This window comes from Tauraco erythrolophus, unplaced genomic scaffold, assembly GCF_009769465.1.
Source record: "Tauraco erythrolophus isolate bTauEry1 unplaced genomic scaffold, bTauEry1.pri scaffold_40_arrow_ctg1, whole genome shotgun sequence".
NCBI classification, from domain to species: domain Eukaryota; kingdom Metazoa; phylum Chordata; class Aves; order Musophagiformes; family Musophagidae; genus Tauraco; species Tauraco erythrolophus.
In genome coordinates, this window is record NW_028238614.1 from 8450 (window position 1) to 78603 (window position 70154).

Below are 70154 nucleotides of genomic sequence, written 5' to 3' on the forward strand. Positions count from 1 at the left end.
TCATGCCACCAGTGAATGGTGTTAATCCTCGTGGTTTACGCTCGCAGGAACTTTGGCATACACTTCTTATCAGACATATGTATTTTTGTCATCATAAAGTATTGAGCATGTTGCTGGTATTTCTTACAATCCTACTGGGCAACCAATCATAGAACACGCACATGGTACTTTGGAGAATATGCTTTTGAAACAAGAAAGAGGAATGATGGGGAAATCTCCCAATGAAACAATAGCTAAAGTGTTATAGGTGTTAAATCTCTTAAATCGAGAGCTAAACATTTTGGGATGAATAAAATGTCACTCATGTCAAAATTAGGCACAGGCAGGGTTACAGCAAGTGGCTTTCCAACAGCTGACTGAATTGGCTACGAGAGCATTAAGACGTGTCCCTGATTTTTGGGACAGGGGAGGCTTCCTTTGCTTCCATTCGGCAGGGAGCACAGGAACCTTATGAGCATTTCTTTGATCAGCTACAAATGGCAGTTCAGAGATAAACAGAAAATCCGGCTACTGCAGATGTGTTGGTATTCCAGCTAGCCATTGAAAATGCTAACACAGACTGCCAACAAGCTCTTGATCTTATCAGAAATCGGGCAAAAACGATTGCAGATTTAGTAAAGGCGTGTCACAATGTGGGCTCGAAACACTATAAAGCAAAATTTTGGGAACCAGCTAAAATCATTGCAGCTTCAATATTTGCACCAGGAGTTGGAGTGGCACAGGTGTTAACTACACTGAATAAGTTGGGTTGTTAGCTTGCAAAACAAATTAATGCTACAGCTTCTGCTTTATCAATGCTCTTAATTGACAGGATGGTTAAAGTCTTTAGTAAAGCAGACATTATATTGCTAGTAGTTCTTTTATGCATAGCAATAATCACCCCCTGCCTATTGTCACGCTCCCAGCGAACGGTACAAAGTACGGTTAATCAAGTAATGATCACAGAAAAACAAAAAGGGGGGAGTTGTTGTGGCATCATACACACAGCTACAGTTGAGGTTTGACCTTGATGATTTAAGCCTGTGCTCTTTTCTGAAGTTGGGAAACACCGATAAAGAGGATGAGAAAGAAAAGGGAGTGTGAACAGCTGGTGCAGGGAGTGTGAGAAGTTGACATGAGGAGTTTGGGAAGTTGATATAGAGTGTGTGAGAAAATGATGTTTAGTTTAGCAAGTAAAAAATAGCTCCTTTTTAGGCATAGCCAATAGTAAAATTAAAATAGGTACGTGCACTATTGTTTGTAATCAATCACAGTTGGGTGAGAGCCGCATGGACACATCGTGGCCTGAGTAATAATCTATAACAGCTGCGTGTATAACAACAATAAAGGCCACTCTGCTATCACAAAAGAATTTTGGACACAGACAGTCACAGCTGCACAGCCTCCTGTAACAGTAATCATTAATGGGGAGGCTTTTCTGGCCTAGTTGACACAGGGGCTGATGTATCTATAGTGAAAAATCCTGACTGGCCGCCCTCTCGGCCTCTGATACAAGCCCTGGCAGCTGTGATCGGAGTAGGTGGAACACAGATCCCACAGCAGAGTGCACAGACCTTGTTAGTAGTAGGCCCAGGTAACAAACAAGCTGTTTTGAAACCATATGTTTTTGATGTCCCATGTACATTATGAGGTCGGGATTTGTTGAATCAGTGGAATGTGAGGCTAACCTCAAATTTTTAACACACATCACTGATGTCCAGCCCTGACTCAAGCTGGCAAGCCGGTCTGAGTTGATCAGTGGCCACTAAAAGGTGAGCGACTGGACTGAACTCAAAAATTAGTCAATGAACAGCTCAAATTAGGACATATAATTCCCTCCAATATTTGTTATCCCAAAGAAATCAGGAAAATGGAGATTTATGTTAAAAGATTTAAGAGTTGTTAATACAATCATTTCACCAATGGGTGCATTACAACCGGGTGTACCAAATCCTACTATGATTCCAGAATGTTAGCATTTGATGGCGATTGATTTAGAAGATTGGGTTATTTCACCTTTTTACTTTTTTATTTATTTGCACCCTAACGATTGTCCTAGATTTGCCTTTTCAGTTCCAGTGCTTAACAATGAACGACCCACGCAACAATATCATTGGATTGTACTGCTTCAAGGAATGATGAATAGGCCTACAGTTTGTCAATTGGTAGTAGATGATGCTCTCTGTCAGGTCAGACAGTAAATCAAGCTTAGCAAATTGTACGTGCCTACCCTGACCGTCAACATATTGTGCCTTCAAATACTCCAGCAGGAGTAAATCCAAAAGGTTTATGTGCCAATGAATTATGGCAAACTGATATTACTTATATTCAATTGTCTAATCGATCTAAATATGTGCATGTAACTGTTGATATGTTTTCTGCCTTTGTTATTGCTACTGCTCACACTGAAGAAAACCATGGGAGTACCAAAGAAAATTGGGACAAACAGTGATCCAGTATGGTGCCTTTTTACAGGATTGGAGAGTGACTCACACTACCAGCATCCCTCATTCACCTATGGGACAAGCTGTTATTGAACAAACTCATTTAACGTTAAAACAAATGTTTGATAAACAAAAAGGAGCAGTCTTCCGTATATTTCCCCGCAAGAATCCTTGGACAAAGCCACATATGTTTTAAATTTTCTTAATTTGTCTGCTTCTAGGCAACACACTATGGCTATGGATCACAATTTTAAACCCAGTGCCATTTTTGCAGAAAAATCAACAGCATGTTATAAGAAGCTGGACTCAACTCATGGGATGGCCCTGCGCCTCTGCTTACATGGGGAAGAGGGTATGTTTGTGTTCTTCCCACAGGTCCATACTGGTTACCAGCAAGAAACGTAAAGCCAACCAGGACTTTTGAAACTACAAATAGAGAAGGGTAGATCCAAGAATTAGCAGAGCAAGCAGAGATCACAGAAACACCGAATGAAGAGAATGGTTCAAATGGACAGACTTGTAATAGAAGATTTCATGTTAATATATCAACTGTTCTTATGTTTGTCATTGTTAGGTATATTACGTGTGTGAAAGTTGCTTGTATATATTGCTTGTATATATGCTTTGTGTCTTTTCTCCAATTGGAAAGTGTATGGATTCCACCTGTAGCTACTGGAAGGAAAAGAATTAACTGGTACCAAATTAATGACAAAGAATTACTAACTGGACTTAGTTGTAAGCACGTAACTTTGAAAAGAGAAGCTAGGAGGATTGTTATTGAACAACATGTTGCGATTCGCAAAAACCGCTGTTAGCCGGCAGAGCACATACTGGGCAGCCTTGTTGCACGCACTGGCCACGCGTGCGGCAACGCCGTGTCAGTACCTTTGTCATAGACTCTGCTAAGGGTGAAAAGAGATGGCTCAGAGCGGAGCTGAGGGAGGCTGCAGAGCACACTGTGTGGATAAACAGGGGACGCCCTGAAGGTACCGTGCCTGCCTCCCTTCTCCACAACGACCCTGCCGATTGACACCCTCCTGCTCAGCGAAATCTTGGGTATAGTGGAAATAGTAAGGCCCTCGGAAAGGGAAGTAGTATACTAGAAACTGCTTTTGCAAGGCTGTACCAAAACAATATGCTAGTAACTGAAATTGCCAGTCTCCTACACAGAGTTTTATTCGTGCAAGAAAAAAAAAAAAAAAGAAAAAAAAAAAAAAAAAGAAAAAAAAAAGAAAAAAAAAAAAAGAAAAAAAAAAAAAAAAGGGGGCAACGCTGTCACTGATCGATCACACAAATTTTTTCACCAATCTGCTCGACCTCTTCAGAAAGAGTTTGCACTGTCGCGAGCACAAGCCCGTGCCATCGTCGCTGCAAGGCACCAACCCTCGAGGATTGCAACCAAGAGGAGTGTGGCAAACTGATGTAACTGAGTTTCCCGCCTTTGGTCGACTGCGCCATATCCACGTCACCGTGGACACTTGCAGCAGAGCTGTATGGGCGACACCAGCGCCTTCTACCGCCTTCCGATGTGTAAAACAACATTGGCTTTCAGCATTTGCTGCCCTTGGCTTACCACAAGTCATCAAAACAGACAATGCTCCTGCATACGCAGGAACAACACGTGCTGCATTTTTAGCGGATTGGGGAATTGAACATAGAAAAGGTGTTCCGTACAACAGTACGGGTCAGGCTATTGTTGAACGGTGCCATTAAGATGTAAAGCGACTCGCTGCCATTTTGAAAAAAGAGGGGGAGATGTCCCCCAACGCGCGAACTGAAAGGCGAAGGCGGAGGCAATCCAGGAGTTCCCAAAGACTCGGACCTCTCTGCAGAAGAATAGAAGAAGTGCTAAATCTTCCAAAGAACATATTAGACGACTCTGATCCAGATGAGATAGATTTTGCCTTTATCCGTAGTTTGATACGCACGCGCAAAGCTGCAAAATTATACCCGCTAACGCACTGTAGGTGTAGATGTAGAAGGTTACAGGTTATAACTATAGAGTGTGGAGGTTGTAGTCGCATATGTCATGAATCGCAACGTGACGCAGTGCAAGGCTGTGCAGATTGTAGACGCGCTTTAGATATTAACCCATACCAGGCGCTTGCTGCTTGGCTTAGAATAGAGAACGCTTCACGACAAAGGTTAACTGCGTTGTTTGAAAGTGCAGAAGAAGCTATATTAGCACACACAGCCTTTAGGTTACAAAAACTACTGACTGTTGTAGAAGTAGCACAAAAGACACAAGTGATGGGTACCAGATATCAGAAGCAGTGTAGACATCATGACAAGGATGGAGGAGTTTATTGGTAAGACAATACCTATAGTAACAGGAATCTTAGTTTGGTGCCAAATGACCTACGGAATCAACTCCATCAGCCCGAGAGACAACATTTGGGTAACCATTGCTAACAAAACAAACCAGTCATCAATCTGCCTAGCCCTGGGTGGTATTGGAAACCCATTCCGTACCTGTCTCATAGGAGTGCCAACATGGAAAGTGGAGCCTACATGATCTAAACTGTAGCAGTGTAGGCAATCCCACATTTTGGAGTGAATTTGGACGAGTAGCTGCCTCCACACTTTTCCCAGGGTTAGCAGCAGCAAAAGCGCTCACCTTAGCAAAACAACTAGGTTGTTGGGCTCGTGACGAGATAAACTTAACATCCAGCATTCTAGATGAATTAACGAAAGATGTAGAAATTGTAAATCATGCGGTATTGCAAAACAGAGCAGCGATTGACTATTTGCTTTTAGCCCATAGGCATGGTTGCGAAGAGATCGAAGGAATGTGTTGTATGAATTTAACAGGTCCAGGAGAGTCAGTGCATAGAAAACTTAAACAACTAAAGGACAAACTACATGCCTTGAAAGAGGTAGATGGCATCAATGGATGGTTGACTTCCTGGGGAATAGATGGTTGGTTGAGAGATCTCATCAAAACGTGCTTGGGGCCTCTTTTGTTGTTAGGCTTTCTCTTGCTTTTTGGACCATGCTTAATGCAATGTGTGACCCAACGCTTGTCAGCTATAGCGCACGCCGTTTTTGAAAAAAGAGGGGGAGATGTTGCAGCCAAAGTGTTAACAGTAAGGAATGTGTATCAGCGAGCACTGTCCTTGAGATAAGAAGGTAGGTTGAAACTATGAAAAACACACTGTCCCTGGGAAAAACAAGAAGGATGGAACTATGAAAAACAAGATGCTAAGCAAAACATACTAACTGCAAAAATATTAAAATATTGTAACAAACGTAGAAATCTCTATCCAATCACAGTGTGTATCATACTCGTGCTTGTCGCGTGAACAGTAATGCTAGACCAATTAGCTTGCTAAGTACAGCGCATGAAAGCGTGCACAGAACCGAGCTATGCTATAAAAAGAGCAGTGTCACAGAATAAAGCTGAAGCCTTTTTACTCATCATATTGATGCGTCTTGCTTCCCCGTCTTCGGCCGCAACAACCCCCAAATCCCTTTGCGGTCGTAGGTGTCGAAAGTTCTCTGCATGTTGATGATGCCATTGGAGCCTGCACATCAGTTCGGGCAGTTTTTAACTGTTTCCCAGTTTCAGTCATTGCATCTAACATTATGTCTATATCTTTCCAGTCTGGGTCTTGATTTTTAAGTATTAATTCAAACCAACGTCAAACAGCAGGGGGCCAAATTTATAGCACATTCCTTTTGCCACTCAGGATGATTTCTTAAAGTGGAAAACATTTCAGCATATACCACCTCATTCCATTTATAATTTCTTCTGAGAAACAGCAACAATTGCAGTAAAGTGTTACAATTCCATTACAAGTATCATAAGCATGATGTGTGAGAGTAGGAAGAGTGTAAGCCCCCACCGTAAGCCCCCCACTATTATTCTATTATAAGTCAGTCTATTATTATTCAGCCATTTTCCTCATCTTCCAATTTATAGAACAGCCGCCACAGGTCACAGTCTTTGACTAAAGTTTTCTTATTTACGTTTCCTCCAGGGGACCCCCAATATCTTTCCAATGTGCCAGGACACATCTTAACCGACTCTTTTCCAAAATACCCCCACTCGGTTGGTTACCCATTATTTACTGGATTATTATTATTATTATTATCCCAATCCTGTTGTTACCAACCAAACAACTAAAATTAAAATCACACCTCCTAGATATAACTAATTAGCACTAAAATAACTCATTCACTCTCATTTTGCCATCACTTCATCCATCTCTGACTGTTTCCCTCGCGGGAGAACAGAACCGCGGCTCACGACTCCGCACTCACTTTGTACAATAAGCACGTCTCAGTCACATTATTAAACCGACATGAAAAGACAACTTGTGCTCAGTGACGTGCAGCACCTTCACGCCGGATCTGGTGTTAGTATGTGGTCAGGAACCATCTTACCTGCCACATTGATGAGCATTTTCACCGCCCAGCGGCTCGGGTGTCACAAAGTCCTCCAGGGCTGCGGTGACAGATGAGGCTGCCTGGAGCAGTGAGAAGGGAGAGCGCTGAGCTCGGGGAAACGCCCTGGCCCAAACACTTCCGAGGAGCTGACAAGAGGGTCCAGGTAGCTGATGCTGAGCAGGCCCACTGTGAACCCACAAGCAGTGTCAGAAAGAGGCAGAAAGAGGGTATTTTGCTGGACATTTCCCACAGTTCCCAGGGATTCCCGGGGCTACCAAGAGCTTCCTCTCTGTGCCACCACTCAGTTCAACTACCAACGGTAAGCAGGGTCATCAATAATGAAAACGATACAAACAAGATCAGCCTGGGAGTCAGACGGGTGTGGAAGAAGGACAAAGGATGAGAGCTCACCAAGGGTGCAGAGAGGATCACGCGTGTCCGGCTTAAAGCCAGAGCCTACAGGGAGACCACTGCCGTGGCCTCCCCAGACAGACACAGTCCATTCCATTTGCCACCTACCACCAAGCTCTCTTGCGCTCGCAGTGTAAGTTTTTAAGCCAAATGCGTGGATTCTGGAAAGGTACAGGGGCTTTGGGATGTCTCAAAGCACAATTGCAAACTCTCTTACTTTGATATCCAAAGGGACATCCAGGAAGGCCTCGTAGGAATTGGAAACCACTTTGCAGCTCAAGCATGTGACTGGAAGACAAACCAAAATGCTCAGCCATAGGGGAAGTTGACCGGCTGTGCTGGTTTCTGTCCTTCATACCTACTATGCCAGTGACATGGTCAGCTGTGTATCACAGGCAGACAGAAGGGCACAGACGATTCCAGGGAGAGCAATAGTTGTGGAAAAGTACCTCTGGATCTCAGAAGGCCTCCAAATATTTGATGGACAATGGTAGTTTCTTGAGAAGAGATGTCCCAGCTGGAAAGAAAGGGTAAGGCAGAGAGCTGCCACCTCCAAGAGTTCTCCTTTGTCTGAAAGCCCTGGCCGTAGGGCTTTCTTGACGGGAGTACATCACGGAGTCCAAAGGGCTCGGGAACATCGGAAAATGTAATTTGCTTGTGCTTACTTGCTGCTTCCGCTCAGACAAGCTGTCTGCATGGCACTGAGAGTACAGCCTAAGAACTCATGGGCATCTTCCTGCCTGCCATGCCGGAAATGTTCTCCTATTCCTGAGAAAGAAGATGTTAGTAGTTCTCTCCTCCAAGAAGGCGTTGTGGGTTAGGCCACTCCAGCAACTAAACCCTACACAGTCTCTCTCTCACCGTCCCCCACCCCCAGGGATGAGGGAGAGAATCAAAGAGGAAAAAAAGAAAAAAAAAAGACCCATGGGTTGAGATAAGAACAATTTACTACTGCTGCTACCAATACATATGTATACAGATATGTACCAGGATAAACATATACAAATGAGTGATGTACGGTGTGATTGCTCACCACCCCTTGACAGAGGCCCGTCTCGTTCCAAAGCTGCAATCCCAAAACGGATAAAACTCGATACGGCAATCCTGGATGAACGGGAGACCCCGAGACGGAGAGCGAGAGAGAGAGAAAACACTCTGAGAGCCCGAAAGTGTGAGTCCTGGAAGGGCAAAAGCCCTTCTTGCCGGCTGACCCTCACTTTTATACTGGGCATGACGCTGTGTGATATGGAATACTAATTGGCCAGTTTGGCCCTCGATCTTAAGTTCAGGTACAAATCGTAAGGAGAGTTGTGGACTCTCTGTCCCAACCATGCTCCCCCCTTATCCTGTTGTGCTCCTGCACACTGGCAAGAACACGGCAGCTGAAAAGTCCTTGAGACCTCAGTGCCAACCACAAACATCAACTTGCTATCAGCATTCTTCTCAGAGCGAGCCTCTGAGTAAAACCAAACCACGGAGCTCTTCTGGCTGCTAAAAAGAAGAACTGACTGTCCCAGCTAAAACCAGGACAGGAGGGAAGAAAACCTGTAAAAGCACCTGAAGGGAATCACGGGTGAGGACACTGCTGACAGCAGTAGGCGGATGGCACTGACAGCCTCAGGAATGCAGAACCTGGTGAACATGCGCTTCCATCGTGCACATCATGCAGAAGCCTTCCTGACGACCTCAGGGAGAGAGGGAAGCAAGCTCCTCAGGACAGCAGAATATCCCTAGCGAAGGGAAATCTAATTTTGTCTTCCAGGCTCAGGATGGTATCAGCAGTCTCAGAGATTGTGGAGTTGGGGGTGAGCAGCTCCACAGGCAGCATGAGCGAGGGGAAGTCGCAGAGGGAAAAGCTGCGCCAGTGCCACCAGCTGGGGACATTGCTGGCACCGTCCTGGCTGAGCCTCACTGTGTCTGTGGAGCATCCGAAGACACGGGAACATCACCAGCCTGGTCCTGAGGGCTTGATTATGGGGTCAGCAGAGGGGCTGGTGGGGACGTCACTGCCCAGCGGGATGTTGCTGCACAGAGGTGCCCGCGCAGGGGTTGCTGTGCTGGAGTTGTCGAGCTTTGTGAACTGTCCCTTGATGTGCTCGTAGCTGCTGATGGACATCGGTAGCACCTGAGGGGCTGGGGCCACCACTCTCCCCTGAAGTTTGTAGGGCAGGGGGTGTTGCGTTTGACTGTGGGAAGCCCCGGGGCGGCCCAGGCCAGGGTCGTCCTGCAGCCCCTGGGGCCCCACAGGGCAGCACCTGGCAGAGAAGGTCTGTCATGGCCGAACGTGGAGGTGGCTGGTGGAGGCAGGATGGTGCTGGTCCACTGAATCTGGAAGACCTGGGAGTCAAAGCAGTAGCCACATGGTGGTGTGGGTGATTGGTGGTGTGCTGGGCCGGGAGGATCCTCCAGGGATCTCCAAGGGAATGGGGGAGAGAATCGAAGGGGTAGAGGGAAGGAAACTCGTGGGTTGAGATAAGAACAATTTAATAATCCAAATAAAATAAAATTTAAAGTAATAAGTACAAAAAGAATAATAAAAATGAAAATAATACACACAAACAAGTGACACACAGTGCAATTGCTCACCGCCCGCTGACCAGTGCCCAGCCCGGATGGCACTGCCTGAGGAATGCAGGGCCTGGTGAACATGCGCTTCCATCGTGCACATCGCGCAGAAGCCTTCCTGACGACCTGAAGAGAGAGAGAGAGGGAAGCAAGCTCCTCAGGCTAGCAGAATATCCCTAGCGATAGGAAAGCTAATGGCACAGGCAAAGGACACCATAGGACAGCCTGGTGGGGACGGCCAAGGGACTTGGTGGGAGTACTGAGGTCCTTGTCTTCTCAGCTATGGCTGTTGTCTTTTCCAGTCAGGCCCAGGAGATGACACCGGTTCCTCACAACCCCAGGGTCTCGGTGCTTTCTCACCACCATAGAGCATGGGAGGCGTCCTGGCACTGTCCCGCCCTCAGCATCGCACACCTCCACATCACGCTGCCCCCAGGAAGAGCCCTGTCCCATGAGAGAAAGGTGCTTGCTTTGCAGGGGATGGGGGGTCAGGGTTTGGCCATCTTGCTTGGCAAAACACAGCCAAGACTTTCAGAGCCATCTCCACATTTGATTTTCCCCCCGTAGCCAGTGCCTCTGACTTCCTGCTTCAACAGCCCCCAAGGGATGGGCACCTTCTCTGGTCGTTCCCCTCACTGGCTCTTCAGTGACAGTCCTCAGCGAGGCCCACCAAAACCCTCAGGCACCTGGACGTTTGCTTCTGTCTTCTACTTCTCTAGAGGCTTCTTCAGCCTTTCAGCATCTGCAGCTCAGGAACCTGGCACCAGCGGGCTCATTAACATGCAAAGCACCCTAATAAGCCAAGTCTCTGGGCATCATCTTCCTCAATTCTGCAGTCCTTAGAGCAAGCTCCCTATCCTGGATTTCAGGAGAGCAGACTGCAGCCTCCTTAGGGATCTGCTTGGCAGAGCACGGTGGGATAAAGCCCTGGAGGGAAGAGGGGCCCAAGAAATCTGGCTAATATTCAAGGATCACCTCCTCCAAGCTCAGGAGCGGTGCATCCCAACAAAGAGGGAGTCAGGTAGGAACACCAGGAGGCCCGCATGGATAAGCAAGGAGCTCCTGGACCAACTCGGACACGAAATGAAGGCCTACAGAGGATGGAAGCAAGGACAGGTAGCCTGGGAGGAATACAGAGCGATTGTCTGAGCAACCAGGGATCAGGTTAGGAAAGCCAAAGCCCTGATAGAGTTAAATCTGGCCAGGGACATCAAGGGCAACAAGAAAAACTTCTATAGATATGTCAGTGATAAAAAGAAATCTAGGGAAAACATGGGCCCTCTCTGCAAGGAAAGAGGAGACCTGGTTACCTGGGATATGGAGAAAGCTGAGGTATTCCATAATTTTTTACCTCAGTCTTCACTGGGAACTGCTCTAGGTGCATTGCAGAAGGCAAAGGCAGGGACTGAGAGAATGAAGAACCGCCCGCTGTAGGAGAAGATCAGGTTCGAGACCATCTAAAGAACCTGAAGGTGGACAAGTCCATGGGACCTGATGAGGTGCATCCACGGGTCCTGAGGGAACTGGCAGATGAAGTTGCTAAGCCACTGTCCATCATATTTCAGAAGTGGTGGCAGTCTGGTGAAGTTCCCAATGACTGGAAAAGGGGAAATATAGCCCCCATCTTTGAAAAGGGGGAAAAAAGAAGACCCAGGGAACTACAGGCCAGTCAGTCTCACCTCTGTGCCTGGCAAGATCATGGAGCAGATCCTCCTGGCGACTGTGCTAAGGCACATGGAAAATAAGGAGGTGATTGGTGACAGCCAACATGGCTTCACTGAGGGCAAATCCTGCCTGACTAATTTGGTGCCTTCTATGATGAGGTTACAGCATTGATGGATAGGGGAAGAGCAACTGACATCGTCTACCTGGACTTGTGCAAAGCATTTGATACTGTCCCACACGACATCCTTGTCTCTTAACTGGAAAGACGTGGTTTTGATGAATGGATCACTTGGTGGATAAGGAATTGGCTGGATGGTCGCACTCAAAGAGTTGGGGTCAACGGTTCAATGTCCAAGTGGAGGCCAGTGACAAGTGGTGTTCTTCAAGGGTCAGTACTGGGGCCAGTGCTATTTAACATCTTCGTTGGAGACACAGACAGTGGGATCGAGTGCACCCTCAGCAAGTTTGCAGATGACACCAAGTTGTGTGGTGTAGTGGACATGCTGGAGGGAAGGGATGCCATCCAGAGGGACCTTGACAGGCTGGAGAGGTGGGCCTGTGAGAACCTCATGAAGTTCAACAAGGCCAAGTGCAAGGTCCTGCACGTGGGTCAGGGCAATCCCAAGCACAAGTACAGGCTGGGCGGAGAATGGATGGAGAGCAGCCCTGAGGAAAAGGACTGGGAGTGCTGGTGGATGAGCAGCTCAACATGAGCCAGCAATGTGCACTTGCAACCCATAAAGCCAACCTTGTCGTGGGCTGCATCCAAAGAAGTGTTTTCAGCAGGCCAAGGGAGGTGATTCTGCCCCTCTGCTCTCGTGAGTCCCTGACATGGAGTACTACGCCCAGCTCTGGGGTCCTCAGCACAGGAAAGACTTGGACCTGTTAAAGCGAGTGCAGAAGAGGGCCATGAAAATGATCCGAGGGCTGGAGCACCTCTGCTATGGAGACAGGCTGAGAGAGTTGAGGCTGTTCAGCCTGGAGAAGAGAAGGCTCCGGGAAGACCTTCCAGCAGCCTTCCAGTACCTAAAGGGGGCCTACAGGAAAGCTGGAGAGGGGCTTTTTACAAGGGCAGGTAGTGACAGGTCAAGGAGCAATGGCTTTAAACTGAAAGAGGGCAGATTTTGATTAGATCTAAGGAAGAAATTTTTCACTCTGAGGGTGCTGAGGCACTGGACCAGGTTGCCCAGAGAAGCTGTGGCTGCCCCATCGCTGGAAGTGTTCAAGGCCAGGTTGGATGAGGCTTTGGGCAACCTGATCTAGAGAAAGGTGTCCCTGCCTACAGCAGAGGGGTTGGAACTAGAGGTTTTTTGAGGTTCCTTCCAACCCACACCATTCTATGATTCTATGATATTTAGCAAAGTAAAGCTGAGCATTTGCACTGTAAAATGGATGCTTTGGAGACTAAAATGAGGCTTTGGATGCCAGATCGAAGACTGTAGAGGAAAAATGAGGTTTTGGGACGTAAAAATGGTGCTTTGGGACCTGAACTCAAATTTTGAGCCCTAAAATTGAGAGTTTAGGCACTAAAAATGAAACTATGGGCTCTAAAAAAGGTCAGGGACCCGCTAGGGCAGCCATGATATTGATGGGCTGGTGGAGACCAATGGGGTGTCGGGCCAAGTGGGCGCATCCAGTCGCACGTCATACACCTGCCCCTCCTCTGTGTTCCAAGATAGCGGTGGTCAAGGGGCTGAATTTGGGGTATGCCCCGCACTGTTCTCCCACCCCACACTTGGAGCAGCAGAAGTGTCAACGTCACCTCCGTGCAGGTGATGACCACGGGTTGTAGAGGGTTGAGGGGCGTGACGCAGCTCTGTGCCAGAATCAATCCTGTAACGGGGCCTCGCAGCCCAGCAGAGCAGCCCCGCCTATACTTCATCAACTTGTGGCACATCCTCCAGTGCCGGCGTCATTGCTGCTGCTCCTGCCCCCGCCATGCCCGCCAGAAGAGCCGTCGCCCCCCAGCCCCAGCCCAGCAGGGTCCTGCCCCGTGTCAGCACCAGTGGGTGGCTGAGGCCGCACCAGACGAAGCAAGGGTAGGGCGGGCAGGGGACCTGCCGGAGAGACGTGCAGCAGCTGTTGGAAGAGGGGCGACAGCATCATCCCTGGGAAGCCCGTACTTTGAGGGGGAGACCCCCGTCTGCCATCTCCCCCTGCTCAGCTCACCATCTCCGCGGGGGACACTGGGCGGCAGCCACGGCCTCGCGCTTGTCACCGCCCTCCAGGCGGCTCAGGGCGGCTCAGGCTGCGGGGAGGGGATGTGGGTGAGGCGATGGCAGCGGCCCAAAGCACCCCCCACCCCCCCCCCCGCTGTCCCGCAGCCGCACGCTCACCTCCTGGCGCGGTCGCTCGGACCCCGCAGCGGCGGTGGCGAGAAGCCGGTGGCCATGGCGGCCGTCCCGCGGCACGGCCGCAGGACGCTGATGCTGCGGCGCGGGGGCTCCCGCGGAGACACGGCGTTCGGAACACGGCGGCGGGCGGGGGGTGGGAGCGGGGAGGGGGCCCGGGCCGGGGCTGCTCGGCCTCTGGGCAGCCCCGCCTGCGCCATGCTGGAGTTCGGCCCCGCCGCCGGCGGAGCCCGCCTTCTGCTCACAGGGGTCTGCGCTGGATTGGCCAGGAGGGCTGTCGGTCTCCTGCCCTGAGGTGCTGCTGCCTCTGATTGGCCCCCAGGTGGTCAGTTCACCTGAGGCAGTGCTCTCTCTGATTGGCCGCCTGAGCTGTCACTCTGCCCAGGTGTGCCTGCCCTTCCCTGAGGTGGTGTTTTCTCCGATTGGCTGCCTGGGATTTGTCCCTTGCGCCTCCCGTCAAATGACAGGTCAGACAGCGTATCAACGGTCTGTGGGTCTGTGGAACCATCAGCTGTGATTGGCGGAGCCAGCATGGCCCGCCCCCAGCCCCCAGCCCGGGCCGTTTGACTCCGCCGTTCCTGCAGAGAGCAGGGCCGGCCCCGGCCGGGCCCCGGGGGCAGCGCGTCCCGCCGGAGCTCCGCCCGGGAAGCTGCGCCGGTTGTGGCGGGCGCAGCTCGGAGCGCCCGCGGGCACCATCGCTCCCGGCTGAGCCGGCCGAGCGCCAGTACCCGTCCGCGCGCCCGCCTGCGCGCCCTGCCGCGGCGCTCCCTGGGCAGCCGGCAGGGACAGCGCCGGTCCCGACAGGCGCGATTCCACCCGCACCGCCCGGCGCAGCGCAGCGATGCCCGTGGCCAGCGGGACGACATCGCGGATCCCAGCCCAGCGCTTCCAGATGCAACCGCGCCGGCCAACAGCACGTACGGCGACGCGGTGCTGAGTCATACGGCTCTGGAAGCAGCCCTGGGAGCGCATCAGGCGGCACTCGGGGCAGCCACATCCGAGGAAACACAAGGAATGTTTCTAGCGAGTTTATTTCAGCACACTCTGGTCAAATTTGTCCGTATCTCAACCCTTGGAGTGCCCCGTGGGGCGCCAAAAAGGAAGGACTGCCGTGGGCTCGTCCGGCCGGACACTGACCGCCACGCAGCCGCTCCCTCACCCTCCCTCCCGCCCTGGGGAATGGGGATGAGAACTGAACGATTTGATAATGAGTTTTATTATTATAAATAGTTTTTAAAAAATAACATATGAATGTATCTATGAAATAAGGTAATCGCGTGTACAAACAAGTGATGCACGGTACAATTGCTCACCACTCGGCAAGCGATCTCGAAACAGACGGGTCCCGACACCGCAACCCCGGACACGCGAGAGGCCCGAAAAGAGAGTGAGTGAGAGAGAGAACTCCCGGAGTCTGAGAGAATCCCTCAAAAGAGAGAGATTCCAACTTCTCGGTCAACCCTCAGCGACATATATGTACTGGGCATGACATCGCATGATATGGAGTATTCCCTTGGCAAATCTGGCCCTGCATCCTTAATCTAAGTGCAAATCATAAGAGGACTTGTGGGCCCTCTGTCCCAGCCGTGCTCCCCCCAGCCTGTCGTGCTCCTGCACACCGACAAAACACAGGAAGCTGGAAAGTCCTTGATGTCTCAGCACCAACTATCAACATCAGTGTGCTGTCAATATTCTTCTCAGAACAAATCCCATACTCGATCCAAACCACAGAGCTCTTCTCGCTCCTGAGAGGCAAAACTAACTCTGTCCCAGCCAAAACCAGGGCACTAATCCAACCCCATTCCGCTCAAGTGACTTGAACTCCATATTTAAAACGGAGCACGTGCACTGCTTCCAAAAGCCCATAACATAAACTTCTCAGCTTGGGTATTTCCACCAATTGCTCCAAAACCTACCGAGACGGAAACAGCCCATAAATCACACATGCAAAACCAACACGTGGTTTTAATTCTGGCTTCGGCTTTTCTGCCTGTTGGTTCCAGATGTGTGTTGTTTTGGCGAGGTGATCCCAAAAGCTGAATAGGGATTAAAGCTCTTCCTCGAGGGACCTGTGGGTGCAGGCCAGGCAGCAGAACAGTCCGAGTCTCTGGAAGGGCTCTCTGAGCTCTCCCTGGCCAGAGGCAGCACTGGGAGGAGGGACAGGGTGGACTGCTGGTGCCCTTTGTGCAGCTTGGTTCCTGCTGGGGGTGGTTTTGGTGCTTCCTGGATTCCTCCCCCTCCTCTTCTCCAGCATGGCAGAAGTCAGATGCAGAAGTCGCAGCCTGCCCCATCACTACTCAGCACCGTGAGTGTTTGTCTGATGTGTATCTCGAGGCTGCAGAAACGCACCTTCTCCCTGCTGAGGGGTCGTAGTCTGTGATGTCCACGAACGGACTGCGGAGATCATAGCCCCAATGCTGGGATCTCCGCTGCTTTCTCTGCCTCAGCTGAGTTTGCTCCCACGCAAACCTGGGTGCTGGAGCCCCCATGGAGCTGGCGTTGGAGGGCCCCGGTGCTGCATCAACTTGTTTTCCGCCTCTTCCTCCTTACTGAGGGGTGATAGTCCGTGATCTCCAAATATCATTTCTGGAGATTGTTGTGCCGCTGTGGGGATCTGCTCCGCTCTCTCTGCGTTAGCAGCGTTGGCCCCCTGGCAGCACTGGGTGCAGGAGCTGGCTGGGAGCGCCCGTTGGAGGGCTCTGAAACTCTGCCAACCCTGCAAGCGTGGTCACGACTTCGAGGAATAGTTCTCCTCCTCCTCCTCCCTGTTGTATGGCCGCAGTCCAAGGTGTCCACAGTCCAGCTAGGGAGATCATCACCCCGCTGCGGGGATCTGCTCCGAGCCCTCTCTCTGCCACCGTTCCTCTGGCCGCGAGAAGAGCTGAATCTGCGCTCCTGTTCTTGTCGTTCTTTCCTGTTTGTTCTTGCTCTCCTGTGTTGTTGCACAGTCTGCAGCGCATAGTCAGATGGTTGACTGCAGGTCAGGAACGCAGCTTTCCTTCTGGACGTCAGCCTTACACAGACACGGATACGGGCACAGAGGCAGAGATGCAAGTAGATGCACACGTAGGAGGTGGTGATGATCAATGTGCCTGGCCAGATGGGCCCTGACCAGCCTGCACATGCCTCCCCTGCACCTGCCCAGGTTAGCTGGCTGGTGCTGGCTGGTGTAGAGGAGCTGCTGTCCTCTGGAGGGTCCTCCACGCCCACCGCCATGTCCTGCAAAGACAGCTGTGAAAAGGTCCTGCCCTTTCCTCCTGAAAGGACCAGAGCAGGGGGACAGCTCAGGGCCTCCCAAAGGCTCTCCTGGAGGGCTGCAAAGGTGAAGGGCCAAAGGTGGACAAATGGGATGGAGCTAGGAGGGATGCTTTGAGAGGGAGCAGCATTGCAGCTGTGAAGAAAGCTGCAGTGTGGGAGGGAAAAGAGAGCAATGCCAAGACCCCAGAAAGAAATCCACTGTGCATCTGGTGCCCTGACCCACCTCCCCAGAGTTACCCTAGTCCAATGAGGCAGACCCTGTGGTCCCACAGAACCCACCTGCTTGCTGTCAGCGCCTCGCTGACCGGGGAAGGAATGGACATGTGATGGTGCTGGTGAGGAAGAAGCCCTTTCTCCAGTTTTCAAATCAGAGCACCTGGAGGAAAAAAAGTGATCTCTGTTAGGGCTGTTCTTGCAGCCTCCTCTGGGGTTCAGTCGTTTTCTTGGAGTGGTTTCTACAACAATGTGGTGATGTAACCAAGACTACAAAGGGCAAATTTGATTAGAGTCTTCCCACCAGGTTCTGCCCCTGTCAGAACAAGTCTTCGTCTTTCTAGCCGCTCCAGCCTCCGTTTCATAGAATCCTAGAATGGTTTGGGTTGGAAGGGACCTTCAAGAGCACCTAGTTGCAAGTCTATTGTTTTAAGCCATTGCTTAAAACAATACACGTAGAAATCCAGCAGCGGGCTGGCGGGGTCTGTATGGTCCGTGGTTTAAAACATCCAGTAATTTTCTAGTGAGTAACTCTCTAGAGTTACTTAATAATCTTAACAATCCGAACTCACACATTTTGCTTTTCAGTTTTTCTATCTGACTTTTCCACCTGACTGTTTTGTCAAAGTTCTGTAACAGTAGTGGGCAAGAGGCAGCTCCTGAAGTGCAGGCTGCATGGGGCTGGGGGTCCTTGGGCACTTGCTGGTATTGTTGCCTCCGGTGATTTATCTTTTTTTGATCTCAGCTTGCCTCTCAAAGCTCCAGCTGTTGGGCTCACATGCTCAGGTGAGACAGTAGGCTTTCCATGAAAGCCCATCCCTGGCCCTCCTGGTGTGGAGAGTCGCTTGCAGATGCGTCCCCGCAGGCACGCTTTCCACCTGCTCCCACCGGGCAGGTCCTGCAGAGTTTTTGCCTGCACGGCACAGAGCCCTGCAGCATGGTGAAGGCCCTGGCTGGGCGGAGGACAGGCACGCTTGGCAAGCTGGAGAAGAATCCTGCCCTCCAGGCGTGGAAACAAACCCACCCCCTGCATATGGTAAAACCAACTGCAGGTGAAATTGTTTATCCAGGTACCTGGAGCTTCCTGCTAATTGTGAGCACGGCTGCTGGCTGCAGAAAGAAGGCTGCTTGTCTCCGTTGTGCTGTGGGTTCACAACTCCTCAGCCTTCTACCTCCCCCAGCTTCCCCAAGGCCCCTGGAGAAGGCACGGCCCCTCCTGCCTGGCCCTCAGCCCCCGAAGTTGCCTTTTTGGCACATTGCCCCAGCGGCACAGCTGGATGCTCATCTGCTTCATTCTCTGGCTATAGCTCCTGGGTGGGAAAGTTGGCTGTTTTCTCCTTCTTATCTGCTGGGAAGGCAAAAGAGCATCTCTATGGGGGGGTGACCCCTCTGTGCGTCCACCAGGAGAGCGCCGAGGACCCCCGAAAGCCCAGCACCTAGGAGAGCAAATGAGCAAGTCAGCCTTGGCCGCCCAAGGGCATTTTCCAAAGCTTGGTGACCCAGGTGCACCTGGGATTTCACAGAAGCAAAGCTACCAAGTGTTGGAGCTACTCTGGGCTCTGATGGAGCACTTCTAGAAACATGGTGTCCGGCTCTTCCGCCTTCCACGACCAGGCAGATCTCCCCCAGAAAACATCCACAAACTCCACGTTTGGAAGACAGGTGCAGAGAAACGATTTATTCGTAGTTGGCCACAACCACACGCGGGGATGGGCACCATCACGGCGCAGCTCCCCTCAACCGCCGTCTTGAGGAGTCGCCCCAGCCAGAGCTGAGCTGAGGGGGATCAATATCGTGGAGGAAGGCAAGCAAGATGCGCCCGCAGCCACTCGCCTGCCTTGCACAGGAGCCACCCAGCCTTTCCTGCAGGCTGAGATGGCCCCAGCACATGGAGCTGCTGGGATCAGCTCTGCCCAGAGCTCCAGCAGCACAGCCAGCCGTTGCCCCAGAGACGAGGCCGCCTCCTCCATGCCCTGCGGAGCTGGTCTGACAGCGTTGCAGGTCTTAGCAGCGACAGGGTTTCAGCTGCCAGGTTTGAGACGGAGGGGCTGATGTCATTTGTCATTTCTTGAAGGGCTGGAACAGAGAGGAACAGAGCCAAGGTCAGAGCCCAGATCTGCAGGGACCCCAGGATCCCCTCCTGCCAGGGCCACCCCACCCTGCTCTTCCCGTGGCCAGGAGGGAGCAGGGGCCAACAGGATCCGCTGGAAGGTGCTGGCCACGAATACTCCACATGCCCCTGAAATCTCTCTCCGCTCTGCCCACGTGCCCCTCGTCCAGGCAGGGAGCAGAGCCCTCCCCAGCCGAGGCAGGCATCGCATCTCCCTGCCCAGGCTCTTTCCTCCTCCGCGCCAGCCCCACCTGACACCCCGCTGCCCTCACTCACCCTCGCAGATGTTCTGGAGCTTCTCTTCCCGCTGACCTCTCACGCGCCGCCCAGCGAGCCCTGGGAACACAGAGCCCGTCACAGACCCTGCAAGCCTCAGCAGCACAGCTTCCCACAGCAGCCCCGCTGCACGCTTCCCTCCCCTCGGCAGCGCCGAGCCCGGGCCGTTCCCCGAGCGTGACGCCCAAGGGCAGGGGTGGGAGAGGGTGGCAGGGAGCCCCGTGGTTGCCCTGCCCTGGCGTCAGGTAGTCAGGGCTCCACAGCCACTGGGCCGATTCCTGCTGCCGGTGCAGCAGCAGGGCTGGGGCCAACCTGCAGTGGGGCAGGGAGGAATCCCCGGGGCTTGTGGCTCACCAAGGAACCTGATGGCCGCCTCCCGCGTGGACTCATGTGGGCTCAGCAGGTACGGCAGGGACTGGTGCAGGAACTCCTCTGCTCTGCTGCTGTACTCTGCCAGCTGGAGAGAGCGCAAGGGCATGGAGGGAAGGGTTGGTGCAGACTCTCCCTCGGCTGCATAGTCCCTGCGCCCCGGACTGGCCTCCACTGCCAGGACACCCACGATGCCCAGCCGGCAGCCGGCTGGTGCCAGGGTTTGGAGGGAGCAGAGGGCTGGGTGCTGCCCGGGGAGCTGCGGTGCCAATCTGTTGCCAAAGGCCCACTGGGTCAGGGCTCCATTGGCGTCCCCAGGCTCGGGGAGGGAGAGGAACCTGGAGAAAAGCCCACGGGACCGCGTGCCCGAGGGAAGGGAGCGTGTGTGGGGCGCAGGCTGGTGGTGATGGGCTGCAGCAGTGGGCAGGGACACAGCTTCCAGCTCCACACGCTGGGCATTGGAGGCAGGAGGTTTATCCAGGCTGGGTCTGGGGCTTCGGGACCATCCTTACCAGGCACTTGCCAACTGCCCGTGTCTGCTCCCTCTTCAGCAGCTGGCAGAGCTTCCTCTTTCTCAGGAACTTGGCAGCTCCAAGGAGGGTTTCCCGAGAGGCCTGGAGAGCAGCAGAGAATGGGAGATGGCACCTCTGCCCAGGGCACCGGACCAGCATCCCCCACACCTGGCTCAGGGCCTCCCCTGGGCCCTGGTGAGAAGATGCAGCAGCTGGGGAACGTGTCCATCGCTGGTTGTTCAGTGACCAGGCAGAGGACAGGGGCAACCCCCATGTCTGGGGGGACAGAGGTCCCCCAGAGCTGCTGCTCCGTAGCCAGGGCCAGGAGGAGGCTGGAGCGCCACAGTCCGCGAGGCGCCAGGGCAGGAGGCGGCCGAGCCACCTCCCGTGGGGACCCCAGCACGTCAGAAATCCTCACCTCTGCCACGTGCTGGTCCTCATCGTGCAAGTGGTAGAGCAGCGGGAGCAGGCTCTGGCGCACCTGCGCCTTCAGCTGCTTTCTTTCCGATTCCTCTATAGACTGCGTCACATCTCGGAACTTTTGGATGGAGAGCAGTCGCACGTAGCTGGACTCCTGGTGCAGAGGAAGAGGGTGAGACGTCAGCACCGGCTGCTCCAGGCCCACCTGGGCATGGGTCTGAAAACCCACAGGGCACAAAGTTTCCTGGCAGCACCCAGCACCCAGGGTGGGGGCACAAAGCCTTACGTTGTCAAAGAGTGGCCGGAGCCTCTCAGCCAGCTGCAGAGCGATCGAGGTGGTCACGGGCATGTCTCTGGGCAGGAGCACCTCGCTGAGCAGGATTGTCCTGACAATCTCCGCGTCTTTGTCCTGCAGCAGCTCTATGAGGCTTTGCCTCAGGAACCACCTTCTTTTGGCCTGTGTGGAACACAACACGGGGTTATGAAGCCGTAAACGGCTGCACTGCCAAAGCCGATCCGGCGATTCGACCCCACGCTGCTGCCTCGGGGCCCAGAAACCAAAGTCGTGCCCCGAAGAACTCGGGCAGCTGAACGGGGAGGCAGGAGAGCTGGGAGCAGCTACCGCAGCTCCCGAAGCCCAGCCACGGCCAAGCTACTGCGGTGCCCGGCACCCCCTGCCCAGCCCCCCGGTGCCCCTGGCTCACCATCGCGGGGCTCTCCCAGAACACCATGAGGCATCTGAGCGCCAGGCGACGCAGCACTGCGCACTCGCTCCGCAGGTACCCGGGGATGAGCCGCAGGAGGCGATCCTCCTCCACCTCTATGTCAGGGCAGGCCAGGAGCTGCAACACACCGAGCAGGGACAGGGGTGCCAGTCAGCAGGAACCCAGCTCCGCGCAGGGCTGGCCCGGCCGGCAGCACGGGGTGCAGGCAGGCAGCGCAGCCCCCCCTCTGCCCCGGCTCCCACAACGGGGCTCCCCCCACAGCTGCGGCTACCGGAGGGCAGAGCAGTGGGAGGCAGCTCAGCGCGGCGGCGCTCGCCATCGGGCTCACCTCGACGAGGAACGCCATGGCGGGGACCTGCCAGCGCGGCTCCTTCCCGTGGAGCAGCTTGACGAGGAGGTCCGCCAGGCACTGGCAGAAGCTCACTGAGATGGCGCACATCTCTCTGGCAGGGGGAAGAAGGCATTGTCAGCCCTGAGCAGGGTGGGCACACCCTCCTGGGACTGAATCATGCAGGCCGGGTCTTTCCCCACTACCCCTCACCAGGGGAAAGGCAGCAGCAGGCTCCTTTGGGGAGGAGGCTGGAAAAACACCCATCCTGCCCTCAACCCTTCCCTTCAAGGAGCCCAATGTGGACTCATGTCACCCAGGCTCAGCCCCTGGCCCTCAGCACATCCTGCCCTGTCCCGACGGGCTGCCCTCAGGGGGGCTGCCTGCAGATGGACCCCCTGCACTGTGCCATCAGCCCAGGGCCCACGGCAATGGACGCTGGTGCTTTGGGAGCTGGCTGCTCCTGTGCACCCACCTCTGCCAGGCTTTCCCAGTCTGGTGGGCAACCCCTTGGCGACAAGTTCCTCTGGCCAAGAGCAAGGAGATTCTGCGGGGCACCCTGTCGGCAGGGGAGAAATGGCGGGGGGAGCGGGGAGAAGGGGGCTCTCACCTGGCCAGCAGACCCGCTGCGCAGTGGTGGGTCTCAGCATTGAGAAGCATGTCCCAGCCGTGCTTCCGTTGTACTTGCAACACCACGTCCTCGTGCTGAACACGGCAGAGCAGCGCCTTCGCAGTCAGCACTGCAAATCTGTGTGCAGAGCACAGCCCGCGTCACACCGGGAGCCTTGGCCCCAGCTCCGGGACCATGGGAGAGATGAGAGGACTGGGATGGAGCACCTGTTGGGGTCGGTGGGAAGGCAGCCTTCCTCCTGGCATTCCTTCCAGAAGGTATAGACCTCCGCTGGCACCCGCTCTGTGCTGAAGAAAACTTGGAAGACCAGAGCCAGGAAGAGGCAAGGGGAATACGCCTTCAGCCTCCGTGGGCACCTGGGCAGCTGGAGGATTGCCCACAGCGCCCTGGTTGCCTGCAGAAAACAAAACACCCAGAGATAGTGCTCAGTGCTGAGACGTCCCCGTGGCAGGGCCCAAGCGTGGCAGGGTGAGGCTCAGGTGCTGCCCTCAGCCACGGGAGACGCGGGAGCAGCACCTGGCCTGGCTGCCCCTAAACCTGCCCCCAATCCGGGTTTCCAGCCCGCCGCGTGAGGCAGGGAGATGCTGTAGCAGGGAAGGATGCAGAGCCACCCGGAGAGGCGATGCTGGTGGTGAGCAAAGACCCACTCCAGAAACTCACAGCCAGGGCAAAGACGTCTGTGGTGTTCCCGTCGGAGGTGGACGTGCTGTGCCTCGGCCAGTCCTCCAGCACGCAGAGCAGCTCCAGCAGCACCTTCTCTGTGGTCTTGCTCCTGGAGACCATCGCGCTCCACATGGTCGCAGCAGCTCTGCAGGGGCAGAGCTCTCTGTCAGCCGGGTCTCGGCCACAGCACCGTGGCCAGGACCACGGCAGGGTCCTGGGCTGACCACCAGCCCTGCCTCTGCCCACTGCCCCGTGCCAGCTGCACCCAGTGGGCTCGCTTCTGCGGGTGCCTTGAGGGGCAGGGAGGGGCCATGGCTCTGGGTGCTGGGGCTGACTTGCCAGGGCTGGGAAATGGAGGGGCCGAAGGGTCCTGAAAAATCTCCGTCTGTCTGGCAGCCCGCATGGGATGGGTTCCCAGGGCTGCTGGGCTGGTGAGCCCTGAGCCACTAAGGCAGGCATGGACCATACCTGTCACACTGTGGGGCGCAGCTCAGGAGGGTCACCACCACATCATGGGGGTGTGCGTGGGTCAGTATCTGAAGGGCCTTGTCCATCCTGCGCTCGCCAGACACGTCTGTGTTGGACTTGAGCCACTGGTAGATGCACCTCACAATCCTGGGCACCTGGAGGAGACACAGCTGAGAGCTGGAGTGCTGCCAGAGGGAGACACTTCCCCAGCTTCCCCCATGAAGTGCTGGCCAAAAAGGCCCAGCGGACGCAGCTTCAGGGGGCACATGATCCCCGGGGCCCTCGAGCCCTGGCCGCAGGCTACTTACCTTCCTCAGACCAGAGACGTCACTTTCCACGAGCCCATTCAGCATGACAACAAAAGCCTCTGCTCTACAGGACCCGGGGCCTGCCGTGCCCTCGGTGGCTGAGCTGGTGGTGGGATCGAGGGACTCCTAAAACATTTGCAGGGGAAGGAAGGGGAGAGAAGAGAGGGATGTCACACCGAGTGCCCCCATGGCAGCGCTTGGCTGGGCAGCGAGAGCAGCCCCAGCCCGGGCAGGGATGGCTGCGGGTACCTGCGCTGTGCTGCGGAAGCGGACACTAGTATGGGCCTGATTCTGCTCCTCTTCCGGCAGGTCCCAGTCTGGATCTGGCAAAGACAGAGCACAGGCAGAGCTGAGGGGCTGCGCGAGAGGCTGGAGAGCACAGCCGAGCCCCGCGCTTCCCGGGCAGGAGCAGCCCCACGGGAGGGGCTGGTGGGACGCTGACCCCCGCCTCTCTGACCGCAGGTTGGGGCCGGGGGTGCCCCATGGATGGAGCCCGGCTGTGGCCAACAGCCTGGTCCCCTCTTCCCTCGGGATGCCCAGGGGGATGGGGCTGAGCTGGCTGCAGCCACCAGCCCTGTGGCCCAGGCCAGCTGCTCACCTGCCAGCAGGGACTGAACCTCCTCCTCCTCATCGGGCTGCTGTGCCGCGGCAGCCCCATCGCCTTCCTCCTCCTCTGGCTGCTGTGCTGCGGCAGCCCCAGCGCCTTCCTCCTCCTCTGGCTGCTGTGCTGCGGCAGCCCCAGTGCCTTCCTCCTCCTCTGGCTGCCGTGCTGTGGCAGCCCCAGCGCCTTCCTCCTCCTCTGGCTGCTGTGCTGCGGCAGCCCCAGCGCCTTCCTCCTCCTCATAAGGCTTCCGTGCTGCGGCAGCCCCAGCACCTTCCTTCTTCTCCTTCCTCAGCCAGGCCAGTCTGGGCACACTGGGGGGGTTCTCTGCCATCTCACTGAGGCCTCGACGGCTCCTGTTGCAGGAGAGACTGTGTGAGGGTCAGCGAGGGACGGGGTGGCTGCGGAAAGGCTCCTCATAACCCCGCTCTGTTCCCTGTCCTGCCCTGTTGCATCTGCCAGGCACTGCAGAGCGGTCGTGTCACTGCTGGCGACCGTATCGCACGGGTCACAAAGGGCCGTGTGACACACCACCACGTGCCACCCACGGGCAGCACTCATCACGGCGCGTCACAAAGGGCCCTGGGGCCGCCAGCTGCCCGTCCCTCCGTGCGTCCCACCAGCGTGCCATGGAATCATGGAATGTTTGGGTTGGAAGGGACCTCAAAGCTCATCTAGTTCCAACCCCCCTGCCATGGCAGGGACACCTTCCACTACACCAGGTTGCCCAAAGCCCCATCCAACCTGGCCTTGAACACTGCCAGGGATGGGGCAGCCACAGCTTCTCTGGGCAACCTGTGCCAGTGCCTCAACATCCGCAGAGGGAAGAATTTCTTCCTTAGATCCCATCGAAATCTTCTCTTTTTCAGTTTAAAGCCATTGCCCCGTGTCCTGTCACTACATATCCTTGTCCAAAGCCCCTCTCCATCTTTCTTGTAGCCCCTTCAGGTACTGGAAGGCTGCTGGAAGATCAGCCCAGAGCCTTCTCCAGGCTGGACAACCCCAACTCTCTCAAGACATTTTAGTACTGGCTTGAGTACTTCTTTTAGGGACAGCATCGTCCCACCTTTGGCAGAGGCAGGAGACCCCTGCAGCACCAAAAAACGTTTGTAGGCGGCTTTCTAGCATCAGGTTTAATTCCTTGACCTGCTGGCAGGGCAGTGAGTATTGCTCCTGCCCCGACGAGGCAACCGGTTGGTATTTCTGCCTCACCTGAACTGGCCAGTTTGGCCCTTGCACCGCCTGGGCCATCTGGTTTTCCCCAGCCCTGCTTGGGGCAGCCAGTTTCCCTCCTGCTGAGCTCAGGGCAGTTTGTTTGGCTGCTGCTCCACTCGCCTGCACAGAAGCTGGGGAGGGGGCAGCCCCCACCTCCCCCCTCTCTTCACTGCAGCTCCGAGCCACACTTCGGGCTCCCTTGTCCCCATCGTATATGGGGCATCGGCAGAGGCGCTGCCGGCTCGGCCCTGGCCTGAAGGGATGGGGGGTCCTACCTGGCCAGAGACCGCTCCGACCGGTGTTGGAGCCCGGGAAGTTACAGGGGCTGCAGCCCCTCTCCCGCTACCAAAACCCCCAGCACACAGACCCGGCACACCGTGACGTTCTGACATGCACAAAAACGCCGGGAAGGTTTCTGTGTGCCCGCCTGCCCAGCGCTCATGCCAGAGCGCTGGGGAAGAATGGCCCTTCAGCAGCTGGGCGTTTTTTAAACTCCGTTTAGGTTTCCCAGGAGGCTCAACTCCCAGGACACCAAGAAACTCCTATTGAGTATTCCCCGTTTGGTCGCCAACCGTTTCAGCAAAACTCACCCCACACCTTTACCCCTGCCCGGGTTTCACAGCCTCTCCAGAGCTCCCTAATTCCAACTCCTTTTACATCCTTCTCGCCAAAAGGAAGCACGAACCCAACAGTACTCAGCGTACAGCCTGGCACAGAGTGAAGCCACTAAATCTATCTGCCCATCCATGACATCATGGGGATTTCTTTTCACAAAAACCCACACCACCTCCTGGGAACAACCCAATCCAGACTCTGAGCAGTCGTCGCTGCCCACCATAACTCTGCAGCCATCCCACCGCTACTGGGGACTAAACCTGTCCAGAGCAAACCAGGATCTGACACTGACCTCAAGGAGGAACTGAAAAGGCGACTGGAAAATCTTCCACTGCTCACGACAGCAGGAAACCCAGCAGCACGTCCCAGTTTGTGCTGTTGAGAATTCCCGCTCAGGTGTGTCCTTACGGACTCTCTTCCACGACAGCGGCTGCGCTCCTGGCTCTGCGAGGGGTGGCAGCCCCTGAGCCTGGTGCAGCCACCGCGCCGAAGCCCAGACAGCGTCTGCCACCGCTGGGGTGGGCGAGTGGCCTTATATAGGTGCCCGGGCAATGACATCACAGAGGGGGGGCGGGGCAGTGTGGCCTGATTGGCTACGGCCTGCCCCTACCTCACAAAGGGGGGGTGGGACAGTGTGGCCTTCCATGGAATATTCCAGAATGTTCTGGACCCTGTGCACAAGGGAGGGTGGGGACAGTGTGGCCTTCCATGGGATGTCCTGCCCCCGTGCACAAAGGACAGGCAGGACAGTGCGGCCTTTTGTTGGTTTGACTTTGGCTGGCCGCATGGTGCCCACACAGCTGCTCTATCACTCCCTTCCTCAGCAGGACAGGGTGGAAGAAATTAAGATGAAAAAGATCTCGTGGGTTGAGATAAAGGCAGCGTAATAAAGAAAAGCAAAGGCTCTGCACGGAAGCAATGGGAAACACAGAACAAGATTTCTTCTGTACTTCCCATTGGCAGGCGACAGCCAGCCACTCCCTGGGAAGCAGGGCCTCAGGGTGCGTAGTGGTTGCTCTGGCCATCGCCTTGATGACTAACGCCCACCCCCTTCCTCCCTTCTCTTAGTTTTTGATGCTGAGCACAACGTCCTATGGCATGGAACATCCTTTTGGTCAGTTTGGGTCAGCTGTCCTGGCTACGTCCCCTCCCAACCTCTTGCTCACTCCCAGCCTTCTGGGAGGGATGCTGGAGGGACAGCCTAGATGCTCAGCAGTAGCCCAAACACTGCTGTGCTCTCAACACCTTCCTCGCTGCCAACAGAGAACACCGCACTGTGAGGGCTGCTGGGAAAAAACTGAACTCCGTCCCAGCCAGAGCCACCACGATCTCCACCCCTTATCCCAAGCCACTTGCGTCATGCTCAGGTTCTACGTGACTTAACACATTTATACATCTTCTAACCACCCCTTTGTGTCTCATTCTCGTTACTAAAATCCCTGCTCACCAACACACGTTACGCTGCATCCTTAAACCATTCCGATACCCAACGGTACAGACCGGTACATTCTCGTCAGCGAGCACCTCTCCCCTGCCCCTCAACAGGCAGATGTCACTCATGAGATTGTGCAGCGTTCCAAGACTGATGGATAACTACTATGACTGGAAATTCAGCAACAGCCATGCCATGTCCATGTTCCAGAAATGCTTCTGTTATGGCTGTGGCAAACCCCCCTGGCATGTCCATAACTTACAGCCAATTCCATTCGTCTGTAAAAACTGTGTTTGTTTCCAGAGCAAAATTAACAAAACTTATCGTCACGGTTTGGCCCGGCCAGCTGCTAAGGCACCAGGTGGTCACTCGCTCACTCCTCCCCCCGCAGTGGGGTGGAGCGGAGAAAAAACGTAATGAAAGGCCTGAGAGTTGAGATGAGAACAGGGAGGGATCACCCACGAGCCACGGCCGCGGGCAAACAGCCTCGGCGTGGGGACAAATCAATTTAATCCATTATCAGTTCCTTCAGACAGCACAACAAGAAACAAAGTGGCTGGTGTTACCATCACAATTTTGGGGTTTTTGATAATGGGGTGGCACACACGGCACCAGGCTGGCTGGCACCAGATGGCATTCGCCTTTCTCGACGGGGAACAAGGGTCTGTGCACAACGGCTCGTGGGGCTCACTGACAAAGCTGTAAACTGGATTTGGCAGGGGAGGGGGATAATATCAAGCTCCATCAAGACAGGCTGAGCACCTGAAGAGCAGCAGAAAGGAACTCCAGACACTCCAGCCAAAGTCAGCTTCATCAGGGGCTCAACTTCAATGCCTCTACACAAAAGCAGGTGGCCACGTAGCATGGGGAGTAAAGAAGAAAAGTTAGAGGTGCGTGCATGCCTGCAGGGTTATGATCTCACTGGCACCACAGAGACGTGGTGGGATGAATCCTGTGACTGGAGTGTCAGAACAGAAGGTACAGGGTCTTTAGGAAGGACAGGCAGGGGAGAACGGGAGGAGGTGTTGCCCTCTATGTCAGGGCAGTTGGAGTGCATGGAGCTCTGCATGGAGCTGAGAGTTTATGGATTAAAGGGAGGGCAGGGACAGGGGACATTGTAGTGGGGCTCTGCTACAGGCCACCTGAGCAGGAAGACTGAGTGGATGAGGCGCTCTATAGACAGACAGGAGCTGCCTCACGTTCACGAGCCCTGGTTCTCATGGGGGACTTCAACCACCTTGATATCTTTTGGAGGGACAACACAGCAGGGCAGAAGCAATCCAGGAGGTTCCTGGAATGCATGGATGACACCTTCCCCTTCCAAGGGACAAGGCAACCGACAAGGAGAGGTGCTATGTTGGACCTTGTTCTCACCAACAAGCAGGGGCCGGTGGGGAATGTGAAGCTCAAGGGCAGCCTTGGCTGCAGTGATCATGGAACGGTGGAGTTCAAGAGCCTTAGGGCAGCGAGGAGGGCGCCCAGCAAGCTCACTAGCCTGGACTTCAGGAGAGCAAACTTTGGCCTCCTCAGGGATCTGCTTGGTAGCCTACCGTGGGAGAAAGTGCTGGAGGAAAGAGGGGCCCAAGAAAGCTGGTTCATAGTCAGGAGTCGCCTCCTCCAAGCTCAGGAGCGGTGCATCCCAACAAAGAGGCAGTCAGGCAAAAATGCGAGGAGGCCTGCATGGATGAACAAGGAGCTCCTGGACCAACTCAAACACAAAAAGGAAGACTCCAGAGGGCGGAAGCAAGGACAAGTAACCTGGGAGGAATATTGTCCGAGCAACCAGGGATAAGGTTAGGAAAGCCAAAGACCTGACAGAATTACAGCTGGCCAGGGACATCAAGGGTAACAAGAAAAACTTCTACAGGTTCTTCAGTGATAAAAGGAGGACTAGGGAAAATGTGGGCCCTCTCTGGAATGAAACGGGGGACTGAACATAGCTCTGTACGAAAGCAATGGGTCGGGTTATCCTGGGTCAGCAGAACTGCCATAGCCTTTGATAGATACCATGGGTCTGTCACTTGGAAAATGCAAGTGTCAGAGCGAACGACAGTAACTGCAACGCTGATTTGAGCACTCTGAGGTGCCGCAGAATAGGCAGAAAGAGAGGTCTTCAGTATCCAGTCATCATCACTGATACCAGACACCCACGTTGCACAGAAGCAAGCACCAAGCTCAGAGCACGGACAGATGGAGGATTGTGCTATCCCATCCAGCTAATGGATTGAGAGCAGCACGGAGGAAAAGGACTTGGGAGTGCTGGTGGATGAGAAGCTCAACATGAGCCGGCACTGTGCGCTGGCAGCCCAGAGAGCCAACCGTGTCCTGGGCTGCATCCAAAGCAGCGTGGGCAGCAGGGTGAGGGGGGGGATTCTGCCCCTCTGCTCTGCTCTCCTGAGACCCCCCTGCAGTGCTGTGTTCAGCTCTGGAGCCCCCAGCACAAGAAGGACATGGAGCTGCTGGAGCGGGTCCGGAGGAGGGCCACGAAGATGATCTGAGGGTTGGAGCACCTCTGCTATGGAGACAGGCTGAGAGAGTTGGGGCTGTTCAGCCTAGAGAAGAGAAGGCGTCGGGGACCTATAGGAAAAGGGGGCCTACAGGAAAGCTGGAGAGGGACTTTTTACAAGGGCGTGTAGTGACAGGACAAGGGGCAATGGTTTTAAACTGAAAGAGGGGAGATTTAGATTGGATATAAGGAAGACATTTTTCACTCTGAGGGTGGTGAGGCACTGGCACAGGTTGCCCAGGGGAGTTGTGGCTGCCCCATCCCTGGAAGTGTTCAAGGCCAGGTTGGATGAGGCTTTGGGCAACCTGGTGTAGTGGAGGGTGTCCCTGCCCATGGCAGAGGGGTTGGAACTAGAGGTTTTTTGAGGTTCCTTCCAACCCAAACCATTCTATGATTCTATGATTCTATGACTGTGATCTCTTCTTCTCTGGTCAGAGAGGGTGTTTTTCTGTCTCAGACTTTGATTATTGTGCTATAATTTCTCCGTAGGTGTCACTCATCTGACAGCATGCATTCAAGTTACATTTCACTGTCTTTTGAATGAAAAAGAATTTTCTTGATTCGCACATGTCACGATCTCTGGAAAAGCGTGTCCTTAAAGTTCAGCCATTGCCTCACCCCTGGGGGTTGTATATGCCAGTTTAGATGGTACACACTGTTTTCAGCCACCGCTGTGGATCAAACGCAACTGCTGGTTTAATTTCTAAGCACGGTCACTGTGTACCGTATGAATATATATCAGCGATGTAAATTGTCTGAAAAGCTGGGATAGCTGATCTCGTTACACAAAAGGGGCTTTTTTATTCAAAGAACAATAGAAAATTGACGTGTCTAGAAAGCTTTCTTGAGCGCTGTCAGGTAATCATTGTGTTCATGGGGAAGCTGGTGCACAGTCTTCCTTCTGCAGAAATCCCTCCTCTCAGATCTGCCTCACCTACAGAGCTCCGTATGGAAACACACACAGCTGCCTGACAGCAGCACAGCCGTCACAGGCACCGTGATGCGGCTCCACCGAATCCAGCAGCGGTGATCTCCAGACCTCACTTGGATTTCAGTCAGCTCTGTGATGGGCCAGCTCTGCCAGTGGGTTAGACTGCACCTGGCTAGGAGGGTACCTGTGGGAGGCTGAGCTTAGTGGTCTTCCCCATCTAAATCACGTGCAGAGGTTGGCTTCACTTTTAGGGTCCACAGCCGGATGCGAGCGCTTGGGTATGGTGGGCAGGGCTGCCGTCGCCTGCCTGAGCCAACGGAGGACAACACGTGTGACACTCGGTGCTGCCATGACAAGATGCTTTTCATTTGTCAGCCTTTCATCAGTACAGCAGCTCCAAAAACTCGCCTTCTACGTTTGGCAGCTCTGCCCACATGTGACACGCTGGCCCTGCTCACATTTGTGAAACCTCTCCCGCAGCGCAGGCTGGGTCGTTTTGCTGTCTGTCCTTTCACAGTCATCTCTACGTTTCCACGTGTGTCAGCGGTTGGCGATGCTCTGGCTGGTTCATATTCAAATTCTGTCCATGCAGCCATTCCCTTCGCTGGTGCCAATAATCCTGTGTGGCCCGACCCACTGCCTCGAGACCTTGGGCTCCAGCCCATTAATGCTGCAGTTCTCTGAGCTTTGCTTCTCTCTCAGGTGACACCCATGACGATGAAGAAGGAGCGTGCCACAGCTCTGCTTAAAACATGAAAATCAGTATTAAACAGCATTGACACCATTACAGCCCAGCGGGGCTTCACTCCTTACCAACTCCTGTGAACAACAGACACCTTTAATTCATGTCTCTGGTTTCTGACCAATTCCTTATCCATCTTAATAATGTACCACCTCACTCGTATTTAGGGAACGTTTACAACAATCTGTCAAGGGAAACTTTGAAAAACCTCCACCTGCAGAGGTAAAACGGGGACATCTCCCTGGGGAATTATAGCAATTATTTTTTTTAATAGTGGATACCTTCTCAGGGTGGCTCAAAGCTTTCCCGTGTTGAACCAACAAAACCAGAGAAGTAATAAAAGGATGTGAAGGGAAATAATTCCTAGATTTAGGATTCCAGAGGGAATAGCATTGGATAGGGGTCCTCATTTTGTGGCAGAAATAGTACAAGAGGTTTCAAAATATTTTTTTGTATAAGATAGGATTTACGTACTCCATGGAGATCCCAATTTAGTGGAAAGGTTGAAACAATGAATCAGTCTGAAAAGACAAACGAGTAAGATATGTCAAGAAACTCGGTTCCGATGGCCTGATGCCTTGCCGTTAGCTTTATTGAGAATCAGAACCAGACCAAGCTCCAAAAAGTTGAGTCCTTATGAAGTTTTATTTGGAAGGCCCTGTCAGATTATAACTTGAACGGGGGAGACACACGTTATTGGAGAACAATCATTGAGAGGTTATGTCACAGTTTCGGGAAAAGTTCTCTCCTCTTTACGCAGGTATATCACAGTGACCTCACCCGTCACCTTGGATGTCCAGGTGCATAACCTTCAGCCAGGAGTCGGATCTACGCTGGGCCCGGAATGACGAACCCTTAAAGGAAGAGTGGAAGGGACCCTGCCGAGTCCTGCTCACAACACATGCAGCAGTGAAAGTCTGTGATGGACACCACTGAAGTTCTACAGTGTCTAGCAGCAGACAGTTTGACCACATGGTCTGTGAAGACCCACCTCTTTGTGTTCACTCTGACGTAGACAACAGCTGGGCCCTTTGCTGGCCGCAGAAATACCAGCCAGTCCCGTTATGGCCTCTCTGGCCATTCAGCATTCCCCATTTCCCCAGAACATCTCCCCTCAGCCTTCTCTTGCCCAGCTGAAGCGAGCTGGGCCAGACAGCTTGTTCTTTGGGCACAAGCTGAGCCGTAGCTTTGTCTCCCTTTCCGAGCCGTTCCCAGAGGGGGAGCAGCACTGCAGGCACTACGTAAGGTGGTGGACCAACCAGCCACACGTACATCCCGCAGCAGACAACGAGACTCAAGGAAGCCCGATTTTCCCAGGTGCTTTTAAGCTGGAACACTTCAGCTGGGAGAAGAGAACACCTGGGGAGCTGTGTGTGTGTGGGGGGGTGTCCTATCAATACATATCTATAAACCTGCTGGGAAGAAATGAGGAGGAAGCCAGACCCTTCTCAAGAGCTCCTGCTGAGAGGACCAGAGGTAACAGGCACCGCTTCAAACACATGATATTCCACCTGCACACAAGAACAATTTTTACAGTCAAGGGGGGTCAAACGCTGACACATGTTGCACAAGGAGGCTGTGGAGTCTCTGTCCTTGCAGATATTCAAAACCCAAGGAGATATGGTCCTGAGCAACCTGCTCTAGACTACCCTGCTTGAGCAGAGGGCTTGGGCCAGATGACCTCCACAGATGCCTTCCAACCTCAACCCTCCTGACTCTGTGCTTTGCCTTCACTCCTAAAGCCTCTCAACTCAGCCTGGAAAGGATCTGCCTTCTGGAAAGGATCCTGGGGCAAGAGATGATCCCAGGCTCCTCCACCACGATTCATCACAAAATAACCTCTACCTAGTCCAGAAGATCGTACAGCAGACATAGTCAGAAGAGAGGAAATATTCTTTTATTGTGGACATCAAGTGCGGGAGCCCAGGAGTCGCAGTTAATTCAACTAACAGGAAATCGGCACCTGCAACGACAGAGACAGAAGCTCCGATATCCCACAAAGGCAGGACCAGGCACCACGGGGCTCCCCCGGCTGTGGGGAACGCCGCTTACGAGGAGCTGCTCACGGCCCAGAGGAGAGAGCTGTTGCTGGCATTGACTATGGGATGGCTGTGGCCCCTTGTCCCCACGTGTGATGCCCTTAGAGACCGGTGCGCGTGCAGAGATGCACAGTGGCCCTGTGGCATGCAGCGGGGCTCCGTCGGGAGGCGCTGGGGAGCTGCCATGGAGTTCTTTCCGAACCCCGCGGAGCACCATCCCTCGCCAGAGAGTTGGGCTGACTCAGAGCAGTGTTCAGAGTTGGGGAAAATGGGCAGCAGGGCCTGCTACACACCTGGGCTTGCTGACCTTCTGGATCTGCCTGCTTTTTCTGTAGCGCCTGTCTTCTGTCTTCTGTCTCTTCCTTTCCAGCTGATGCTCCCTCTCCTCTGCCCAGGTCTTTTTTCTCTTTCTTCTTCTTCTGTTTTCAATTTCTGGCGTCAGCAGGTGGCAAGGGACACCCTGGACCTGTAAGCGAGCGTTTGGCAAATTGCTACCTCAGCTCTACAGAGAAGAACCCTCTGGCTGGCTGGCATTAGCCCTTTCTTCCGCGGGCCTCACTTTGGAACACCATGTTCACACGGGTGTGGGACACCGAGCGCATTTGGAAGGGGGCAGCATTCAGCAGGGAGCCTGCAGTCCCCCTCCGAGCAAGACTTGCCCACTTCATTGTGCCGCGGTGCCGTACCTCTGCCCCTTCCGATCCCACCACCGAGTCTGCCCCTGCTGCTTTCTGGAGGACGGGCAGAGACGGTGCTGCATCCCCGAAGGCTTTTACCTGCTGCTCCACCTCTGCTTCTCCTGCAGGGCCACGTTGCTCTCCCAAAGGCAGCTCTGGAAAGCAAAAGCCCATGCAGCAAAGTGACGCCTGGGAAGTGGACAATGGCTGCAGCAAAACCTACCCAAAGCCCTACACCAGCTGTCTGCTCAAGCTCTGACAGCCCTCAGCCCCTCCTCATACCTGTGCATCCATCCGCGAGCGCTGGTGACTCCTCAGCTGAGGGACTGGACAGCAAGGCCATCTCCTCCCCAAAGAGTTCCCAGCAGTTGTTGATCAGGAACTCCACCAGCACGTTCACCTGCACACACCAAACCCTTGGTCTCCAGCCAGCTGCCTGAAACCAGCAAGCAGCCTCTCCCACTCCTGCCCCTCGCCTCTGCGCAGAAGGCTGTGGCTGTGGGGCTGCTCTTCCAGGCAGCCACCCCGCCAGCGTTTGCTCCAGAGAGGAGACAGCCAGGGACCTCTCAACAGCCAGGCTCTGACGGGCCGGGAAGGCTGCAGCTGGCTGCTCAAGAGAGCGTACCTTCTCAGTCACCTCCAGCATGGCTTGCAGCGGCAGCTGGTCCTCGTTGGCTGGACTCAGCAGGTTTGGCCCAACGCAGATGGCCAGGTTGCTGGAGGTCATTCTGCTGGTTGACACGTTATGGCCGATATGCTGCAGCAGGGCCAGCAGCTGCTTGAGGAGGAGGAGGTTGGCTGCGGGCAACTTCCCGGCCACCCTGAGGGAACAGGAACACAAGGTGAAGAAAGCAGTTGTTGCCCGCTGCCGTCCCCCGGCTTGCCCAAGGCAGGTGGCAGGCAGTGGCCGTGTTAGGCGGCTTCCCAGGGGCTCTGGGCCAGCGTCCAGGGCTCCTGCTCAACAGGCAGGCCGCTGCCCACGCTTACGCTTTCAGCTCTGCCATCTTCTCCTCCTTGCTGCTCTTCTGCATGGCTGCCACCCAGTCCTCGTAGAGCTCTGTCACGAGGAGCTTGGCAGGGATGCTTTGGAGGAACTCCTGCAATGCCAAGGGCTCCGGGTGAGCCTTCGAACGCTCCAGGCCAGCCAGGAGCTCCTTCAGCTGCAGCTCGGAAGCACTCACCTTCAAGATGCTGCCCAGCAGCAGTGCAGGCTGGCTTCCAAGGTCAACTTCTGCGCCGTGGTCCAGGGCCTCCCGCAGCTTCCGAAGCTCTATCCTGCTGGCAGCTCTGCGAAATATCCCCTCCGTGGCGGGCCCTTCCCGCTGCAGGACAGCCAGCAGCTCCTGCAGGGAGGCAGCAGGACAGTTACTTGGCTGAGGAGCTTCTTTCCAACAGCGGTGCCCAGAGCACTGCCCCAGATCCGGCTCCTTGTCTGCAAAATCGCTGGGACCTGTAGTGTGTTCTGGGGGCGAACAGCCCAGTCCCCCATTCCTGGAGCTCCTGGGGACACCCATCGCCTCTCTGGAGCATCCGGAGGGCTGGCAACCCCCTGGCCAGGCTGGCTTACCTGGATGGGCTGGGGCAGCGTGCCGTCCTCCCCGCAGAGGGCTGCCAGGGGCTGCCCAAAGAGCGCCCTGCTGCAGCCGGAGCCCGCCTGCCCTGGCACCTGGGCAGCGGCCGGGGTCCGCCGCAGAGCAAAGGGCCAGGGCAGCCCCCACCGCCTCCTCCCGCTGCTCCCTCCTGCTGCAAAGGAAAACGGAGAAACAGCCCGTCAGCGGAGCCTGCCAGGCCAGCGCCCCCGGAGCCTGCCCTGCCCTGCCCTGCCCTGCCCGCAGCACGGTGCTGGGCGGTGCGGCAGGACGGGCAGGGAGCCAGCAGCTGGAGCCGCGGCTCCGGCTCAGCAGCTCTGGCTCGCAGGCTCCTGAGCGCTGGCGTGCCACCGCGACAGCCTGGCCCAGCCCTCGTCCTGCCCAGCCCTCGCCCTGCCCCCCTCCAAGCTCTGGGCAGCAGCAGAGGCTCCGTGTCCCCACACATCCACGTCCAGCGGCTGCTGCCAAGCGGGTGCCCTTGCTTCTCCAGGTGCCATCCTCCCTTGGGGTGCGCAGCCTGCACGGCGACACTCAAGGGACAAGTGAGCGCAGCTCCACCGCCTGCAGGAGGCTGCCTTTCTTCCCCAAACCCACCTGGTGAGTGGCCAAGTCGCTCTCCGTTTCCAGATGGGGCCGGCGGAGGCCCTTGCTTGGCACCATCCTGCAAGAACCAGGCTGTGCTTAGAGAGCAGCCTCGCAGCACAAAGGGCTGCCGACGAGCTGCCAGCTGGCACCAGCAGCCCTAGCACGGCAGAGCTGGGACCCTCTGCCCTCCTGGGCTCTCTGCCCTGAGCAGACGGTCTTCTCCCAGTGCCACCAGCCAGTACATGCCGGCATTCCTGATATCCTCCCAACCCTCTCCACTCCCTGCGTGGCACCGTGGGACCCTCCCTCCCACCCTCCCGCACAAGCTCACCCTGCTCACTGCACATCCCGGGCCCCCCAGCACAGCTGGAGGCAGATGAAAGGCAGCCATGCTTACCTCTGCCTGCCCCTCCATCAGCCTCTCCAGGCTCCTGGCTCTGAATGGCCTCCACTGGGCAAGCGAGGAGAAGTGGAAGAAGGTGAGCAGCGATGCCTCTGATCCTCGGCTGTAGGACCAGTGCTCGGGGACAGAGCCCAGACCAGAGAGACACTCACGGCATGGCGGCGCCTCAGCTCCTTCTCCAGGGGTTTGAGGGATGGAACCTGGGTCACTCGGGCTCTGTGTGCTGTCTCGTGTCCTGTGCAGTGGGAAGGGACATAGAGAGAGCTGGGTGAGCCCCAAACCACCTCTTCTCTCTTGGCAGGCAGCTCTGCCCGAGAGCTGCCCGCAGCAGTGGGGGCACCTCTCCCCAGCCAGCGAGCTGTGTTCCCCAGACCACCTGCCCTTGGAGCATCCCCCCGGCTTACCCCAGCAACGTGCCCACCCACAGCTCCTTCAGTGCCCACAAGCTGCAGAAAGAGAGAAGAAACAGCGTCATGCCCTGCTGACCCCCAGTCCCCGGGCAGTGGCGGGTGCCTGCACAGACCTGCCCCATGGGGAAGGGCACAGGGGCAGGTGGAAGCCCCGTGGGGCAGGACAGAGGTGCTGCCCACACCCTGGCTCCCTCTGTCCTGCCAGAGCGGCTGTTTTTGCCATTCCCTCCTGGGGACCAGAAATGGGGTGGCCAGGGAATGCAGGACGTGGAAATGCCCTCCATCCATCCAACCATCAATCCATCCATCCATCCATCCATCCATCCATCCATCCATCCAACCATCCATCCATCCATCCATTCATCCATCCACCCATCCATCCCTGCCTGCTCCCGGCCCAGGCGCTGCACGGGGGGCAGAGGCCATTCACAGGATGGCGTGGGCATGGTTGGAACCTCTCCTGCCCGGCCATGGGATGTGGCATCACAGCTCTCCCAAAAGTGGCAATGCAGGAGCCCGTGGACCAGACGGGGATGATGGAGGTTCCATCTTCATCGCTGTCTTCCTCCGCCTCCTCTTCTTCCTCCCCCGCTGCCTCCTTCCCGCCGCTCAGCACCCACAGCTGGTCCAGGGCCATAGTGGTTTTTGAATTGCATATTCAGTGCTTCCCCTTTTTGTTCCTGTGAGCTCTTAAAAGGTGTTCAAACGGCCTCATTCTCCTGTAAATTAATAAATAAAAAAAATGAAATATTACAGAGTCACAAAAGCCTTTGGTATCACTAAAAATATATCCTCCTCGACACGGGCAACCAGAAAGAAAAGTTTCTCCCATTTTGCTGGTTCTGCCAGCCCTCGAAGACAATGGCCCCAGTCTTCTGTGTCAGATCCCGGGTGTTCCCACGGGCAACACCCTTCCAGACCCTTTGACCTTCCCATCCTCCAGCCACCACTCCAGAGGCTGGGGTCTCACGTAGGTCCCCTGGCATATCTCTTAGCCCCACTCGAGGTCCCGTGCCTCAGCCTGTGCTGGCAGGGCATGTTCCCTTCCCGCTGGCAAGGACTGGCTTCAATCACGTGCCCTGGGCTCTCCGAAGCTGAGCAAACCTTCTCCTGCGGGTCACACTGCTTTGCAGTCCAGAGCAGGTGTGGACTGGAAACCCTCACTTCTCGAGAAAAGTTCTCCATTGTGCTCTGGTGGAAACCTTCCCTGTTCAGGCTCCACAACACCTTAGATCTGCTTCAGACTCAGACTTATTTTACAGTTCTGGAGCAGCAGCCTCTTTTCTATTTTGTTCTCATGTCCTGTCTGATCACCTGCTTAGTTTCCTTTTCCAGTTCATTAAAATCCACAGGGCATTCCATCCTTTCGACATCCTGGACAGTATTCAGAGCTCCCAGTAGCACCAGGGAGCCTTGATCTCTCCACTACATAACACATCCTCCTTCAACATTGCAAACTGAAACACACAGTGCTGCAGTTCCAAAACATCATCGTTCCAGACTATGCAGCCAGGACTGGCAGACCTTTGACATGAGTTTGGCACGTGCCGGCCTGTGATGCCACCAAAACCTGGGATCAGGCTGACACTCTTGTCAAGTCTGTATAATTGCACCACCCTCCAGGATAAACCATCTCAGAGCTCCCAGGGGTTTGTCGCAGCTCACACTCCCCACGCGTGCGGGGCCTGAGCGCGGTGATGCCGCGGCGGCACCGCGTGTGCGGAGCGCCGGGGGTGCGGGCTGCCTGCTGGGAGTCAGGAAAAGAATTCACCTACACAAGGCAGATAAACAGGCACTCCGTTATTCCAGTGCGGGGGCAGCTCTGTCCAAGCGTCTTAGCATCCAAATCCAGAGGGTTTTATACACTTTTTTGTTGAATCATCGTTACGTAAGTTCATTTACATAAAACTGCATATTATTCTCGCTCTTAAATTTGAGCGTTAAAATGATTGGTTTCACTAGTTACATCACCCTATCAATATTCCCGCCCTATAACAATCATTGGTTAATTCTATTTATTTTTACTGGTTATAATCCTTGATATTCCAATCAAGATGGGAAGGGGTAACAAAGGTGAGTTCCAAGCAGCAGAACTGTTGTCCGTGCCACTTTGGGGTACCTGCACTCGCCCGTGTGCTCCCTGTGGGACGGGGCACAGGGGTGCTCAGTTCCTGGCACTGCAGCACCCCAAACCTCACCCGAGGCCAGGGAGGGGGCCAGGGGTGTTCCCAGTGGGGTACATCCCTCCCGGCTCCCCCCGACTGCTGCCGAGACCCCCACCCTTCCAACCAAACCTTCTCAAGTTTTAATCCTGAAACCCCGCTCTGCAATAACTGACAGGACTGGAGTAACACGCTTTGAGAGCGCTGGAAAAACTTCGTTTGGAGACAAAAAGGTAAGAATAAAGGAGAAAGCTTAATTACTGCTGCTCAGAGATTTACAGAGCTTTCAACAATGATTCCTCTGCACCCGCCCACCCCACAAAACCGAAACCAAACGCCGGTGAGCGCCGGGACCCGGGCCCGGGAACGGGACACCCGGCCCGGGAATCTCCCAGTGGAGGGAAACCCGTACTGGGTCTTGACAACCATGATGAAAATCCCTGCCCCAACAGGGCACGGTTGGCTTTCTGGGCTGCCAGCGCACGGTGCCAGCTCATGTTGAGCTTCTCACCCACCAGCACTCCCAAGTCCTTTTCCTCAGGGCTGCTCTCCATCCATTATCCGCCCAGCCTGTACTTGTGCTTGGGATTGCCCCGACCCACGTGCAGGACCTTACACTTGGCCTTGGTGAACTTCATGAGGTTCTCTCAGGCCCACCTCTCCAGCCTGTCAAGGTCCCTCTGGATGGCATCCCTTCCCTCCAGTGTGTCCACTACACCACACAACTTGGTGTCATCTGCAAACTTGCTGAGGGTGCACTCGATCCCACTGTCCACATCACCAACAAAGATGTTAAATAGCACTGGTCCCAGTACCAGCCCCTAAGGAACACCACTTGTCACTGGCCTTCACATGGACATTGAACCGTTGACAACAACTCTTTGAGTGCGACCATCCAGCCAATTCCTTATCCACCAAGTGGTCCATCCATCAAATCCATGTCTCTCCAGTTTAAAGACAAGGATGTCCTGTGGGACAGTATCAAATGTTTTGGACAAGTCCAGGTAGACGATGTCAGTTGCTCTTCCCCATACATCAATGCTGTAACCTCATCATAGAAGGCCACGAAATTAGTCAGGCAGGATTTGCCCTCAGTGAAGCCATGTTGCCAGGAGGATCTGCTCCATGATCTTGCCAGGCACAGAGGTGAGACTGACTGGCCTGTCGTTCCCTGGGTCTTTTTTCCGCTTTTTAAAATGGGGGCTGTGTGTCCCCTTTTCCAGTCATTGGGAACTTCACCAGACTGCCACAACTTCTGAAATATGATGGATAGTGGCTTAGCAACTTCATCTGCCAGTTCCCTCAGGACCCGCGGATGCACCTCATCAGGTCCCATGGACTTGTCCACCTTCAGGTTCTTTAGATGGTCTCGAACCTGATCTTCTCCTACAGTGGGCGGTTCTTCATTCTCCCAGTCCCTGCCTTTGCCTTCTGGGACTCGGGCTGTGCCGCTGGAGCTCTTGCCAGTGAAGACTGAGGCAAAGAAGTCATTGAGAACCTCAGCCTTCTCCATATCCGGGTAGCCAGATCCCCCATTTCCTTCCGGAGAGGGCCTACATTTTCCCTAGATCTCTTTTTCTCACTGACATATCTATAGAAGTTTTTCTTGTTGCCCTTGATGTCCCTGGCCAGATTTAACTCTATCAGGGCTTTGGCTTTCCTAACCTGACCCCTGGTTGCTCGGACAGTTTCTCTGTATTCTTCCCAGGCTACCTGTCCTTGCTTCCACCCTCTATAGGTGCCCGAGTAGGTCCAGGAGCTCCTTGTTCATCCATGCGGGCCTCCTGGTGTTCCTACCTGACTTTCTCTTTGTTGGGATGCACCGCTCCTGAGCTTGGAGGAGGTGATCCTTGAATATTAACCAGCTTTCTTGTGCCCCTCTTCCCTCCAGGGCCTCATCCCATTGTACTCTAGCGAGGAGATCCCTGAAGAGGCCAAAGTCTGCTCTCCTGAAATCCAGGGTAGTGAGCCTGCTGTGCACCCTCCTTGCTTCTCTGAGTATCTTGAATTCTACCATTTCATGATCGCTGCAGCCAAGGCTGTCCTTGAGCGTCATGTTCCCCACCAGCCCTTCTTTGTTGGTGAGAACAAGGTCCAGCAAAGCACCTCTCCTCGTTGGTTCCTCTACCACTTGGAGAAGGAAGTTATCATCCATGCATTCCAGGAACCTCCTGGATTGCCTCTGCCCTGCTGTGTTGTCCTTCCAACAGATATCGGGCTGGTTGAAGTCCCCCATGAGGACCAGGGCTCGTGAACGTGAGGCAGCTCCTATCTGCCTGTAGAGGGCCTCATCCACCCAGTCCTCCTGGTCAGGTGGTCTGTAGCAGACCCCTACTACTATGTCCCCTGTCCCTTAACCTCCCTTTAATCCTGACCCATAAGCTCTCAGTTGGGACCTCATCCGTCCCCAGGTGCAGCTCCATGCACTCCAGCTGGTCCTTGACATAGAGGGCAACCCCTCCTCCTCTTCTCCCCTGCCTGTCCTTCCTAACGAGCCTGTACCCTTCTATTCTGACACTCCGGTCACAGGAGTCATCCCACCACGTCTCCGTGATGCCAGTAAGATCATATCCCAACAGGCGCGCACACACTTCTCACTCCTCTTGCTTGTTCCCCATGCTGCGCGTTGGCACAAAGGCATTTCAGTTGGCCCAGATGAACCTGGCTTCCTGGCTGGAGCGGCTGGAATTCCCTCCTTCTGTTCTACAGGTACTTCCAGCATATCTTTGTCATCCTTGGTATTATCCCCCTATGGAGAAGCAGACTGGGCAACTGCAGCAGTGTGAGCTGTTTCTAATTAGGGGAGGTCTAATTAATCTACTTGAGGAGCAGATATCCAATTCCTGCCCCCCCCCCCTTACATGAGACTGAAACTCATGGAGTGGAACTGACAAAATACCTCCTTGATTTAGGGTGGCTCTCAAGGGAAAACAGCTCTTAATGGAATAATGCTCATAGTCGTAGCTTACTTCACGGAAACAATCTATTTTGCAGTTGAAGGTTTTTCTCTCTGAAAAATCAAACCTGATAATTTAAATTGCTGTGCCTAAAGGTAGGGAAAAGAGGCTTTTTACTTACAAGAGCAACTATAACACATGCTGTAAAATTGAAAGTTAATCTCTTAAAAAAAAATAAAAATCAACAATTGTCTCCCATGTATTCTTGGTAAATGAGCTATAGTAAGATAGTTTCACACTTTATTTTTGAGAAAATCTCCAGATTTAAGCAACAGATCTTAATGATGAAAACATTAATATTGCAGTGGGTTTACATAGAATATCACATTTTTAACAATGATTGATACAGAGTATGTGTCAGGGAAATCACTTGTGTACACCAAGTAATGCTTGTATCAGTACATATCTGCACAGTATTTACATTTTATATTTAAACTCTAGCTAGAAACATTTTCCAAGAAAATATAGAAATGAAACTGGTAAGCCACAAGTCTTAATTTGTAGCATTTGGTCTACGACAGACCTAGCTTTTCCAGCAAGCATATCTGAATAGATATGTAATAAATCTTAAAAATATGCATTGTTCTTACATATGAAGCATTATAAATGCTGCTCAGTTTGCAAAGGTTCAGTTTTGTACCAGTTTAAAATGGCTCAAAACGTTAAGTGACGTAGAGCTCATTTTGTCAGAATATTGTAAAACTTAAGTCAGCCCAGCTGAGCTTAGATATTATATACAGTCCTCTGCCCGGATTGCACTGGCCAGGTGGCTGCTGTTAGTGGCCACATGGTTCAGGTGCTGAGCGAAGCCGAGCACACAGCAGGAGCAGCAGTGGCTCTCGCAGCCCTTGTCGCTGCACAGAGCGATGTTACAAACAAAGAGCTGCAGAATGATGCAAGGTTCGGTGCAACAGGGAGAAGTCTGTTGCCCAGAGGACTTTCCTCAGCATGGCCAACCCGTAACAAATATTGCTTCAGGCCACCGAGCAGCTACTTTCAGTAGCTACCCCTGGACTTGAAGCCCAATAAAAAAGGGAAAGGTTGAGAGATTTTTCTTCACCCTCATGGATAGTACTTGATTTGGCTAAAATTTTCACAAGTCACTTTGTTTTACTGGCCTCATGGCCAGTGGCAATTTTGAGCCACTTTCACTCCCTGTTAATACTGTTACAAAGAACATTCGAAATCCAATATTATCACACACAAGAATGCTATTCCATTGGCTTTGGCAAATTAAATAAATATGTTGAGCACCACAAATAGCTGTTTAGGATGTCGCATTTTAATGCTAAGAAATAATATATTTCCTGCTATAATAACCTCAGTTACATGTTACTCTAAATAATTATTTCTGCCAGATAGAAGAACTTTAAACTAAATACAGCAAATGAACTCTCAAGGCATTTCCCTCATGCTCATAGGCAGACATCCTCACCTGGTTAAATAAATAGATTTTCTTGAAGGTGATATTTCAGAAGATAAGAATTGATACAAAAGTGCTTCATGGCTGATTAATGCTTTGGTAATCTCACATTTCTCCAGAAATACTTCATTTGCTGCTTTTCACCTTTACACTCATTAGTACCACCGATGCTGGCTTGTCACTATTTGCATTACAACCTACCTGTCCAAAGCTAAAACTGATGTGTGCGTTGCTTGAAAACAAAACTTGAAGTTGCGGAACAGAAGACTCGAAACAAGTGACGTCAGCAGCTCTATAGTCATGCTGCTTTGCAAATACAGGACACACAACTTAATTCGTTTCTGGAGTTTAAGTGTGTTCCATTAAGCAAAGGTGTCCCGCAATGATGCTTGTTCAAGGGTTCTACCTCCTTTGGTTGAGTTTTACGCCCCTGAAAGTACTCAGATTTGAACATGCCTCCAAGCAGACTGCAATGCCATGCACTCTGGGGAAAATCTAAGGTGTAGAAAAATTTACTTTGTTCTTTTCCTCTTGGCCTTTTTTGCAAACATGCAATAAAGCAAAACATTCACGGGCTGACACCCCATGCAAAACAAGGCAAATCAGTAAGACAGGAACAATGAAACAGATTCTCCCTTAGGGTTAAAAGGAGATGTGAAACAGATCAACTTAATCAGTCTGGTTTTGCCAGTGCAGCACATTTCCCTATAATGTAACCAGAGAGGCTTCTGCAACTCCAACAAGCAAAATTGCTTTGACAAAATATTGGGTGTCCAAAGCATTCATTGGCATGGTAGGCAGGGCTCAGGTTCAAGAAGTCTGTGAAAATCTGAGTAGTACTAACAGAAGCAGTAGGGTCCAAAAAACCACTTTTTGCCCCATTGTGGAATTTGGGGGTTTAACCTTAAGAATGGTATGTGCATTATCCATAGAAAAGCATTGTGGTAAAATCTGCCACAGCACTTTACGTGTTACTGAGAGAACATCAGCAGGACCACAGAAAGATCTGCCACAAATCAAAAAAAAAAAAAGAGACGTGCTTTGGGGGAGTTTAGTTGCACTAAGTAATTGATGTGTAAGATTTTATTTTTAAGTAAAAATAATGCCTTTTTTCAATTGCAACTGCTGAAGCACAGATCTGAAAAATCGCCTTTCAGAATGCAACAAAACCAGTGAACTTTTCTGTATGTCCAATGTTTGTTATCAAGCAAAGGAATGACTCCTGCTTGCTTAACTACCGAGGGCTGTGTCTCACAGAAAGACTTCACCTTCCTCGTTTTTTCCTTTTAAAAACCCTAAATGCATGTGAAATTATTTGGGGGTGTTTTCACATGCAAAGCCTAAACTCACGCAAGCCCTGTCGTCTTAGTCCTTCAGTGGTAACTTGGTGTTAATTAAACTACAACGTATCTAAACCAGAAGGCGGCTGTTACTGCAGAAAAAGCCGATTAAAGCAATCATTAAATCTCACTGCTTGCTGTGAGTGCACGAGCAGACAGGAACGAGCTTTAGCCGACTGGCAAACACCAAACCACACCTGCACTCAGTGCCGTGCCTGCAGACTCACACCTTTGCTCTTGGGCCCTGCGTGTATTTTAGTGCGTGCCAGCCAAACCCGGTGGCACACCCCGCTTAAGGACATCGCTGCCCGTCTGCCAGAGCTGCATTTCTGAGGAAGAAAAGCTATTTCCATAAAGATAGGAGAGTGAATCCTACATGAAAACTTCACTCAGCTGTTCATTTACTGTGAAACACACAAGACTTGAAAACTGATACTGAGATGGCGGGTTTTCTGCTTACAGAAAAATTCAGTGCTGGATCACGCCGTGTTCCACTTTTGGCGCTGCATTGCAGTCAGAGAGGAAAGTCTCATTGTGGGAACCACGGCGGGTCCGCGGAACCCGGGGCAGAAGATGAAACTGACCTTGGAGAGATTGCTGTGCACCCACGGAGAGCTGGAAACTCCCTGAGCAGGAGAAATGGAAACAACTGGCAGGCACTGGGAGAGCCAGGGAACCGTAAGGTAAGGAGGAACTGTAAGATAAGAAACTGGGCTGTGTTTTTGCACTAATTGCATGATGTAACGAATTTGGCTTGGATTAGATAGAGCGCGTGATCACCAGTGATGTATTAGGCTGAGGCGCGTGCACAGCTATAATTAACCAATCACCTAATTGCTTACGTCGCGTGCACTGTCAGAATTAGCATAAAAGTGCTGGGACCTGCAATAAACACACACTGATGAACACTGCTTGGAGTTGTGCATGTCGTGTCCGTCTCAACAGCAACATACGGTGACACCCACATACCACCAGACCCCTCCTAGAGTGCCCAGACCCCTCCTAGAGGCTCGAGATTCATCGTAGATACCCCGAGATCCCCCCAGACCCATTCTAGACGCCCGCAGGCCCCTTCTAGATGCCCCCAGGTCCCTCCTAGACACCCCAGGGTCGTCCCAGACCAATTATACAACCACCCAGGCCTATCCTAGAACCCCCAGACCACTTCTAGACACCACCAGATCTTACAAGACCCATTCTACACCCCTTGAGACCCCTCCTAGAACTCTCAGACCCCTCCTAGAGCCCCCAGACCTATTCTATCTAGACTTTCACATCCTCCCTGACCCATTCTACACCATTCCAGACCCATCCTAGAGAACCCCAGTTCACCCCAGACCCATTCTACACCTTCCCAGTCCCATCCTAGAGCCTTGAGACCTATCTTAGAGCCCCAGACCCATCCTAGAGACTCCCAGATCCCCACAGACCCATTCTACAACCCCCAGGCCCATCCTACAGACCCCAGATCCCTTCTAGAGTCGCAGACTGATCTTAGAGACTCCCAGATCCTCAAAGACCCATTCTACACGCATCCAGGCCTATCCTGGAGGCCCTAGATCTCTCCTAGAGCCCCCAGACGTAGCCTAGAGAGCCCCAGATCCCCACAGACCCGTTCTACACATATCTAGACACCTCCTATAGCCCCCAGACCCACCCTGGAGCCCCCAGACCTTTCCTACAGACTCCCAGATCCCTCCTTGACTGATTCTGCACCCCCAGGCCTATTCTAGAGCCCCCAGACCTCTCCTTCAGCCCTGAGACCCATCCTAGACACCCCCAGATCCCCCCCAACCCATTCTACAACATTCCAGGCCCATCCTAGAGCCCCAAGACCACTCTTAAAGCTTCCAAACCCATCCTAGAGACCCCTCCTAGAGCTGCCAGACCCCTCCTAGAGCCCCCAGATCCCTCCTAGAGACTCCTAGATCCCCCCAGACCCATACTACACACCCTCAGGCCTATCCTAGAGACCCCAGACCCCTCTTAAAGTCCTCAGATGCATCCTAGAAACCCCCAGACCCCCCCAGACTCTACACCCTTTCAGATCCCTCCTAGAGCTCCCAGACTCCTCCTAGAAATCGCAGACCTATTCTAGAGACCCCCAGATCCCCCCGCACCCATTCTACACACTCCCAGACCCATCCTACAGCCTCCAGACCCCTCTTACAGCCCTCAGACACATCCTAGACAACCCTGGATCTTCCCAGACTCATTCTACACCCTTCCAGGCCTATTCTAGAGCCCCAAGACCCCTCATAGAGCTCCCTGACCCATCTTAGAGATCCACAGTTCCTGCCAGACCCATTCTACACCCAGCCCAGGCTATCCTAGAGCCCCCAGACCACTCTGAAAGCCCCAAATACATTCTAGAGACCCCCATATCCCCCCAGACCAATTATACAACCCCCCAGGCCTATCCTAGAGTCCCCACACCCATCCTAGAGCTCCTAGAGATCACCAGATCCTGCAAGACCCATTCCACACCCCTCAAGACTCCTTCTAGAGCCCCCAGACCCATTCTAGAGATCCCCACATCCTCCCTGACCTATTCTACACCCTCCCAGACCCATCCTAGAGACCACCAGATCCCCACACACCCATTCTACACCCCTCTAGGCCTATCCTAGAGATTCCAGAACTCTCCTACACCTGCCAGACCCATCCTAGAGACCCCCAGATCCCCCCAGACACATTCTACACACTCCCAGATCCTACAGCCCCCAGACCCCTTCTAGAGACCCCTTCTAGAGACCCCTAGATGTCCCCAGACCCATTCTACATCCTCCCAGGCCTATTCTACAGCCTCCAGACCCATCCTAGAGACCCCCAGATCCCCCCAGACACATTCTATACCCATCCAGCCCCCTCCTAGAGCCCCCAGCCCCCTCCTAGAGAACCTAGACTCTTCCTAGAGACCCTCAGATCTCTCCAGACCCTTTCTACACCTTTCCAGGTCTATCCTAGAGCCTACAGACCCCCTCTTAAATCCCCCAGACCCATCCCAAAGACTCCCAGATCCTCCCAGACCCATTCTGCACCCCTCTAAGCTTATCCTAGAGCCCCCTGACCCATCCTAGAGATCACCAGACCGACCCACACCCATTCTGCACCCCTCTAGGCCTATCCTAGAGCTTCCAGAACCCTCCTACAGCTGCCAGACCCATCCTAGAGACCCCCAGATCCCCCCAGACACATTCTACTCCCCCGCTAGCCTATCATAGAGCCCCCAGACCCCTCCTACAGCCCCCAGATCCATCCTAGAGACCACCAGATCCTACCAGACCTATTTTAGACCCCTCCCAAGCCTATCCTAGAGTCCCCAGACCCCTCTTAGAGCTACTAGTCCTATCCTAGAGACCCTCAGATTGATTCTACACCCCCTCAGGCCTATCCTACAGCCCCCAGACCCATCCTACAGCCCCCAGATCCATCCTAGAGACCACCAAATCCTACCAGACACATTCTACACATCCTCAGGCCTATCCTAGAGCCCCCAGACCCCTCTTAGAACTCTTAGACCTAACCTAGAGACTCCAGACCAATTATACAGCAGTCAGACCAATCCTAGAGCCCCCAGACCCATTTTACAGACCCCCAGATACCCCTACACCCAATGCCAATCCTAGAGTGCCCAGATCCTTCCTGGAGACCCCAGGTCACTCCTACAGTCCCCAGACCCATCCTAGAGACTCCCAGATTCCCCCAGACCCATTCTGCAACTTCCAGGCTTACCCTAGAGCCCCCACACCACTCTTAAAGCCTCCAGACTTATCCTAGAGACCTCCACATCCCCACAGTCCCGTCCTACACTCCCCAAGACCCCTCCTAGAGACCCCAGATCCATCCTAGAGCCCCCTAGATCACCCCAGACTTATTCTACACCCCCCAGGCCTATCCTAGAGCCCCCAGACCCCTCCTACAGCCCACAAACCCATCCTAGAGACTCCCACATCCGTCCCGATGCATTCTATACCCTCTCAGGCTCTCTTACAACCCCCAGACCCTTCCTAAAGCCCCCAGACTCATCCTAGAGATCTCCAGATCACCCTAGACCCATTTTACACCCTGCCAGACCCCTCATAGAGCCCCTAGACCCATCCTAGAAACACCCAGATCCCCCAGACCCATCCTACAACCTTCTAGGCCTATCCTAGAGCCCCAAGACCACTCTTAAAGCTTCCAAACCCATCCTAGAGACGCCCACATACTACCATAGCCCTCCTAGAGTGCCCAGACCCCTCCTGGAGACTCGAGATTCATCCTAGAGACCTCGAGATTCCCTCCAGATCCATTCTAGACACCTCCAGACCCCTCCTAGACACCCCCAGACGCCTCCTAGACACCCCCAGTTCCCCCCAGACCAATTATACAACCTCCCAGGCCTATCCTAGAACCCCCACACCCCTCCTACAGCCCCCAGACCCATTTTACAGACCCCAGACCCATTTTACAGACCCCCAGATCCCCCTACACCCAATGCCAATCCTAGAGTGCCCAGATCCTTCCTGGAGACCCCAGATCACTCCTACAGTCCCCAGACCCATCCTAGAGACTCCCAGATTCCCCCAGACCCATTCTGCAACTTCCAGGCTTACCCTAGAGCCCCCACACCACTCTTAAAGCCTCCAGACTTATCCTAGAGACCTCCACATCCCCACAGTCCCGTCCTACGCTCCCCAAGACCCCTCCTAGAGCCCCCAGATCCATCCTAGAGCCCCCTAGATCACCCCAGACTTATTCTACACCCCCCCAGGCCTATCCTAGAGCCCCCAGACCCCTCCTACAGCCCACAAACCCATCCTAGAGACTCCCACATCCGTCCCGATGCATTCTATACCCTCTCAGGCTCTCTTACAACCCCCAGACCCTTCCTAAAGCCCCCAGACTCATCCTAGAGATCTCCAGATCACCCTAGACCCATTTTACACTCTGCCAGACCCCTCATAGAGCCCCTAGACCCATCCTAGAAACACCCAGATCCCCCCAGACTCATTCTACAACCTTCCAGGCCTATCCTAGAGCCCCAAGACCACTCTTAAAGCTTCCAAACCCATCCTAGAGACGCCCACATACTACCATAGCCCTCCTAGAGCACCCAGACCCCTCCTGGAGACTCGAGATTCATCACACAGACAACAAGATTCCCCCCAGACCCATTCTAGACACCTCCAGACCCCTCCTAGACACCCCCAGTTCCCCCCAGACCAATTATACAACCTCCCAGGCCTATCCTAGAACCCCCAGACCCCTCCTAGAGCCCCCAGACCCATCCTAGTGATAGGGGATAGGTATAGGAGTAGGCATAAGACTACGTTAGCTCTGTGAATTAGCTCTGTGAAATGTTAGAAGTGATCAAATACTTATCGCTGCTCTGAAATACCAACTACCCGAAAAGAAGGCTGGCAAGAGCGACAAAATAAACGCTGGCAAGGTTGTAACTCATGACCTGTAGGGAGGAAGAAAAGACAAAGAGGAGAGACAAGGACTAACAAGAACTAACATTTGTCTTCAAACAATGACAAGCAGGAGACAACCAGGTGTCCACTCAAGGACAGGCCAGGCTGGGAACCAGTTTGGCTCTGCAAGCTCAGCCAGAACAGGAATTGTAGGGAAGAGGTGAAAAGTGCACAGTAAAGAAGACCTCCGGCCTTCATCCCAAAGACCCCTGCCCACGACCACCAGGAGGCGTGTCGACGAGGAGCCTGAGGTGGATCCCGAGGCCGGGGCTGTGGAAATGATCTCCTGGGAGAGACTGACCTTTTGGGGGGGGGCTATGAGTATGTCTGTATAAATACAAGACAAACTGCTACGGCGGGGGTGCACATTTGTGGTGGAGCGATCCCCTGTGCACCCAGCGCTGCCATAAACACACCTACTGGGCAACTCTCTGAGTTGTGGAGTCTGTTTCTGCACGTCAGGGAGGAGAAGGAAAAGCTGGATTTGCAGTAGTAACTTTGGGAGAAGAGGTGGAGGCGCACCCCTTTCTAATAAATACTCCTGCACAAAAAGCAGAATTGATTGCTCTCACAAGAGCTCTGGAAAACGGGTACATATCGACACCGATTCTAAGGGTGCCTTTGGAATTGTACATGCTCACGGAGCCATAGGGAAGGAACAGGGACTGCTGTTCTCTCAAGGAACTCCGGTAAAACACGGCGTGGAAATGCTGAAACTATTCACAGCAGTTCCTCTACCCAAGGAGGTGGCTGCAACAAACCGGCGCGATTAAAGGAAACCAAAGAGCCGACGAAGCAGCAAAAAGAGGCTCTATCAGATTATAACTGGCACTGGGGAGAGGAAAAATAACAGCAATGGGCTGGAGGACAGAGACGGAGGGAGAGGAAAGAGAGGCCGAGAAGCAGGAGGAAGAGAGGAATGAAAAAGGAGAGAGCCCGCCAGACAGGGGGGTACAGCAAGAAACAACGGGACAGGCAGGGGCACAGAGAAAAAAGGCAGGAAAGAGGGGAGAGGAAGCAGGACAGAGGCATGTTGCAAAAACTCTGATACCATATTTAATCCAGTAGAAGAGTTAGGTAGAAAATTATGAAGTATGAGGTATAAGTTGGGATTGTTTTAGACCAAGGAACCATAAAGACCTCACCAGCCAGCTGCTGGATTTCTCTGTGTATTGTTTTAAGCCAGGGAACCACAGAGCTCTCACCAGCTGACCGCTGGGGGGTTTTTTATGTATTGTATTAAGAAACAAATCAAGTGCTCACAGACACCAGTTATGCTGCTTGAAACCCCCTCCTCCCCTTACCCCTTCCCATCTTGATTTCAATATCAAGGACTCCTGTAGCGACGGAGGGAAGACCAGGACGCTCAATATGAGTGATCATCAGGCTTCGACTTTATTGCCAGGCGATAACACTTTTATAATCATTTTAATTAGCTCATACATATTGCAAAAGGAAAGCTCATGATTGGTTGATATATTTAAAGTTAATCCTGCCCCTGGTTCCCCATCTGTGGTTACTTTCTTCCCCTTTTCTGGTGCCTGTCTGCCCGCATGTCTGTCCGCAAGCGTCCTGTCTGTCCGCAGGCATTTTGTTGTCTTGTAATACTTAGGTCAGGAACAGGACATTCTCGCCACATCAGCGGTTAAACTAGCTGAGTACTTTGTTTCGCAAGATCTTGTTCAGCTAGCTGGCCTATGTCTACGTGACCTCTTTGAATTAGCCATTCTCCCACAGACTCCCATTAACAGAGTTAAGTAAAAGTAACCACTGATTGTTACAGGAGAAGAACATTGATAAGGTTATGTAACTAGCGAAACCAATCACCTTAAAGGTCAAATTTAAGAGCGAGAACAATATGCAATTTTATGTAAAAGAACTTCCGTAATGATGATTCAACAAAGTAAGTGTACAGAAACCTATGGATTTTGATGCTGAGGGGGACACACTTGGAGCCATCCCCGTGCCCCCGCGCTGCAATAAAAAAGCGCCTGTTTATCTGCTTTGTGTAGATGGATTTTTTTCCTGACTGCCACCAGGCACAGCGAGAGGAAAAAAGGTCAGGGAGCAGGACAGGGGTGGAGAAGGCAGGGAGAGAAGGACAGAGAGAAAACAGACAGATGGGGAGAAGGACGGAGGGCAAAGAGGGAAAAACAAGGACGGGCAGGAAACGGACTGTCAGAGAACGGCAGGGGCAGGGAGCGGGACGGGGTGATACGGAGAGAGAAAAAAGGGACGGGGAGGCAGGACAAAGGGACAGAGCCAAAAATAAGAGACGGGGAGCAGGACAGAGATGGGGGGGGGGGGGGCGGGGGAAGCCTGGGCTGGGCAGCAGGACGGCGAGCAGAAGGAAGAGCCAGCGCTGGGCTGCAGGACAGACCAGGCGGGGACGAGACAAAGGGCAGAGAGAGACCGAGAGCAACCGAGGGGCAGGGACCGAGCCGGGGGGAGCGAGAAAAACCAACGGGGCGGGCAGAACGGCGGAGGAAACGGGCTGCGGAGGGTCCTCCCGGGAGCCTTCCTCACCCGCAGGGGCCGTCTGCCTCGGGGGGCTCCGCGCTCGGGATGCCCAGTGCCGGTGCCGGGGGCGGTCTGCGCCTGCGCCCCCTCCGCCACCCCGAGCGGGCAGGAGACCCCCCCGCGCTCCGCACGCGCGCCCCGCCCCCCCGCCCCGCCCCCCCCGCAGCGCGGGGGTCGCCCCGCAGTCGCGGCTCCGGTCACGGCGCTGCTCGGGGCGGCACCACCGCAGGAGCGCTCGGGAGCGGCCGCCCCCCCGCCCGGGGATCGGGCCCGGCGGGAGCCCCGCCCGGCACCGGCACCGGCACCGGCAGCGCCCGCCCGGGCTGCAGCTCCCGGCGCCGCGGGGCCCCCGCCGCTGTCTCCCCTCCGGCGCACCGGCCCCGGCCCCGCCCGCCCCGCGGCCCTCCCGGGGCTGCCCCGGCCCGGCCCGGCCCGGCGGGAGCGGGAAGCGGCGGCGGGGCGCGGAGCGCCGGGGACCGGGAGCGGGACGGCGGGGACAGAGGGGGGGGCGGGGGGAGCGGCGGGGGCGGAGCGAGAGCGGGACGGGGCCGCGCCCGGGAGCGGCGGCACAGGGCCCGGCCGGGACACGGCGGCAGAGACATCGGGCCCGGCAGCGATGCAGTTGCCCCCGTTCCGCGAGCGCTCCCCAGTAGCCGCGTTACCGGGAGCCTCCAAACGTGCGCGGCTGCAACAGCCCTGCCCGGGCCCGATCCTGCCCCTGGCACTGGTGCTGAGCGGCGCCTGCAGGGCGGCGGGACCGGGAGACAGAGCAGCATCGGGGCGCGGGTGGGATTGCCCAGATGGGCTTTGGTTTGCTGGTTGCTTTGCTTTTTCAAAAAATGCCATTTAAGCTCTTAATGCAACCTGCAAGGAGAAAGGCACCAGGCGCACCAGGTCGGTGCACTGGAAACTGGAACCCGTCCCACAGCCGCACAGACCCCTGCCCAGCCCCGCTGCGCGCGCTGCACCGCTGCTGCAGGGACAGGCAGGGCAGGGACAGGCAGCAGCACCAGGCAGCTCAAAAAGGTGCTGCACGCAAAAACTGGAGCACAGCTTAATTCTGGGCACTTTTTCCTCCTTTTAGGCCTGCTGGTTAAAGACTCGTCTGTCAGAGATGGCTCAGGAGCACACCGGGGCCAGTGGTGCTTCCTGGATCCCGTGGCCACGATGGGCAGGGGGACAGGTTGCCAGATCCCGGGGCCGCATGATGCTGGCAGGGTCACCCCTGCCTGGTTTTCCTCAGCGAAGCCCCAGTTGGTGCCAGGCCCGTGCTGCAGCCCAGGGGCCGAGGCTCAAGGAAGAGCTGGGTGTTTCTGCGGGTGCTGCACCCTGCCAGCTGCCCTAGGCTTCCCCCCCATTCTCTCCAGCTCTGCTTTCTGCCAGCACTGGGAGCAGGGCAGAATGGCTTCAGGGACGCCCGTTGGGTGAGAGCTCTGTGTTGTGCCCATTTACTTACTGACATGCAGCTGTTTAGTGTTATCATTGGTCAGTTCTGGGTTTATATTATTCCAAATCAAATCTGTTTCGCAATCAGTCCCTATCACCGGCTGTCTTCGAATCTGTATCCTGTCACAAGCATCTGTAATAAAATTTGTCATATATATATAAAAATACAACTTTCCAGAAACTTCCTGATTGATACAGAGAGTATAAGGGATTTGGCCCATTGCGCTGCCCATGGGGTCCCTGAACAGGTCGGGCGAACACCTTAGCGGGCTGCCCAGGGGGGCAGGCGGGTACAAGGGTCTCGTCTTCCTTGGGAAGCCGGTGAACTGGTCAGATTGCTCCCTGACCTCTGCTGACCTGACCTTGTGTCATAACGTGACGTGGGTACACGGGGGATTCTGGGTGCGGGGGGGATGCACGGGTGTGGGGGGGATGCACAGGTGCGGGGGGGATGCACGGGTGCATGGTGGTTACACGGGTGCAGGGGGGATGCTGAGTGCACGGGGGATGCTGTTTGCAGGGGGGATGCATGGGTGCAGCGGGGATGCATGGGTGCAAAGGGGAAGAACCAGTGCACGGGAGATGCACAGGGAATGCTGTGTGCATGGGGGATACACGGGTGCACAGGGGATGCCGAGTGCACAGGGAATGCACGGGTGCAGAGGGGATACATGGGTGCACGGGGGATGCCAGGTGCATGGGGGATGCACCGGTGTGGGGTGGATGCACGGGTGCAAAGGGGAAGAACCAGTGCACGGGAGATGCACAGGGGATGCCGTGTGCACGGGGGATGCACGGGTTCAGGGGGGGATGCACGGGTGCATGGGAGTTGCCAAGTGCATGGGTGAAGGATGGATGCACGGGTGATGTGTGGGTGCAGGAGGGATACTCGGGTGCACGGAGGATGTTGAGTGCACAGAGAATGCATGGGTGCCCAGGGGATGCATGGGTGCCCAGGGGATGCCGTTTGCAGGGGGTATGCCAAGTGCAGGGGGGATGTCATGTGCACAGGGGGTGTACGGATGCAGGGGGGATACTGGGTGCAGGGATGATGCTGGGTGCACGGGGGATGCCGGGCAGAGACAGGTGACACAAAGATGATCCGAGAACTGGAGCACCTCTGCTATGGAGACAGGCTGAGAGAGTTGGGCTTATTCAGCTTGGAGAGGAGAAGACTCCGGGAAGACTTTCAAGCAGCCTTCCAGTACCTAAAGGGGGCTACAGGAAAGCTGGAGAGGGGCTTTGGACACGGGTGTGTAGTGATGGGACACGGGGCAATGGCTTTAAACTGAAATAAGGCAGATTTCCATCAGATCTAAGGAAGAAATTCTTCCCTCTGAGGGTGCTGAGGCACTGGCACAGGTTGCCCAGAGAAGCTGTGGTGGCCCCATCCCTGGCAGTGTTCAAGGCCAGGTTGGATGAGGCTTTGAGACAGCTGATCTAGTGGAAGATGTCCCTGCCCATGGCCAGGAGGTTGGTACCAGATGATCTTTAAGGTTCCCTTCCAACCTAAACCTTTCTATACTACCATGAAATATTCTGTTCTATTTTATTCTAAATGGGGCAGCCCGTGGGGCACGGCTCTGTTCTCTCCACAGGGAGACCTTCCCCTGGCTCACGAGCAAGGATGTGCCAGCCCAGAGTGTGCCCAAGGTGGAGACCTCGGCATAGCAGGATCAATGATGGCTAAAGCTTGTGCTAAAGCTCTCCCCTCCCCTCACCTCCCTTCCCCTCCCTTCCCCTCCCTCCCCTCCCCTCCCCTCCCCTCCCCTCCCCTCCCCTGGGTTCTGCAGTCCAGCAGAGCAGCTGGGGCCTTGGCACACGGACACCCTGGGGCAGTGGCGGCTGTGCTGCCGTGGGCTGCTGGAGAGCGTGGGCATCAGGCAGCTCTCCGGGCAATCCTGAATCCTGGAACGGTTCGGGTTGGAAGGGACCTCAAAGATCCTCCTGGGGCTGCCATTTCCCCTTCGCCCTCTGCCTCCCAGACAAAAGAGGGAGGGGGTGCCTCCCCTGGGGGCGGGAACAAAGGCGGCTGCTTCTGCGGAAAGCCCCACCGAGGGGGGAGCTGGTAAATCACGCCGGGGCAGGGGGTGCTGCGGGGGGGGCTGTCCCGCAGGCAGCGGCTGGGGTTGGGGTGACGCTGGCTGCTCGGCACGCTCAGGGCGCTGCACGCCTGAAGGACACCAGGGGTTTGGGCTTCTTGGTCCTGCTTTCCTGGGATGCAGCCACCCAGCTGTGGAAAGCTGCACCTCTGCCCGGCTTAGCAGCGCCAGCAGCACGGCGCTCTCAGGGTGCTCCTGATCGCGGCTGCTGCTGCGGGGCCATCATAGATTCATTCATAGGCTCCTAGTTCCTCTCAGGTCAAATTGAGGCAGAATTTAAGAGCTAACAATCGATCTCTCTTTTTTTTTTCTGTCTATTCTTGTATTCTGCCCTCCTAAAAGAGTTGTTCATAACACATGAAAAACACTGCAAGTTTTTTTCCAGTAACTTAAGGGAAACGAATAGACTTGAATGTGGCCAGCAGATATCTTGGGGATGTTGCCAACGTTCATCCTGGCCAAGAGAACAGCAAATTGCTAATGCAGGACACCTTGGGTGAGATTGTCACACCTGTTGTCACCACTTTATAACTGTGTAGATACACACCTGCTGTGGCTGTGAGTGCTGACACCAGCCCCAGACTCAAGCCTCTTCCTAGGCACTGGTTTTGTCCAGGGCAGAGGGCTGGCCTGGAACCCATGAGACGTGTGCGGGTCTTGGCGGTGCCTGGGTGCTCAGCACCTGCCAGCAAGAGGCTGCGCTGCCGTGTAGCTGCTCCCTCCCCTCCTGGCCGCATCCCCAGCCTGCCTGCACTGCAGCCTGCTCCGGTGTCACCTGTCTCCCAGTACTGGTGGGATAAAAAATGATGATAATGACTGTGACTTTGCATGTGGCCAACAGACTTCAATAGATAACATTCGTGGAGATATTTAAAAGGCTTCTGCAGTTTTTTGAAAGAGTCAGGATATTTTGTGTGAAAGGAGGACAAATAGTTTAATGGGATTTTTTTATCCACGTCTTAAATGGAGGCTTCAGAAAAATGAAAGGGACACCTTTAAATAAGTGCTAGCCATTTTCTACTCACCTCTGGATATTTCAGTCCTGCTTTGGAAAAACAATAATAATTTTTTTTATAATTTCTTTCTGAAGTGGCTTTCTATTAAAACAGATGCTTTAGTTTGTAAGATGGAAAGCTTTGGGTTTTTTGTTTAATTTTCAATAAAATTCCAGGCTGTAGTGAAGAGAAAATGCAAATCTGAAATAATTCATCTACTTTTTCTTACAAACACAAAAATCTTTTGTTCCTGAAGAGAAATTAAGTAGGGGAGAAAAAAAATCTCAACCTCATGATTTGAAAGAAAATGTAGCAATACATATCAAGCTGTCCCTCTCTTTCCTTAGTATTTAGAAGGCTTAATTATATTTTCTTGATGGCATTAAGGTTCTTAATTATGCATCGTCTGTTTATTTTGAATAACTGAAAGACTGTGCAAAAAAAAAAGGAGCAAAGAGGGAAAGAGAGAGAGGGAGAAGGAAAAGAAAGAAAGAAACTCATTAAATCTTGCAAACTGCTAATAATTATAAATGGCCACAGAGGCCAGAGGAGACTGCAGGAAATACTATCAAGTGTCAAAGAAGAAAAAAAACCTAGACTACATTACGAGGGGAGGAAGGAGCGGGGAGAAGGAAATATTTTTGGTACTAAAGCAACTAAACTGGAAAGAGTAATGGAAACGAAGCACAGTAAGGCGTCCGGGCAAGTCCTGTAAGCAAAACAGGTAAAACGAGGGAGATAGGGAATTGGGCAAGAAACGGATTTTATTGTTATGTGCTGAATATAAGGGCAGAAGCCATCTCTGTATCAGAGAATGCTCTTAGTCATTTATTAGCAGGGCTCTGTGAAGCCCCGTCCTTACCAGAATTTTCACGTCACCGCCCGGCTGTTCCCCTCTCCTTCCTTCGCCGGCTGCGAGCTGCGGTGGGGGGAGAGCAGCTCCGCTCCCAGAGCCGGGATGGGGAGAGCAGCTCCACTCCCAGAGATGGGACGGGGAGAGCAGCTGCGCTCCCGGAGCCGGGAGCCGGGATGGGGAGAGCAGCTCCGCTCCCAGAGCCGGGAGCCGGGACGGGGAGAGCAGCTCCGCTCCCAGAGCTGTGAGATGGGATGGGGAGAGCAGCTCCGCTCCCAGAGCTGGGAGCTGGGACGGAGCTGGGTCTCTTTAGCTTGGAGAAGAGGAGACTGTGTGGAAACCTCATTAATGTTTATAAATATGTAAAGAGTGACTGTCATGACGATGGAGCCAGGCTCTTCTCACTGGCACCAATCAAAGGACAAAGGGAAATGGATCTAAGCTGGAACATAGGAGGTTCCGCTTAAACACGAGGAAGAACTTCTTCACAGTAAGGGTAACAGGACACTGAAACAGGCTTCCCAGAGGTGTTGTGGAGTCTCCTTCTATGGAGATTTTCAAAACACGCCTGGACGCTTTCTTGTGTGATCTGATCTAGGTGGTCCTGTGCAGGCAGGGTGATTGGAACAGATGATCCTTTGAGGTCCCTTCCAATCGCTGACATTCTGTGATTCTGTGATGGGGAGAACAGCTCCGCTCTCCAGCTGCGAGCTGCGGTGGGGAGAGCAGCTCCACTTGTAGAGCTTGGAGCTGGGTTGGGGCGAGCAGCTCTGTTCCCACAGCTGTGAGCACGGATGGGGAGAGCAGCTCCGCTCCCAGAGCCGGGATGGGGAGAGCAGCTCCACTCTCCAGCTGTGAGCTGGGATGGGGAGAGCAGCTCCACTCCCAGAGCTGTGAGCTGGGATGGGGAGAGCAGCTCCGCTCTCCAGCTGTGAGCTGGGATGGGGAGAGCAGCTCCGCTCCCACAGCTGTGAGCTGCGGTGGGAAAAGCAGCTACACTCCCAGAGCCCCTCGGCACCTTTGGGAATCTCCAGCCACGTCCGGGTCCCCTGTCATTACCTGACCCTCTGCAGTCACCGAGAAAGAAGGAGATCCCAACATCTGATGGAAACGTGCTTGATTACAGCTGTTCCTGCAGGTGATGGCCTCCCAGTTCCTGAGCTGGATCTCGTCCCGGAGCCCCAGGACCATGCCACAGGTATGGTTGCTTCCGTGAAGGAGCACTAAGGGTTGAATATTGTATTCCTTTGGCATTTAACTTGACACCTTTTGGCCAAGGCTCAGATGTGCAGCAGAGCAGAGAAGGAATGGGGGGGCTCAGGGACGTGCCCTGCAGCGCTCCGTCTTTGCCAGCCTCTCCCACCCTGTGCTGCTTCCCGTGCCTGCTGCTGTTCTTGTCAGTCAGTTATGACGCTGTGTATCACGACGTATGATGAAAACTTCTCACGGGTGATTGGTTGCATCTGTGGCTTCATCTCCTCAGCTCGATTCTGTGGTGCGGCTCCCCTGGCATCCCAGGGGTGAGGAGTCAGTCTTGACCGACTTGACAGACTAAGCGCTCGTTCTCCGTTTCTCGTTTGTAAGAAATTTCACTTTGTGCTTTCTCCTAAGGTCTTCAAAGAGCAAAGGACACGGGCAAACCAAAGCAACGTGACCAGCAGATTCCTTCAGAAATCCTAGAGGAAATCCTGAAATATCTGCAGAGAGGATTATATGGTGGGTACATCTCGCTCTTCACCAGAAGACAAGGGAAGCTGAGGTGTTAGATAGAGGCACGGACACACCGTAGCCTACACAAGCAGAAAGGACTGGGTCAGAGCCGGGCTGCACTGACACTCCATGTCCCGCCGTGCAGGCGCTAGTGAGCCACAGACATGGTCCAGCATCTGTTTTGCCTCGAGCGAGTGCCAGGGCCAGCTGCTGCCCCAGTTAGACCATCACTAGCCAGAGGGGTAATGGGCAGACGTTGGTACCCAGCTGGCAGGAACTGGCCGTGCCCACACCGTGGTTCCAGTCCCCGGAGGGGAGAGTGCCCATGGGCGGCAGAGCGGCTGCGCGGGCAGCTTGGGGCCGCTGAGACCAGCAGGCTTGGCCCGGGCTGCAGGCGTGCCCTGACCAGGGAAATGTTGCAGTCCCAGGGTGTTCACTGGTTCAGAGATGCCAACAAAGTGAGAAAGAACATTTCCCGGTAAGGTCAGAGCTCCTCTGAGATTACCAGGAGCGCGCAGAACACACTGCCCTGCAGAATTCTTCCTCCAGGGCTGGACAGCCAGAAAAGCGAAGAGGATGCGGATCTTAACGATGATGTGAAGAGAAGGAAAAGAGACATCGTCATGGCAATCCTGGCTGTCATGCTGTGTGGGATCCTGTCGCGTGTCGGTTGCCATGTGTGGAGGAAGAGACGACAGTGAGTTGCTGGGAGGGTTTTTGCCAACCTTTGGTATTAGATGGCTGCTAATGGCCGTGAAGCATTTAGAGGTGGGGTGTTCTGGAGTGCCGAGTTAGGGACTGGCCAGACTACGGAGATTTCTGCTGTCAGGTGTTTTAACTGGCCTCCCAGTTCATGGGCGTTCTTCTCTGAAGCCACTTCTTAGAGTGGCGAGGGTTAGTTAAGAGTGAACCTGCCTCGACAAGAGCAGACCCAGCGACAGACGTAGGCAGAGCAAGGTCAGAAAGGAAAACCGACAAGGGATGATGCTGCTGTAGAAGTTGACAATTGCTGCTTGGCAACCGCACACCTGCACAGCACCGCAGCCGCTGTCGGCTTCAGCAGCCATTTCTCTCCACAGGAAATCCACAGGATTCTCCACAGGAATCTGGTGATGGGCTTTTGTGTGAAAGAGGAAGGAAAGAGTGATTTAGGTGAGTAAGAACAAGGCAGAGACCCGAGCCCCAGTTCTCTTGGTGCATTCACTAGCGGGCAAAGGGCTAGTGAGAACCAGCCAAGATTTTCTCTCCTGGCACCTTAGATTTGGGGGAAATTTCTGCATGTTTAGGAATCGAGCTGGGCTTTTGTGCTCAAAAGAAAGAAAAGAGTAATATAGGTGGGTAAGAAAAAGGCAGAAGCCAGAGCCCCAGTTCTCTTGGTGCATTCACTAGAGGGCAAAGGGTTAGTGAGAACAAGCCAACATTTTCCCTCTTCGCAACTTTGGATTGGGAGAAATCACTATCCGTTTAAGAATTTAGAGCTGGGCTTTTGTGCGAAAGAGAAAGGAAAGAGTGATATAGGTGGGTAAGAAAAAGGCAGAGACCAGAGCCCCAGTTCTCTTGGTGCGTTCAACTAGCGGGCAAAGGGCGAGTGAGAACCAATCAAGATATTCCCTCCTGGCACCTTTGGTTTGAGAGAAATCAATGGCCATTTAAGAATTTAGAGCTTGGCTTTTTCGCGAATGAGAAAGTGAAAAATATTTTTTTAGTGACTTTGGAAAGTGCAGAGGCCCCAGCCCCCAGGGTGGCAAAAGGGCTGGTGAGAATCAGACAAGTTTTTCCCTCCTGGCACCTTTGGTTTGGGAGAAACCACTGGACGTTTAGGAATCTGGAGATGAGCTGTTGTTCAAAAGAGAAAGAAGAGAGTGCTTTAGGTGAGTAAGAAAGGACTCGTCCCGGTGATGTCACAGACACCAGAGTGCATCGCAGCCTGGTGCGCTTGGTCACCGCCCCGAGAGGACTTGTCTTGGTGATGTCACAGGCGCCAGAGTGCGTCCCAGCCCAGCGCTTGTGGTCACCGCCCCACGGGGTATCGTCCCAGTGATGTCACAGGCACCAGAAGTTGTCCCAGCCTGGCGCCCCTCATCACTGCCCCACGGGGACTCGTACTGGTGATTTCACAGGCACCAGAGTGCAGACCAGTGTGGTGCCCCTGGTCTTATCCCACAGGGACTCGTCCCTATGATGTCACAGGCGCCAGAGCGCATCACAGCCAGGCACATCAATCACTGCTTCACTCATCCCTACGATTTCATAGGCACTAGAACGCATCCCGACCCAGTGCGCTTGGTCACGGCCCCAAGGTGACTCGTTCCAGTGATGTCACAGGTGCCACAGCGTGTCACATCATGGCGCCCCTGGTCACCACGCCATGGGGACTTGTCCCGCTGATGTCACAGGCACCAGAATGCATCACAGACTGGCACGCCTGGTCACCTTCCCACAGGGACTCGTCCCGGTGATGTCACATGCGCCAGAGCGCGTCCCACCCTAGCACCCTTGGTCATCGCCCCACGGGGACTCTCCCGGTGATGTCACAGGTGCCAGAACACATCACAGATTGGCACCCCTGGTCACGGACCCAGGGGGACAAGTCCTGGTGATGTCACAGGTGCCAGAGCGCGCCCCAGCCTTGCAACCCTGGTCACCGCACAGCAGGCACTTATCCCGGTGATGTCACAGGTGTCCGAACGGTTCCCAGCCTGGCGCCCTTAGTCATCACCCCACGAGTACTTGTCCCGGAGATGTCACAGATGCCCGATCACATCACGATTGGCACCCCTGATCACTGCACGAGTGTGACACGTATGTGTGAGACACATCATCTGTGTGTGTGACACGTGTGTGTCACACACAGGCTGTGATTGTGTCAAGGGGGGGAGTGTGACATACACCGCCTGTGTGTGTGTGACCTGTGCGTGTGTGTGTGAGACGTGTGTGTCACACATGGGCTCTGTGTGTGTGCGACACACATTGGATGAGTGTGCGTGTGACACATTTGTGTCACACATGGGCTGTGTGTATGACAAGTGTGTGAGTGTCACATGGGCTGTGTGTGACGTATATGTGAGAGACACCGCCTCTGTGTGACACATCTGTGTGACACGTGTGTGTGTGTCACACACAGTCTGTGATTCTGTCAAGGGGGGGTGTGTGACATACACAGGCTGTGTGTGTGTGAACTGTGCGTGTGTGTGACACACACTGCCTGTGCGTGTGTGTGACACGTGTCTGTGTGTCACAGGCTGTGATTTTGTCAAAGGGGGGGTGTGTGTGTGACATACAGGGGCTCTGTGTGTGTGACCTGTGTGTGTGTGTGTGTGACACACTGGCTGTGTGTGTGACACGCGTGTGAGTGTCACATGGGCTGTGTGTGTGACACACTCTGGCTGTGTGTGACGTGTGTGTGACACGTCTGTGTCTCTCACTCAATGCCTTCTTTGCTTCAGTCTTCAATGGTCAGACTCACCCACGGGGTGATGTGCCTCTAGAACCAACTGGTGGAGATGGAGAGCTTTGTCAAGGTTTCTTTCAAGAGCAAACGGTAAGCGAACTGCTGCACAGCTTAAATGTGCAGAAGTCCATGGGGCTGGATGAGATCCACCCGAGAGTTCTGAGGGAGCTGGCAGAAGTGCTCACCAAGCCACTTTCCATCATTCACCAACAACCCTGGCTAACAGGGGAGGTGCCAGCTGACTGGAGGTTGGCAAACGTGACGCCAATCTACAAGAAAGGTAAGAGGGGAGACCCAGGGAACTACAGGGCTGTCAGTCTGACCTCAGTGCCAGCGAAACTCATGGAACCGATCATCCTTAGTGTTATCATGCGTCACGTACAGGACAGACAGATGATGAGGCCCAGTCAACATGGATTTATGAAGGGCAGGTCTTGTTTGACCAACCTGATCTCCTTCTATGATAAAATGACCATTTAGTGGACGAGGGAAGAACTGTGGATGTTGTTTACCTCGATTTTAGCAAAGCCTTTGACACTGTTGCCCATAACATTCTTCTGCAGAAGCTGGCTGCCTATGACTTGGACGGGTGTACGCTTCCCTGGATCAAAAACTGGCTGGACGGCTGGGCCCAGAGAGTGGTGGTGAACAGAGTTAAATCCAGCTGGCGGCCGGTCACCAGTGGTGTTCCACAGGGCTCAGAGCTGGGGCCTGTTCTCTTTAACGTCTTTATCAATGATCTGGATGAGGGGATCGAGTGCACCCTCAGCAAGTTTGCAGATGACACGAAATTGGGAGGTAGTGTTGATCTGCCTGAGGGTCGGGAGGCTCTACAGAGGGACCTGGACAGACTGGATTGATGGACTGAGGCCAACGGTATGAAAATCAACAAGACCAAGTGCTGGGTCTTGCACTTGGGCCACAACAACCCCCTGCAGCGTTCCAGGCTTGGGGCAGTGTGGCTGGAGAGCTGCACAGCAGAGAAGGACCTGGGAGTGCTGGTCGACAGCCGATTGAACATGAGCCAGCAGTGTGCCCAAGCAGCCAAGAAAGCCAACGGAATCCTGGCATGGATCAGACACAGTGTGGCCAGCAGGAGCAGGGAAGTGATTGTCCCCCTGTACTCAGCGCTGGTGAGGCCACACCTGGAGTACTGTGTCCAGTTTTGGGCCCCTCACTTCAAGAAGGACGTTGAGGTGCTGGAGTGGTTCAGAGAAGGGCAACGAAACTAGTGAAGGGTTTAGAGAACTTGTCCTACGAGGAGCGGCTGAGGGAGCTGGGACTGGTCAGTCTGGAGAAGAGGAGGCTCAGGGGGGACCTTATCGCTCTCTACAATTCCCTGAAAGGGGTCAGTCTCTTCTCCCACATTATGAATGACAGGACGAGAGGGAATGGCCTCAAGTTGCGCCAGGGGAAATTTAGGTCGGATATCAGGAAAAATTTCTTTACAGAGAAGGTTGTGAAGTATTGGAACAGGCTGCCCAGGGAGGTTGTGGAGTCCCCATCCATGGAGGTGTTTAAAAACCATGTAGATTTGGTGTTGAGCAACATGGTTTAGGGACCCTGACAGTGCAGGGCGAATGGTTGGACTCAATGATCTTGAAGGTCTCTTCCAACCAGACGATTCTATGAGTCTATGATTCTAGCGCTTGTGACATCACCAGGACGAGAAGCTGCGCAGCGCTGACTGGTGCAGCCAGGCTGGGACGTGCTCTGGCGCCTGTGACATCACTGGGACGACTGGCCATGGGGCAGTGTGTCCTGGTTTTAGCTGGGACAGAGCTCTTCTTTTTAGCATCTAGAAGAGCTCCATGGTTGGGTTTTACTCAGAGGCTCGCTCTGAGAAGAATGTTGATAGCAAGCTGATGTTTGTGGTTGGAAATGAAACTCCAAGGACTTTTCAGTGTGCCAGAGTGCAGAAGCACAGCGGGATAAGGGGGGAGCATAGCCGGGACAAGGGGGACACGATTCCCCTTGTGATTTGTGGTGGAACTTAAGATTGAGGCCAAACTGGCCAATTAGTATTCCATATCATGCAGCGTCATGCCCAGTATAAAGGCGAGGGACAGCTGCAAAGAAGGGCTTTTGCCCTTTGGGTCTTTCGCGCTTGCTGCGCTTTTGCTCTAGTGCCTTTTTTATTCTCTCTCTCTCCCAGTGCTCCCACTCTCGGAGCACTCTCTCCCTCTCTGCCCCTCTCTATTTCGGGGCCTCGCGTTCGTCCGGGATTGCAGCTTCAGGATGAGACGGGCTTCGCATACGAGGGGGGTGGTGAGCATCTACCCTGTGTATTAAATCATCTGTATTAAATTGTTCTTATCTCAACCCACGGGTTTCCCGTTTATCCTTTAATTCTCTCCCTCATCCCTTGGGCTGGGGGAGGGTGAGTGAACGACTGGGGAGGCGGCTTGGTTGCTGGAGCGGCCCAACCCACAACACAGTGACCAGACGCGCCAGGCTGGGATGCGCTCTGGCGCCTGTGACATCACTGGGATGATTGACTGTGGTGCGGTGACCAGGGGTGCCAGGCTGAGATGCCCTCTGGCACCTGTGACATCATCAGGACGAGTCCCCGCGGGGTGGTGACCAGGAGCGTCAGGGAGAGATGCATGCTGGCGCCTGTGACATCATCTGGTTGAGTCCTTGTGGGTTGATAATCAGGGGTGCCAGTTGTTGCAAATAGAGGGGAAATGAAACCGGTCCTAGGGCCGACTCCGAATATGCAAGACAAGCGAAATCGGGAGGGGGGCACGAACAAGGACGGTTTATTTACAAGAGCAACATTTACAGGTTCTGTTTTGATATTGCCTTTGATAAACGACCTGCAGAGCTACGGCTCACAGCCCGTCTGTTGCAGCCCAGTTACGTGGCAGAATAAGCCCGTTAATGCACAAACTGCATTAGCAAGCAAAACACACCGGGGACAAAATACCAAATACACCGGGGACAAAATACCAAATACACCGGGGACGAAACCAACAGAATACACCCGGGACAGAAAATATCACTCAGCATAGACTGAGGCAGAGAATCTTACCCACGAGGCGTCCTAACGGGGGGGGGTGGAGAGGGGAGCGAATTCCTCAATCGGTCCGTCCGTATGGCATCGAGTCTTCTCCTATCCCCCCTTTGGGGTTGAAATCGGGGGCATATTTGTACCCAAGATCTACATTACGTCATGCGTGTGGGGATGACTGTAGACAAGCTTATCGCTCCTGTTAATGGCACAAAGTCCATCCGTTTCCACCATGCATGGGTGGAGGTAACAGCTCATTCTGTCCAGGGCGGAAAAATGGAGGAATGAGACCACCGGGCCTCCACCCAGTTTCACACTCCTCCCAGACATTAACACCAGATATGGATCTAGTGATAGTTGTTCCCTTGCCCTGTTATCGACAAAGAGCTCGCAGGCATCCTGCTGCAGGCATGGACATGTCTTACGTGACTTGGACTTTGTGCAGGGACTGCACTCTTCTACAATCCCACCCCGTGGCTACAGTCATACTCACGCACTTAAATTTAGATTTCAAAGTAAGGTATCAATACCTGGGACATCGATCGGATTCTCTTCCTCCACCCCCAGAGGAGTATAATCAGTGAGCTGCATCATTCGTATATGAACGGCTTTCATTATGGCTGACTTTACACATGATATCGCTATGCTTATAACAATTACAATTATTACAAACATTATTACGTATTGTACTAGACTCTGGATCCAACCAGTGATGCTAAACCCAAACCAACTGAACACTTTTGTGAGCCAGCTACTATTCATTGATTCTCGGAGTTCACGAGTGTCTTTTGCTACCTGTCGTATCCTCTCCAACTGAATATTGAGGTCTTGTGTCATGTTAGGTATGTAAACGCAGCAGTCTGTGCTGGAGAGGTTTAGGTAGCCGCAAAGTCCATTGTCATGCAGCAGCATCAAGTCCAGGGCCAAGCGATTCTGGAGAGCCATTTGGGACGTAGCTTGTAACTGAGCATTGAGCAACTGCAGGCTGGTGTCGGTAGCGTTGGCCAATTTCTCTACCTGGTAGGCTAATTTACTCATCCACAACTGTGTTCATACAGTAGCGGATCCAAATCCCCACATTCCCTCCATTCCCCAGGCAATGCGGGTTGCTGCTCCTGGATCCTGCCATCCATCCACATGTCCTCCCAACGCAATTCTCGCTCTCTTAGTGCGGGCCACCCAGTGTGGTTGGATGGGCGTCCGTTTCCATCTGGGGCAGAGTGTTGGGAGGCCCAGGGTACACTGGAGATCAGGCAGTCCAGCCCATAAGGAGGTATGCATGTTACCATCATTACAGGCCCAGATCAAACCAGCCGGAGCATCTCCAGAGGCAATGCAGCAGTCATTACGGGGTGCAAAATTTGCACTCACCAACTCATATGCTACGCTGTGATTCCGGCATAGACAGCCCATTTTTAGAGTGATGTACACTGGCCAATAGTACTTTACCCAAGCATATTGTCTCCAGTTAGAACACTCGATCACATTTTGGCAGGACCATAATGCTGACTGGTTTGATGCTGGTGCAAAAGAAAATCCCTGATCAAATGGCGTAAAACCCCGAGGGCCGTTATTGGCGCCAAACCAGGAACAGTCATAATTATTGTTCTTGGCGGGACAATCTCGGCCTTTATTCCACTGTACACACCAGGACATATTTATAGGTTGATTGTATTGCCAGGACATTGGTTGCTCGCCCCCAGGGACGTAAATCTGTTGTACCCCACATAATCTGGGAGCAGGGGAAGGTCACATTATTGTCTCCGTAATAGGTACATTTTGTTCTACTAATGGTAGAGAAATTAAACGGTGTGCTAAATTGCACAGCCACTCGTTTTTGGTTTGAGAATATGGATTGACTACATGGAGGGTATCACTTTTACTCCACAGTCTCAGCAGACTCCCTGCGATGTCTACAGGAAGCACTCCCATAGGAAGGGGGTCATCTACAGATTTGGGGAGAGGCAAGCAAGCAGTCACACTGGTTTCATTGAGGGCATCTACAAATCCCTTTATCAGAGTTAGAACCAAGTTGTCACCCAAACCATGGGTAGAATGATCAGGCGAGCTTCGCTCTTCTTTATCACGAATACCTTCTTGGTTCAGGTAGGGTGCCACTTGCTCCCACAACACGTATAAACATATTAAACCAAAACATATTTTACTAATACAAGCCACAGACATCATGTTCACTAATCCTAATCGCAATCAACTACAATCACTACTTTGGTTGAACGGGTAAGCCGATACCTTTGCCTGTGACAGGAGGTGTCTTTTACATAATACAGGATAGAACCATGCTGTACGTAAGGCTGACAATCTGTGCGGAGACTTGTAGCCGACGAATCTCCTAGTCTCAGGTGTAGCTTTCCGATGTTCGGGGCAGGGGCGAGGTGTCCTTAATCTGAGGAGAGAACAGAGAAGAATTGCTCAGCCTTTGTTTGGCTGGCAGGCATCAGGTTAGTAGAAAGGCACTATCCACCTGGTATTAATCCTGTGGATTTTCCCAGAATTATCTGTTGCTTCCTAGGCATATAGATTCTTTGGTGTTGTCAACACCATAGCTACCATCCCAATCTGGGGTAGCTTGACCAATACAGATTGTCCTGCGTGGAAACCAGTAGGGTATTTCCCTGGTTTCTCCTGCACCTGTGGTGCTATAGTGGTGGTCGTGGCACAGAAAGCTCTCATCTTAGGACAGCCACTCCTGCTCCATCTGTTGTTCAACTGATAGATGGCATTAGCAAGTCGAAGGTGCCATCCAGTATCAGTGGTTTTAGCAAATTGCTTGACTAAGCCATTTGTCCGCTCAACGATGCCGTTGGCTTGGGGATAATATGGGGTGTGGAATACCCACCTAATACCTTCTTCCTTTGCCCATTCCTGTAACATG

At 53.8% G+C, this 70154-nt stretch overlaps 2 protein-coding genes across 2 annotated transcripts; both read right to left on the reverse strand.

Annotated features, from left to right (window-relative positions):
* Positions 1–6805: 6805 nt before the first annotated feature.
* On the reverse strand, positions 6806–7983 carry LOC147526002 (ubiquitin carboxyl-terminal hydrolase 17-like protein 6). Its single transcript, XM_086630623.1, has 4 exons — positions 7889–7983; positions 7673–7740; positions 7441–7511; positions 6806–6892 (listed from the first exon to the last, which is right to left on the reverse strand). Exons 1-4 carry the CDS (start codon positions 7918–7920, stop codon positions 6806–6808), a joined length of 258 nt encoding a protein of 85 aa, XP_086486749.1. The 5' UTR covers positions 7921–7983.
* Positions 7984–19178: 11195 nt separating this feature from the next.
* LOC147526003 (maestro heat-like repeat-containing protein family member 7) lies at positions 19179–25020 on the reverse strand. Its single transcript, XM_086630588.1, has 13 exons — positions 24684–25020; positions 24335–24408; positions 24086–24211; positions 23778–23932; positions 23307–23454; positions 22853–23040; positions 22626–22763; positions 22016–22130; positions 21667–21804; positions 20961–21116; positions 20543–20644; positions 20016–20118; positions 19179–19351 (listed from the first exon to the last, which is right to left on the reverse strand). Exons 1-13 carry the CDS (start codon positions 25018–25020, stop codon positions 19179–19181), a joined length of 1953 nt encoding a protein of 650 aa, XP_086486714.1.
* Between the last annotated feature and the right edge of the window lie 45134 nt (positions 25021–70154).

What these genes read in the sequence shown, in the direction of transcription:
- LOC147526003 (XM_086630588.1), bottom strand. Translation starts at nt 25,020, where the DNA reads ATGGCAGAGAACCCCCCCAGTGTGCCCAGACTGGCCTGGCTGAGGAAG. An exon ending in GCTTCCGCAGCACAGCGCAG is followed by an intron (nt 24,212 to 24,334) that starts GTACCCGCAGCC and finishes CAAATGTTTTAG; the next exon opens with GAGTCCCTCGATCCCACCAC. An exon ending in TCTGGGAGAGCCCCGCGATG is followed by an intron (nt 21,117 to 21,666) that starts GTGAGCCAGGGG and finishes CCTCTGCACCAG; the next exon opens with GAGTCCAGCTACGTGCGACT.
- LOC147526002 (XM_086630623.1), bottom strand. Translation starts at nt 7,920, where the DNA reads ATGCAGACAGCTTGTCTGAGCGGAAGCAGCAA. An exon ending in TGTCTGAGCGGAAGCAGCAA is followed by an intron (nt 7,741 to 7,888) that starts GTAAGCACAAGC and finishes CTTTCTTTCCAG; the next exon opens with CTGGGACATCTCTTCTCAAG. An exon ending in AGGCCTTCTGAGATCCAGAG is followed by an intron (nt 7,512 to 7,672) that starts GTACTTTTCCAC and finishes TTTGTCTTCCAG; the next exon opens with TCACATGCTTGAGCTGCAAA.